This window comes from Prionailurus bengalensis, chromosome E1 (genome assembly GCF_016509475.1).
Source record: "Prionailurus bengalensis isolate Pbe53 chromosome E1, Fcat_Pben_1.1_paternal_pri, whole genome shotgun sequence".
In the NCBI taxonomy this organism is placed as follows: Eukaryota; Metazoa; Chordata; class Mammalia; order Carnivora; family Felidae; genus Prionailurus; species Prionailurus bengalensis.
The window spans coordinates 23,260,168-23,331,939 of record NC_057347.1 but is presented as its reverse complement, the minus strand read 5'-3'; the positions used below and the strand labels follow the sequence as shown (position 1 = coordinate 23,331,939).

The window sequence follows — 71,772 nt, the reverse complement described above, 5'->3', positions numbered from 1 at the left end:
TAAGCCAGAGATCGAGAAAGGAACATTATCTGTTGTGTGGTGGTGTGGGAGAGCCCAGAAGACTCTTGCCTTATTACCCAGCAGCTTTTTTTTTTTTAATGTTTTTATTTTTGAAAGAGAGAGAGAGACAGAGAGAGAATGAGCAAGTAGGGGAGGGGCAGAGAGAGAGGGAGACACAGAATCCCAAGCAGGCTCCAGGCTCTGAGCCGTCAACACAGAGCCCGATGTGGGGCTCAAACCCACGGATCGTGAGATCATGACCTGGGCCAAAGTCAGAAATAACCGACTGAACCATCCAGGCTGCCCTGACCCGGAAGTCTTGACTGCGTTTAATGGCTCCCTGCCTCCCACTGTAGGCTCTTCCTTGTTCCCCATCTCCCCTGTGGTCTCTGCTCAAACTGTTTCCTGCTGGGGCTCTGCTGTCTAACAGCTGCATGCCTACTACAGGTGCGTTACACTGACTTCCGAGGTGTGGAAGAAATGAAACCTGATAACACAACAGCATAATAGCCGAAGAAACTTCCATGCATTCAACAAAAATTCGCATCCTGGTATTGTTCTAGGCTTCGGGCAGGTATTAGTAAACCATCCAGATACAAATACCCTACCTGGAGTCATAGTCATTCTAGGGAGGGATGGAGACAATAAACCAGATAAGTAACATGTTAGATAGTGATAAACAATGAGGAAGAAAAGGGGACATGAAAAAGGTTGGGGTGGACAGTGGGGGCTCACATTTGCATCAGGATGGCCAGGGAAGCCTTACCGAGAAGGGGCTTTTTTTTTTTTTTTAACGTTTTATTTACTTTTGTGAGAGTGCAAGCAGGGGAGGGACAAAGAGAGAGGGGAACAGAAGATCTGAAGCGGGCTCCGCACTGACCGCAGCAAGCCCGATATGGGGCTGGAACTCACAAACTGTGAGATCATGACCGGAGCCAATGTTGGACGTTCAACCAACTGAGCCACCCAGGCGCCCCCCTGAGAAGGGGCTCTTTAATCCCCACACACCCTTTGAGCAGGGAAGGGATCCCACATTTGTTGCACCTCTAGTACGTGCCAGGCATTGCACATTTATATATGCCATATGTATTTTTTTCCTTTTCAATTGACAGATGACTATGCGTGAGGCTCAGAGAATCCAAGTCATTTTTCCTAGGCCACACAGCCAGTGTATGGAAGAGCCCCATTAGAAAATGGCTCTGACACTGGAAAGCCCATGCTTTCTCTGCAAACTCACACTTCCTTCCTGAAAGAGTTAGCCAGGCCAGGCACCATTCACTCACTTTGTAGGGAAGGGCAACAGAGCCCAGAGAGGCATTGGCGAAGGTCAGAGATGCTGCTGCATGGTCAGGGGTCCCGCATGCCAAGAGTAGGCTCCAGAACAAGGGATTATCCTGCCCCAGGGGTCGATAGTGTTGAGGCGGAGAAACCAGAAGTAGAGGGAGTCTTACACAAGGTAGGTGAGCTCATGGCACTGCTCCGCTCATGACCTCCCAAGGCTGCTGTCTTCTCAGAGCGAGCCCAGTATCCGCAGGGGGCGGGGGAGGGGGAGGGCAGGGCCCTCAGGGTTCTGCCCATGTTCTCTGCTCTACCCCTGTTCCTCGGAGCCTCGCCCCTACATTCCTCAAATGTCTCCTTTGCTGGACGGCTTCTCCACTGCCTCATCTAAAGCTGCAGCCCTGGCCCAGTGTTCCCCGTCCTCCTGGATTATAGGGCCACCTGCCTCACTGATGGCCTGACACACTAAGTTATTGTATTATTTTCTCTTCCCCCCCTAGAGGGTAAGATCCACAGGGAAGGCATATTTGATTTGTTCACTGCTGTACCCCACTGCCTGGTGCTCAGAATCCATTTGCTGAATGAGGGACTACATCAACATCATGTTGTCCCGAACTTGCTCCTCTTCCCACGCCTGCTGCCTGATTCATGAGGCCACCATCTAGCTGACACCCGCATCAGCAAACCGAGGGTCGTGCTTGAAACTTCTCTTTCTCCCTCTAACAGCGTCATTGAGGTACAACCCACATACCTCACAATTCATCCGCTTAAAGTGTGCAATTCAGTGGCTTTTACTAATCAGGTGGGTATCCATCACGTGATTTGAGACCATTTTCATTACCCCTCTGCCCCGAAAACCCCATAGCCCTTAGCCACCCGCTCCTAATCTGCCCAGCACTCCAGCCCTAGGCAGCCAATAATCTACCTTCTGTCTGATACATGGGCCTATTCTGGGCATTTCATATAAGTGGAATCATACAATATGTGGTCTCTTGTGACTTTTTCCAGTTAATGTAACGATTTCGAGGTTCATTCATGTTGTAGCAGGTATCAGGACTGCATTCCTCTTTTTTTATTGAATAACACTTCATTGCATGAATTTCCACCTCGATTCATCAGTTGATGGACATTTGGATCGAGTTTTTGTATGAATGTATATTTTTGTTGCTCTGGGGTATGTATCTAAGTTGCTGGAACACATGGTAACTCAATGTTTAACCTTTTGAAGAACTTCCAGACTGTTTTCTCTCCCTTTTCTCCAAGAAGCCACATCCAACCACCCACCATGGGCTGTCATTCTCTCCCCTGAACGTGTGCCCTCCTGCATCTCCAGAAACTGCCTGGCCACTTCTTACCTAGATGGCCACAGTGCCTCCTACTGGGATTTCTCTCCAGTGGGTCACCCTCTGCTGTACATTGGACTCGGCAGGGAGGAGGAGTTCAACATCCCAGTGCCCAGGCCACACCCCAGACCCACTACAGCAGCCTCTCTGGAGGGGGAACCCAGGTATCAGTCTTTCTACAGCTCCTAGGCAATTACAAGCACAGCCAAGTATGGGAGCCACAGCACCTCTAACCCAAGCTTCATGCTGCCATCTCAGTGCAAATCTGAGTGTGTCACCCGCATTCTTAAAACCTCTTATGGCTCCCTGTGGCCCTTGAAAAATCTGAGCTCCCAGGATGGACGCATGGTCTCTGTGACCTCCATGCACCTACCTCCCTATCCTGCCTCCTTCCCCTTCCTGACTCATATGGCCCCTTGCCTTTGGCCCTGTCCATGCCTTTGGACAGACTGGTCCCTCTGCTGTCTGCTCTCACAGGGGGGCTGGCTCCACACTGACTGTCACGTTGTGTTTACTGGCCTCTCTTTGAGCTCCTTAAGGCCAGGGCGAGTGTATTATCTATCTTTATATCCTCAACCTGCAGCTGCCTGACAGCAGGCAGATTTGTGTGGTGGGTGGGGGAGGGTGATGGGTGAAGGACAGGATGCCTACTGGTCTCTGGAAGGACTGGAGCCAGGTAGGTAATCCTACCAGTTGCCTGACCAGCCTCTTCCAAGTCCCAGCACTAATCCTGGGGCAATCAGCTGGCCCCGCCCACCACCACTACCCGGAATGTGGAGTTTCAGCCTCACTTCCACACCTGGGCCACCTCCAACCGCATTTCCCTACCTAGGCAAATGTGCTTCGTCTCTCTAGCTGCGGCCCTGGTGCCAGCAGGTGTTGGCAGAAAAGCGGGGACTGCAAGTGACAATCCTTCTGCAGCTAAAGGCAAAGTGCCCCAACCCAGAGATAATCCTATAAGTCCACTTTCAAAGGGCCTGAATGGAGTGGAGTGTCCCTTGTCCCTTCTTTAGCCATAAATCTTCAGGCTGGGGAAGGTAATCGTCTTCCTCTTGAGGAAGCTATAAAGAGAATGGCCCATCAACAGTTGGCAGAGTGTGGACTATACCCGTCCCTCTGGGGGGGGCCCAGACCATGCACTCTCTGCCTACTGAACTGTCCTCTCCCTGCCCCCTGGCACGGCCTGTGCCATCTCTGGAGGGCCTGTTGGAGGATGCAGGGCTCTGCGGCTTGTGCTGGAGGCTTCCATGGAACATTTGCCCTGTAAATAACTGAACTCCCTTCAGCTGCTCAGCCATGCTGACACCACTTTACTTCTCACGGATAAGAGGAGCACTGTAAAGGGAGTTCAGCTCTGCTGTGTGGCTGTGGGTGACTGACTTCCCTCTCAGAGTCTTGATTTGCCTTGAGGTGAAGGGGTAAAGAGGGTGGACTGGATGACCCAGAAGGCTGCTGTCAGCTCTAATGTCACAGCCTGCCCTCCTGAGAGCAAGGCTGAATGAGGGTCTTCCCTTGAGCTCCTGAATTATCAGGAAAACCAAAGCTGGCAAGACCAGAGTAAAACACAGAAGAAAAATAATAGGCTTGAAAATCACTCCTTTTTGTATTTTCATTCCTTCTATATCTGGCCTCAAGGTAATAGCAGTATAGAGAGAACAGCATTGGACAAAGGAGTCTCCAAGGCCTGAATTCATTTCCTGTTCTGTCCCTTACTGGCAGCATCATTAGGGGTGAGTCATTTTTCCCTCTGTGGGACTCAGTTTGCTCATCTGTGAAATAGGGATATTTCACATTGCATTCAGCAGGCACTTGCTGAGCACCTGCTCTGTGCTTGGCCCAGTGCTTGGTGGGGGAGATAAAAAGGTGAGAAGACACGATGTTAACCCTCGGATTGCCCACAGTCTGGTAGGAAGACAGCCAGGTAAAAGGGTGATTGTAATACAGGGTGGTGAGCAATATGGTAAGGAGCATAACAGACACAGTGATAATAGCTAGCATTCACTTCCGTCTTATTAGTTCTTGGCTCTCTGCTAGGGGCTTGATCATTTCATTTAATCCTATAACAACCCTATGAGCTGAGCACCACAATACCCCATGTCAGGGGTGCTCACGGAAGGCGGCCCAGAGGACATGGTGCCCAAAGGGCTGGGAGCCTCTGGACTGACCAAAGGCCTGCACAGGCATGGAGCCCACTGGTGGCTGGGGTGGGGGAGGGGGCTGGTAGGCAGTGACGCCATGTGAAGGGCTCAGGGAGCAGTGAGAAAGGGGAGGAGACCTACGGACCTGTTAGTGGCAGATCACCCACTTGGAGGCTGTTGTCATAGTTTCAGGAAGAAGGAAGGGCCCGGGCTTAGGGACTGGTGGCCATGTGGGTACAAGGTGATGAAAGCTAATGAGATCGTGTATCCAGGCAGCCTCCTGGAAAGGTAGAGCCTGCAGGTTCTCCCCTGTCCTACCATCAGTCTCACTCCCAAAGTGACCACTGACCCACCCGCCATCTCAGTTGTCAATACACTGGGCACTAGCACCAGGATAGAGGGGCAGAGGGCTGAATACACTGGGAAGCCTACCACAGCCCTGTGGGAGTATAAGCAGGTAGCATCTGAGCAACAAAGCACGTCAAACCCAGGAAGGATGGTGTGATTATTAAATCAGTGGTACAGAGATGATCGGAGAGGCATACAGTTACAACATCTCTGCCTCATATCACACATCCAAATAAAACTCTAACGTCTGTGAAAGAGCTGCATGTAAGTCAACAAACAATTGGAAAACACTGTCCAGCAATGGAGAACTGGTTAAAATCACGACGTATTGACTGTGGACTACTCTCAAGTCATTAAAATAATGTTTTAGGAAAATATTTAAGGCTATCATAGGTTATTAAATAAAATAGCAGACTATCCAAAACTACATAGGTTATTATCACAATTTTGTAGACTAACTTCCCACCCTATATATCGAAGAGTGATCATATGAGTCCACATGGATGGCATACACTCATACTCACACATGCATGTATCATCAAAAGTCTAAAATGAACTTAAAAAGAATTTTTAAACAAAAAAAGAAAAAAAAGAAAGAAAAGGAAAAAGGGACGCCTGGGTGGCTCAGTTGGTTAAGCATCTGACTCTTGGTTTTGGCTCAAGTCATGATCTCACGGTTTGGGGAGTTCGACAGCACGGGGCCTGCTTGGGATTCTCTGTCTCCCTCTCTCTCTGCCCCACCCCCACTCGCCCTGTCTCTGTCTCTTTAAAAATAAATAAATAAATAAACTTAAAAAAAATTTTAAGTCTAAAATGAAACATACCAAAATGGTAATAGCAATCATCACAAGTCATTTTTACTTACACATACTTATTGGTTGTTGTTTTTTTGTTTGAAAAAATTCTATAGTGAAGATAGATTCATTACTTTTATAATATGGAAAAGAGGGGTGCTTGGGTGGCTCAGTCGATTGAGCATCCGACTTCGGCTCAGGTCATGATCTCACGGTTCGTGGGTTCGAGCCCCGCGCTGGGCTCTGCACTGACAGTTCAGAGCCTAGAGCCTGCTTTGGGTTGTGTCTCCCTCTCTCTCTCTGCCCCTCCCCCCTTTGCACTCTGTCTCTGTCTCTCTCTTAAAAATAAATATTAAAAATTTTTTATAATATGGAAAAGAGATAAATGTTATTTAGAAAATTAACTATATAGGCTCTAATATTAAATAATTTAAATACTTTGGTGAAAGAAAGTGAAAACAAATCTGGGGAACATACTTCATGAAGGCTGGTAATCCAGTTGCCCAAGGACCTCAACTTTTTCCTAATCCCCTGCTGCAAAGTGGCCAAATATTAACACTCTTGGAACCTGACAGCAGCTTGTGCTTCTCTGGAGAGGGAATTGGCTCCTGTGTTCTACAAGATAGCCCAGCTGACCCAAGGGAAAGTTCATGGTTAGCGTTGTTTTCAATTAAAATTTATCTGCTATAAGATTTTCTTAAACATTTGATGCCTGAACTTACTGGTATATTAGAATCCAGTATAAGATGATATCAGATTTAGTCCTGTCTATATATTTAACTATAGCAATATGTCACCCTTTCGGTATGCACTAGTTCTCCAAAGAATGAAGACTCCAACAGCCCGAGTTTCTGTTTTTCACAAGTTCTCCAGGTGATTCTGAAACTCGCCAGCTTGAGACCCACTGCTTTTGCTACTTCTTAGGTAGTGGGTCTCAAACTTTGCTGTGATTAGAATCGCTGGTACAGATTTTAAACCTGCTAATGGCAAGACTGCACCCCAGACTGATAAACTCAGAATCTGTAGTGTTTAAACTTCTCCAGGTTCGAGATTCAGTGCTCTACTTACTGAGAGCGACGCGAAATCTAGGTGCCTGGGCTCCCGAGCCTGAGACACAAGCCCCGGGTCTAAACGACTTTATGTTCTCTGTCTCCATCTGCTGGCCATTCTGCTGCATTGCCACAATTTACCTGAACAAGAGGTGATGCTTCTTTATAGTTTTAAGAACGTCTGCCTCAAGAAACAAAGAACAAAAAAAGAGTTGAAATTTTTAAGCAATAAAAATAGCTACAGAATATATTCTTGTATGTAATAGGATGGTTTAAGTTATAACTGCGGTAGGATAACACATCCAGGATCTTTTCTGTGCTTGGTAAATTAAAAGCAGCCAAAAGATGTTAGTTAGCTCTTATTATTATTAGGAATATTGGCCCCCATATTTTGAGTACAGTGAGTGATTTCTTTCTTTTTTTTTTTTTTAAAAAATTTTTTTTTTTTTACGTTTATTTATTTTTGAGACAGAGAGAGGCAGAGCATGAACGGGGGAGGGTCAGAGAGAGAGGGAGACACAGAATCAGAAGCAGGCTCCAGGCTCTGGGCCATCATCAGCCCAGAGCCCGACGCGGGGCTCGAACTCACGGACCGTGAGATCGTGACCTGAGCTGAAGTCGGACGCTTAACCGACTGAGCCACCCAGGCGCCCCGAGTGATTTCTTTCTTTTGCAAGTTTATTTATTTTGAGAGAGAGAGAGAAAGAGAGCGTGAGCAGGGGAGGGGCAGAGAGATAGAGGGAGAGAGAGAATCCCAAGCAGCCTCCATGCTGCCAGTGCAGGGCCTCACAGTGGGCTTGGGACTCCGAGCTGGATCTCATGAATTGTGACATCACTGACTGAGCTGAAATCAAGAGTCAGAGGTTTAACCAACTGAGCCACCCAGGCGCCCTGAGTACAGTGAGTAATTTCAGAATGAATGCTTTTCATCCATTTAAAAGATACGTTTAGTGCTACTCTACCTGGCACACTGTCCACTATGGGTACCTAAAGGTGAACACTCTGTACACTGACTGAGAGAGACATTGACAGAGAGAGAGAGAGAGAGAGAGAGAGAGAGATAAAGATGCTTTAAATTATCATTATTGGGGCACCTGGTGGCTCAGTCGGTTAAGCTTGATTTTCGGCTCAGGTCATGATCTCACAGTTGGTGAGATCGTGTGGAACCTGCTTCAGGTTCTCTCCCTCGCTCTCCTTCTGCCTCTCCCCCACTTATCATTGTTATAGACTTTTGAGGGAGTATATGTTCCGGAGTCTCTGAATAGATTTATGTAACCACCACAACAAGGATTCCATCAACCCCAAAACACTCCTTCAGGCTTCCCTGCAGTTTGATGCTTCCTCCCATCCTAATCTTTAGCAAACACAGATTTGTTTTTCCTGCCTATGTTTTGCCTTTTCCATAATGCCATGTACATAGCATCATCTGGTATGTAACATTTTGAGAGTGGCTTTCTTCACTCAGCATAATTTTCTTCCTTCTGCTTGCTTTAGGTTTCTCTTATTTTTCTACAGCTTGTGTTTGAAATGGAGATTATTGATTTGAGACTGTTCTTCCCTTCTAATTTTTCTAATGCTGCAGATTTCCATCAAAGCCCTGCTTTAGCTGCACCTATGCATTTTGATGTGTTGTATTTTTTGTTTTTGTTCAGTTTAAATGATTTTCTGACTTTCTAATGTCCTCGGAGACTTTCCCTTGGACCAGGGGTTACTTAGAAGTATGTCCATTTCTAAGGATTTAGAGATTTTTCCAGTTATTGATTTCTGGTTTAATTCCTTTGTGGTCAGAGCTCATATTGTGTGATTTTAACTCCTCAAAATTTGTTGAGATTCATTTTATGATCCAGACTATGGTCTATTCATTCTATTATTGGTTACTGAAGAAGGAGTAAGTGTTGAAGTCTCCACCTCTAATAGTATGTGGATTCAACATCTCTCTTTTCAGTTCTAGCAGTGTTTGCTTCACAGTTTAAATATTTGTTGTTAGGTACATGGCCATTTAGGATTACTATGTCTTCGTCGCGTGTTGACCTTCTATAATGTCCTCCTTTATCGCTGGTAAATGTCCTTGCTCTGATGTTGATTTTGTCTGATGTTAATGTAGCTATTCCAGCTTTCTTTTGATCAGTATCTGCATGCTATAGTTTTCTTTTTTGTCCTTTTATTTTTAACCTACACTATTTACTTAAAATGGGTTTCTAATAAATAATAAATAGGTCTTGAGGTTTTTTGTTTTTTTTTAACATCCTGACAATCTCTTTTTACTAGCATAACTTAGATCTTTTGAATTTAATTGTTGACATGTTTGGATTTAGGGCTACTCTTTTATTACTTGTTTTCTATTTGTTCCCTATGTTTTTCATTCCTGTTTTTCTCGTCTTCTTCCAGATTATCTGAAATGTTGTTTGCATCCCATTTTTTATTTATTTATTTATTTATTTTTTTAACGTTTTATTTATTTTGGGGACAGAGAGAGACAGAGCATGAACGGGGGAGGGGCAGAGAGAGAGGGAGACACAGAATCAGAAACAGGCTCCAGGCTCCGAGCCATCAGCCCAGAGCCTGACGCGGGGCTCAAACTCACGGACCGCGAGATCGTGACCTGGCTGAAGTCGGACGCTTAACCGACTGCGCCACCCAGGCGCCCCTGCATCCCATTTTTTAAAAATTGCATCCCATTTTTAAAAATGTGTCTATTGAGCTTTTTACTGTATCTTTATGTGTGATTTTTTTAATTTAGAGAGAGCACAGGAGCGCTTGAGAGAGCAGTGGGGGAGGGGCAGAGGGCATGAGGGGGTCTTAAGCAGGTTCTCAGCGTGGGATGTGGGGTGGTGCCCAGTGAGGGGCTCAATCTCACAACCAACCAGGAAGGAGATCATGAGCTGAGCCGAAATCAAGAGTCGGGTGCTCAACTGACCAAGCCAGCCAGGTGCCCCATTTTTGTGTAATTTTTAAATGTGGTTTCTCTAGGGATTTCAAAAAACACTTAACTTTTCATAGTCTATTTAGGATTAATATTTTGTCACTTCAAGTGAAGTGTAGGAATCTTACTACCACGTAGATATACATTTACTAAAAGTCCTACCAGACCATGTTATGTAAATTTTGCTTTCGCCGATTATACACATTATAAAGGGCTCAAGATGAAAAAAATAGTTGGTTACATTTACCCAAATAATTCCTATTTCTGTTGCTCTTCTTCCATTCCCAAAGTTTCAAATTTCCCTTTGGTGTCAGAGTTCTATTAAGAAAATGCCATCGGAGCACCTGCGTGTCTCTGTCGGTTGAGTGTGACTTCAGCTTAGGTCATGATCTCACGTCTCTTGAGTTCTAGCCCTGCATCGGGCTCTGTGCTGACAGCTCGGAGCCTGGAGCCTGCTTCCAATTCTGTGTCTCTGTTTCTCTCTGCCCCTCTGCTGCTCGCGCTCTCCCTCTCTCTCTCTCTCGAAAATGAATAAGCAAGCAAGCAAGCAAGCAAGAAGAAAATGTCATCACAGTAAGAGGTCCAATAAGAAAACCCAGAGGGAGAGAGGGAGAGAGGGAGAGAGAAAGCAATGGTCATCACTCACAATGGTCATCACTCCCTTGCAGCAGGGGACTGCGGTTCCACTGGACAGAGAGGAGTTCCTTCCCTGCACTTTTAGGCACCTGCCGCGGTGGGCTGCGGTGGGCTTGCCAAGGGGCTGGTGTCAGGGAGAAGCAACAACAAACACACAGGACTCCCCCCACCCCACCCCAGGGTCCTTCTTCCCTGTCCTAGAATAGGAGATAGCTTCTCTCCGTCTGCATCTCGTCTGCAGGGCCAGGTCTCTGTCTGCTTGGAGTCCAGGCCAGGGGAGGCCAGAGGGGGAAAATGGCAAACCTCATGCCAGTTTGGTGGGGCTCTGACTTCTCTGGTCCCTCCCTGAGGTTCCTGTTTTTTCCTTCTGTTCATGATAGCTGCTCCATGCATTTAGTCCAGGCTCCATAGCTGCATCTGGTGAGCTAGCGATTTGGGCATATTTGTAAACAGCTACCTTACAGAACTTTCATTAGTTCTATTATTTGCCGAGTTGATTTATCTCGACTTTCTGCAAATAGTGCTTTGTGGATTCAGTCTCTCAGACTGGTGTTCTACAAATAATCATAATTTGGAAACTCTTTGAAAAAACTTTCTGGAAAATTAATTGCATTGTTGGTTTAATCACCTTGATCATTAAATCTTGTATGTTAGGTAATAGTCGTGATGACAGGGTTCCTTGTCTTGATTCTGATGTTTTAAGGAAAGTCACTGATAAGATAGGTATACTTTATGATGTTAACAATGTATCTTTAGTTTTTTTTAAATAATTTTCATCAAAAAAGGATACTGAGCTTTGTCAAATGCTCTTTCAGCATTCATAAAAATGACCATTTGGGTTTTTTTTATTTGATATGTGATAAATTTTGTTAATAGAACTTCTCATTCAAGAAATGCCCCTATTCCTACAGTAAATACCAGCTGGTCATGGAATCAATGGCAGAGCAGTGATTTCCTTTCTTTTTTTTAATTTTTAAAAATGCTTTATTTTTGAGAGAGAGAGCACAAGTGGGAGAGGGGCAGAGGGGGACAGCGGATCCAAAGTGGGCTCTGCACTGATGTGGGGCTCAAACTCAAACCACAAGAACGTGACCTGAGCAAAGTCAGATGCTCAACCGACCGAGCCACCCAGGCGCCCCAACAGGGCAGTAATTTTCAAGGAAAGGTTTTTGCAAATGGCATACGCTGCCGCTGCTTTGAATTAAACCTGCAGGCCGCATTCCTGTGGGCTGCTGTGGCAGTGCTTTAGTCCTCTGACCCCAACCCTAATGCAATATCCTTGTCCACTGGAGCTGAGGATCCCTTCAGTTGTGACCCGAGGCCTCCAGGTGTGTACCAAAAGCAGGTCCCACTCCAATGACCTTTCTCCAGTGAAGAGACAGACATTCAAGCCCAGGAAGGACATCAGAGAGGTGTGACAAGGGCACCATTTATTGCTGAGTGCTTGCTCTGTGCCAGCTCCGAGCCAGATATCATGAGACCTACTCCTGAAACCCTAGGAGGTACTATTATCCCCATTTTACAGATGAGAGGTCAAGTAACTTGCCCAGGGATGTGGTTATTAAGTTGCAGAGTTGTCCTGCAAAACCCAGGTGTAATTTCAAAGCTTGTGGAAACTGGATGTTAATTCCTGACTGGCCCTCGGGGATGCGTCCTGAGGCAGAACTAGGAAAGGGGTCACTACTGCCCCGTTAAGTATGTGGCCTCCCACACATCCAGGCATTTCCCTTGTCCACGGGGTCCTGTAGGGGCAAGACGGAGGGCTGTATCTGGCAGGCTACCGAGGTCCTGGGGTGGTGCCTCTCCCATACTGCTGGATTCAGGTTCCCGAGGCATCCCAGGTAACACCTCACCTGAGGGTGCAGTCAGGAGACTCCAGCTATTTACCAACATGAAAGGTCATGGTATGTCGACCGTATTTCTGCCTAGTGCTCTGAAAGTTCAAGGAAAAAAAGTATCTGACATTTATTGGGTGCCAGAAGCTGTCTGAAGAACTCTCCACATACTAACTCATTTACTCATTATAATATCCTTATGAGGTAGGCACTATTATCCCTCTTTTGCAGATGGGAAAACTGAGGCACAAGATGTTCACAGATAGAAAGCAGCAGAGCCAGGGTTCAACCCTGGGCTCTGAAGCACTGCACTGTATTCACAAAGTGAAGGCCAAATGAAGCCGAGTAGCTAGAATTCACAGAACTCTTAGGCTGGAAAGACGGTGATGTTCAGCTCAGGGTCTGTGGTCACGCACAGATGTCAAAATCAAGGAAGCTCTTGCCCTGGTGTTCCACGGTGGGGGGGTTTCTGCTGCCCTGTAATCACCATAGGACCCCTGCTTTACCATGAACTACTACCATACAACAGGTTATAGCGTGTGCCTTCCTCAAGTTCTCCAAGTGGATCAGAATTAGTGGCTTTTAGTGGTCACAGACAACTTCAAAAGTAAGCAAGGTGTCATCATGCTGTCAGTTTATTAAACAGAGGCTCTAGCCATCTATACCTGGATAGCCCCTTCTCCTGTTTTTTTTTCCTTTTTTTTAAATGTTTATTTATTTTTGAGAAACAGAGAGAGAGAGAGAGAGAGAGAGAGAGAGAGAGAGAGAGTCACAGAGTGCGAAGATGGGGGGCGGGGGCAGAGAAAGAGGGAGACACAGAATCCGAAGCAGGCCCCAGGCTCTGAGCTGTAAACACAGAGCCCGATGCGGGGCTTGAACTCACGAACTCATGACCTAAGCTGAAGTTGGACGCTCAACCAACTGAGCCACCTAGACGCCCCTGGTTTTTTCCCTTTTAAACATCAAAAGAAAGTTCAGAGTTTGGCGTTCTGAATTAGAATTCTGCATCAGAGCCAGACTTTCTATTGTTTCTGCATCAGAATCAGTTCTAACCCTTTACTGTTTGTGAGGCTTCCTTTCACGATGGCAGCTTTCCTGAGGTACCAGCGCAGGGCGTGTGGGAGCCCCTGCCCTTGGGGTACACCCACAGTGCTACGGCAAGGAGAGAACCAGCATCCCATCCAGACAGAAGCTGTACCCCGGGCTCCTGGAGTTTCTAAAAGTGCTTACCCTTCGGCTTTCCCTGCATATGAGCACACTAACATCTGTTTTCAGAGACAAGGAAACCTGTACAGAAGTGAAAGTTTCTTCAAAAAATGAAGTTTTATTCAAGATAAACAAAGGATAAGAGCAAATCATCAAATCAGACCACTCAAAGTCATTTCACAAATATTTTTATCAAGAAGGTCACCAGTGAAAACCCCCCAAACAGTGGGTATCTATGCCACATTTTTACTTTTAGGACAGGGACAAGTAAACAAGCTGCTGCTCAGAACATATTCCTTAAAGAGAAGGAAGTTCCAAGATTCATCATTAGGATCAGTACAGGTTCAACTCAGTCCCTAGGCCTCTGTAATAATTCGTGTCCAGAGTCATCTCCAAAGAAAAGCAACTTTAAAGAATGTTCTACATGGGTGTTTTTACTGTACCATAGTCTAATTGTTCGGAAACTGGTTGGCATTCTACCAATGGAAAAGTGGGCCTTCAGTTACCGGACTAATCTGTTCCCCTGTCTGCTTGGATAGTATTTCCTGAACAATCAACAACATAGTAGAGGGAAAAGAGCAACTCAGGGGCAAATGAGAAATGCTGAGGACATATGTATGCCCTAAAATATGAATTTTAAGCTAAATAACAACAGTTAAATAATGTATTGCCAAAATCCATTCTATGTATCTTGATTTTTATTTATCCGAGATCAAATATAAGTATGGAGTAATTTTAGTTGGTTCTTTTGTGGATTGAAGTTCCTACCTGAAATCAATTCTCATAAAGTGTTGGTAGTTAATAGAGGAATGCAAAATTTAAATGTAAATAATTCTTCAGGGAGAAATCACTTTTATAACGGCTTAGACATTATCAAAATATAGTTTAAAAAGCTTTATAACCATCTAAATTAAATTAGAGAACTCTTTTTCTAAGGCACAGATGCAAAGGTAGTGAAACAATCATACCTTTAGTGTACGGACCACACTCTCCTTGGGGACTTTAGAAGCTGAGATGGAAGCGGTGGTGCGGCTACGGTGAACTGGACGCGGGCCCAGGGTGGCAGCCAGGTGCCAGGAGGCAGCTCTTTAGCTAGCAGCTCGTGGGGAGGCACACGGAGGGCTTCCAGGGTGCGTACCTGGGAAGCTCAGTGCAGTAGCTGTTTAGCAGCCTGTGAGGAACTTCTCAGGATTTTAGCAACTGAAGCAGCTACACCAGTGCAGACTGGCCGAACATCAGCTCTGCCTGAGGCTTTCTATAAACGCAACTTGATCTAAAAACAGAGAAGGTTATGGGCACGCTAGTTTTCATTAGTTTATTACAAAAAGAAAAACAATTCCGAGACACAATATATAACATAACGATTCCTAAATTCATTCGTTTTTTTGTCTTTATCTTGGTGTCTGAGGCCAAACACCCTTCGCAACCGTCCAGTCTGCTCAGCCCGCCCTACGACCGTATTTCCCGGCTCCCGGCTGCACAGGTCAGAGGTTCCAACAACCTGGACCGTGGCCAATGCAGCGGAACCACTCCCTAAAGTGGTTGAGCCCTTTGGGAAAAATTTAAATAGATGTGAGCCCATTCTGAATAAAATTGAATGGGTTGTTTCTGCCCCTAAAATTGAATCCTGCATATCTGATACTCAAGCTTGGGTCTTTCCATTACCACGACACCTGGAAGGTATGGCAGACCATTCACCGATCTGTCAGTCCCAGGAGTGCTACCTGTGATCCAGAGGAGTCAAAATAAATGGTGAGGGTATCTTCTAGAAAGTCCATGATGGCCCTTTTGGCTGAGTCGCCAGCCAGTGCCTGGATGCTGCCTATGTGCTCCAGGGCCGTTCTGACCATCTGGTCTCTTTCGTGCAAGCTGTGGGGTGCTCCGGTATCATCTCCCTCTGCTCCTGATTTTAAAAACTGTAGGATAAAGGACTGCACCATGTCCCCATTCGATTCAAGGGTTTCTCTGATGCAGGGCAGGTCTGAGGCACTGGCCAAACTCAAGAGGTGGATCAGTGCCTGGCAGATTTGGGTCCGTAGGCTGGCACAGTACTTGAACTCCAAAAAGTCTGTGGTGTCTTCGCTCTTTTGTAAGGCAGTGACCAATGCGTTCCAGATCTGAACGTACTGCTCAGCTGACCCATACTGCTCTCTCTTGCTCGGGATGGAAAGGGCAGTGGCAGATCTGATGCGCACTTTGAAGTTCTTGCATGATGTCACAACTGACGTCAGGGCGTTGTAGGCCTGGGAGGTCCACGGGGCTGTTCCTAGAAAGAACCCACCGACATTACAACAGATGAAGGCTTAGAAACAAGCAGGGGAGTGGAGAGGGTGGAGGAAATACACACTTATGCTCCAGCTGACACTAGGTTTTCATTCAATTCTCACGCTAACCCTATAGGATCAGGGTGACGGGTACTCACTGTGGGATTCTAGAGAAGGGGCTGAGTACGGATTCCCAAACTTCCCATTTCCTTAAACAGTCTGCCGCACACATGGGGGCCTCTGCTACTCTAAATGGGGACTTTGGCGACAGTGAAAGAGGCTTCTTCTCTGGGAAGAGGCTGTCCTACGGGGGTAAGGCTTGAGGAGCTAAGACTAAACTGTAGTGCCACTTGTGCTCAGTTGCCTGCTTCTGAGCAGTGCACACACTGCACAACCGTATGCCCAGCCTTGTTCATGATGACAAAAAAATATCTCATCACCCAGATTAGCATCCAGACACTGCTCTGGACATAGCAAGTCATGTGTTTTATTGCAAAGAAAAAGAAGGTACTATCTAGGCAGTGACTAAGGAACAGAGTACTCAGATTAACCAAAGGTGCAATTCTCTAATTTTGAGAAGATGATGTCCCAGTTTCTGTCTTCTTTCCCTTCCTGTTGGTCAGTCCCAGGAAATCAGCCTGCTTTCTTCCTCATCAGAACTACCACTCCCCACTCAATTTTGGGGTGGCTCTTATTCCTCAAGATGGACAGTAGAATAGAATTCGGCTTCCCTGGGGTGCCTGGGTGGCTCAATCTGTTTAAAATTTTTTTTTCAACGTTTTTTTTTAATTTATTTATTTTGGGACAGAGAGAGACAGAGCATAAACAGGGGAGGGGCAGAGAGAGAGGGAGACACAGAATCGGAAACAGGCTCCAGGCTCCGAGCCATCAGCCCAGAGCCTGACGCAGGGCTCAAACTCACGGACCGCGAGATCGTGACCTGGCTGAAGTCGGACGCTCAACCGACTGCGCTACCCAGGCGCCCCTCAATCTGTTTAAACATCTGACTTCAGCTCGCTCATGATCTCACAATTCATGAGTTTGAACCCCGCTTCGGGCTGTGCTAACAATGCAGAGCCTGTGTGGGATTTTCTCTCTTTCTCTTTCTCTGCCCCTCACTCACTCATCATGCCCTCTCTCAAAAATAAATTAATTACAAAAAAATTTTTTTAGGAGCGCCTTGATGGCTCAGTCGGTTAGGTGTCTGACTTCAGCTCAGGTCTTACCATGGTTTGTGGGTTTGAGCCCCGCATCAGGCTCTGTGCTAACAACTCAGAGCCTGGAGCCTGCTTTAGATTGTGTCCTGCTCTCTCTCTGCCCCACCCCGACTCCTGCTCTGTCTCTCTCTCTCTTTTTCTCTCTCAAAAATGAATAAACATTAAAAAAAAAATTTTTTTTTTTTTTACAAGAATTCATCTTCCCTCTTTCAGCCCTTCCGAACTTCTTTGCTGTCTTTGAAGGCAGGCAGGCAGACATCCACCTTAATGAGCTCCAACTCCAAAGGTCACTTTGGGTTATTTCCTCTGTAGAAAACGCCATGAAGCTACTTCTCCATTAGCCCTCGGTTGGGAGCATTTTTTTTTTTAATTGAATTTATTTATTTATTTAAGCAATCTCTACCCCCAGCGTGGGACTCAAACTCATGACCCTGAGATTAAGAGTCACGTGCTCTTCCAACTGAGCCAGCCAGGCACCCCCTGGCTGGAAGATCGTGGCAATAAAGGGGAGCAGAGCCAGATCTCCCTAACCTGATGCATGCTCTGCTGGCCCAGAATGGTTTTACCTCTCCAGGAACATAACTTGTTTCAAATCTTGTCACAGAGACAAATGTATAAGGCAAATGCTGGTAAGGAGAGGGAATGGGAATTGGGAGGCTTTGACCTATATGCCTAAGCAGCTATAAGCCACTGATGCTCTATCAAGGTGCACGGCACGTCATTACTGAGATGCCCTCCTACACAGCAGCCCACTTCAGTACCAAGGGCTCATTTGGGATTTCCAATCTGTACCTCTTCTTCCATGCCAGCTTTTCTCCTTCATTGCCCTCCGCCCCTCCCCCCGGTTGTTAGAACAACATTTTCTTATAGAAAATGAAAGCAGACAAAAGTCCTACTCATCATCCCCTCCAGAGGCAACCACCGTTAATGATTAGGCTAATTTCCTTTCATTCTTTTTTCCACCCATTTATTGAGATCATGTCGTAGAAACAACTGCATATCCTGTTTTAATTTGCTTAACATCAGAAGTACTTTCCCAGATTATCAAAAACTTTTTGTACATATAATTCTAAAGGATCCCTTTGAATATACATACTATGATATATACTATGATTCCCCTAAAGTTGGGCATTCGAAACATTTCCATTTTTTCTAATATGTGATAAGTAGAACTACGAGGAACATCTTGAATACTACTGTAGGCTGGAGTGTGCTGTCCTGAGGCCCTGCACCAGAGAGACACCTTCTTACCTAATGGAAGAGCAGGATTTTTAAATACATTCCCCACTGCGTAGCAAGCATTCCATCGGACTTTCATGGCAGCCTCATTCAGCACAGTAGAGATGAGGGCCTGGATAGACTCCTCAATGATTTCAGCAAACCTGGGCTTTTCTATATGAGACGGTTGCAAAAAATGAAGCAAATTTCCAAGGGCCCGCACTGCGTTGCTTTTTACCTATAATAAAATGTAAAAAAAAGCATTCGAAATCTGCTTTGCCAAAGACATGTTACAGAAAGTATCATTTCAGCTTTAAAAAACACAGGAGGTCTTGGACAGCTTAAAGTCGGAAAGCCAATGAAAACAGCAGGCTGTAAAAGTGTGGCTTCTTGAAACTCTGCAAGGTCTTATGTGCTGAACAGCCTATGCCATCAGAGAGGTGAGGTCTTCCACAGCTCCTCACTGGTATTTTTGGATTAGACTCCAGAGAGGTCTGTCTTCCTCGTTTTACAGAGACCGTGTGGAAGACCCAGAGGCTACAGGGCAAAGCTGGTTTGCAGCAAGGTGACGAGGAGAGGCGAGGTTTCAAAATTCCAGCCCAGTACTTTTCCATTAGAAAGTCTCTCTCAACCTTCGCAGCACACTAGAATCATCCGAGGAGCTTTCTTTCTCCAAAACCAATTCCCAGGCCCTAGTCCCAGAAATTCTGAACAGATTAGTCCACATAGGGCTTCCCAGGTTTTCAGAGTCACTGTACTAAATTAAGCACTCGGTATGGGTCAGGTATCATGCTAGGTACTTTAACACAAGGCATCTCCGAGGCCACTGAGGTAGATGTAATGACTTCCAGGTTCCAGATGAGGAAACAGACCTTCAGAGAAGTTAATGATATACCAAACGTCACCCGGCTACTAAAGGGCAAGCCAGGATTTGAAGCATGTCTACCTGACCCTAAAACCCATTTCTATGCTTTTAACTTATTAGTCTAATGGGAGCTATATAAAGCCAAGGGCTGTTCATTTTTCTGACTTGTCACTTCTACTGAAAGATTTTTTAGAAAAAAACAAAAACAAAAACCAAAAGCAGACTAATATTAAAACAAACACGGACAGATCATGGAGCAGTATTACAAAGAGCATTGATATTTTTCATGAGACAGGAGACAGGAAGGAAACTGTATAAGTGTGGAGTAGGCCACATTATACCTGAGTACTCTCTTGATCTCCTTTCAACAGGGATACATTTGGGGGATACAACTATAATACACTAAGTATCTAATGGAGAAACACCAGACTTTGCTGTGGGTCTACCTTGTCTTTATCCCTGGACGCTTCTATAGCTGATCGCAACATCTTCAAGAGCAGGAGACCAGAGAACTCTTCCTGGAAACTTGGGTCTGGGGTTTCCCTGTTCCATCCAAAGCAGACAAAACACGTTAAAAGTTAAAACTCAGTTAAATATATACATATACAGAGGCATTCACTTAGTAGAACTATAAAAATGTGGGAAAACAGCTCAACAAATCTGTTCCGATTATATCAAGAACTTAAAAGTTTATACCTTTTGACCCAGTAGGTCCACATCTAGGAATATGACCAAAAGGTGTATCTTGAAATAAAGATTTTATGTACAAAAATGTTCATTGCTTAGAAAAGCCTAAGATAATGCACATGTTCGGTAACGGAGTGGTTAAGTAATCACTTCACAGTGGTGATTATGTAATAGTAATGAACAATTTATAAAAAGCCAGCAGAAGTTGGGAGGATGCTTAGACATGCTGTATGGGAGAACTAAGCAATGATAAGCAGGGCACTAGTACATGAGGGACAATAGCTGCCTCAGGGAGGAAGGCTTTATACTGATGACCCCTTTTGTATTGTTTCAATTTTTTTTTTATTACTCTGAAAACTTACAAATTTGATAAAGAGTAGTGCGACCTATATTATGGTTTTGAATTTCTACTTTAGTATTTTCCACATTTTCTATAATGTGGATACGTTACTTATATCAGCATACAGTATTAAATACACACACACAAACACATACGTGTATATATAAAGAACGACTTACTAATCGCATTACTTGAAGGAGAATAAAACACAACAAAGCAGGAAGACTGACTACACGATATGGGAGAATTACTGTTCTTTTATAGTAGAGATCAAAGATACCCTCCTGGGACCTCAACATCAGAATTCACCAGGGGAAATGAGCTGAGTCACCTACATGTTGACAATCAGAGTGTCTGTCAAGTTGCCCAGGGACCAGGCTGCTTTGGCCCGGACATTCAGAGATTTGTCTTGAAGTGACATCAATATTGCATTCGCTGTGTCTGCAACAAATATGACATCCTGTAAGAGAAAATAAAACACTGTAGTTACTTTGGGAGCTCACACAGCTGCCTTAGAAATTCTGAAATTTATTTTCACACAATGATATAAGCCTTTACCACAATTTCTATTTGAAAATCAAAATTTATTTACTCAATTTACTATTCTACTTATTATAATGTGGACACTCATTAAAACCCCAGGGGAAGGTCTTCTGGGATTTTGGTATGTGCCACGCACACCCGAGGGGCCTATGGATTTTGCTCTTGTTGAACATCTTATAACCTGGTCTGCGACAGTGATCCATGAATTCTGTGCTTAGACTGATTTCCACCTTGGGAAATGACACTAACAATGAAATGCATTTCTAAAACACATCCTATTCATTACACACTTCACAGTGAGATCTCACAACTAAGAGTGAAAAAGAAATTTATTCGCTTCTTAGCCAAAACTCTACATCAGCTTTCTAAATTATTATTATCCCATGGCAATATCCCACTTCCTTTTTTTTTCAATTATTCATTAATGTAAATCTAGGGTCCTGGGCAGTGTGCTAAATAATTAGAAATAAATGAACTTACAGGCATTACCGTATTTTAGTAGCAATTAAAGAAACTAAGAGCAATTTGGTGTCCCTTACTGTCCAACTCAGAAGCTCTGTATGCACCCAAATCAACACTGCCCTGGCCTATCACAGAGGCAGAGAAGGGCTGTGCAGGCTTGCTCTGACCTGTCTGAGACAGGGGAAAAGCACATAGACTCCAAGGGCCCGCGAGGTCGCCGCTTTCACTAGACGGTTCTTGCTGTCGTTCAGCCCAAGCAGCATGGTGATGCACAGGATCTGCCTGTCGCTCTGTAGTGAGAAAGGTGGGTGGAGGGAAAGTGAGAAAGAAAGAACCACGAGCCACTGTCCTCAACACGCGACTGGGACATGTCTGCATCTGAACACAAGGGAGACCTTGAGGCTACCTTAGCAGAGAGCAGAGGGGCAACGCGGATCCAGGTATTGGGTGAGTGCCTGCTTGGTGCTGGGCACACACAGCACCTGTGACCATTAACCTTTCCCACTGTGTGAGTTAGGTCACCATGTTCTCCTACTTCCTGAAAGCAGCCTCTTTATAAAAGCTAATTCATGCAAATGCCACTGAGGACTAAAGAAGGGGAGCAGCCTGAATATACATGTGGTGGGCACTGGCCAAGTACTGCTCACACTTCGTGTTATTACTCACATTGTGCCCATTTTATAGATGAGAACACTCAGGGTTAGAGATGTTAAGAAAATCAGGGAGTGGAGTGGAAGAGATAAACCCAGGTCCTCCTAACTCTTGGTTTTGAAGTCTTTCTGAAACGTCTCTTCCAAGCCTCCTCCCTCACCTGCCCTCCGAGGACAGGGAAGAAAGGGTCCCCTGAGACATTAAGATTTGAAGTGTTTCCACCGCCCTCACCCCACACTCAAGCCAGGGATGATGCTGAATACCGGCTCAAGATGACAACGAATCTGAATCAAACTCAAGCTCTGCTGCTCGGGGGCACCACGTAAGGTGAGAAAACACTCCTGGAGTTACCGGCAGGCTGCTGAAGGCTTCGGGCAGGATGGAAGACAGGGCGTCACAGGTGCTCGCCTGCAGGGTCGGGTGCTCTGAGTTCTGCAGGGCTCTGGGCAGAGGGCCGTTTAGCATCATCGTCCAGAACATCACCACCTGGATCAGGGGCACAGTTACAGCTGTGGCCCCAGACACTATAGCAGAACCAACTTGCCGCTAAGACTACCTCAGGTGGCCCTAGTAATGCAACGTTCTTTAAAGCAGTAGCCTTCGGGGTGCCTGGGTGGCTCAGTTGGTTAAGCGTCTGACTTCAACTCAGGTCACGATCTCGTGGTCTGTGAGTTCGAGCCCCGCGTCGGGCTCTGGGCTGATGGCTCAGAGCCTGGAGCCGGCTTCGGATTCTGTGTCTCCCTCTCTCTCTGCCCCTCCCCTGTTCATGCTCTGTCTCTGTCTCAAAAATAAATAAACGTTAAAAAAAAAATTTAAAGCAGTAACCTTTTGTCAATGCTTCTGCTAGTCCTTGCACAGCAGGGGAAGGAGCTTTAGAAAACAACTGCAGGGGCGCCTGGGTGGCCTGGGTGGCTCAGTCAGTTAAGCCGCCAACTTTGCCTCAGGTCACGATCTTGTCTTTCCCGAGTTCAAGCCCCACATCGGGCTCTGTGCTGACAGCTCAGAGCCTGGAGACTGCTTTGGATTTTGTGTCTCCCTCTCTCTCTGCCCCTCCCCTGCTTGTGCTCTGTCTCTCTCCTCTCAAAAATAAGTAAACATTAAAAAAATTAAAAGAAAAAAAAAGAAAACAACGACTGCATCCTTCCACTTTATGGACTAGGAAACAGCTGGCTACAGCTAGGTGGCCGGAGTGATGGGAGTGATGATGATCATGAGGAGGGGCAGGGGGTGATGGTGGTAACGGCGGCCATGGCTCGTGTTTTCCAGAAAGCCCCTCACACGCCAGGCACTGCTCTAAGCTTTACACATATCTACCCATTTTAATCCTCAGTACAACTAAATGAAGTATGTGTCATTATCTCCATTTTCACACAAGGAAACTGAGGCACAAACATATGGTGTAACTTGCTAGTGGGCATTAGGGCCCTGCACAGCCCAGAGGCCATGTGCCAGAGTCTAAAGAGCACCGGATCCAGAGGCAGAGCTGGGGCTGAATCCTTCAGTGGCTGCTTCCCATCTCTGCAACCTTGGGCAAGTCCCTGAACCTAAGTGTTGATTCCTCTTCAATAACACAGGGTGAAGATGTCTACTTGGCAGAGTCTTGGTGACAGTAAAGTGTAACACTGTGTGTCAAGTTCCTTGCACAGTGTCAGGTGCACAGTGGAGACTCTTAAATTGAGCACTGGGCTCTCTTGTGGGTACTATGAAGATTTACCTTTTTTTTTTTTTAATCTTTATTTATTTTTGAGAGAGAGACAGAGTATGAGCAGGGGAGGAGCAGAGAGAGAGGAAGACACAGAATCCGAGGCAGGCTCCAGGCTCTGAGCTGTCAGCACAGAACCTGATGTGGGGCTCGAACTCACAAACTGTGAGATTATGACCTGAGCTGAAGTCGGACGCTTAACCGACTGAGCCAGCCAGGTGCCCATACCTCACTTTTATTAAAGCTCTCAAGGCAGGCATCTGAAGAGTACCTTGAACCGTTTGCTTCCCATGCTTTCTAAAAATCCTAGGATTTCAGGTGCATTTGCAACTGTCTGTGGTTTTGGAGTCTCTACTTTCTGCCCCACGAATTTAGTCCCAAGTTTTGCCATGTGTCCCACGCATCAATCCTGTCCTCCCCTAAATCCTAGTTTCTAGAAACCCAATCTGGACCTTCCCCACCCCAAACCAGAAGACTTTAGACAGGTATGCTTGCCAGCCTCCAAGATGGCCCATACAGATTCTTGCCTCCTAATGTTAAGGAGGTGGCCCCCCACCTAGCCCCTGTACAGGCCGACCTGTGTAACCAGTAGGGTGCTGTGGAAATGACAGTGTGAAACTTCCAAAGCTAGGGTGGGATGCCTGGGTGGCTCAGATGGTTAAGTGTTCAATTCTTCATTTCAGTTCAGGTCATGATCTCACAGTTCATGAGTTCACACCCCAAGTCAGGCTCCGCGTTGATAATGCGGAGCTTGCCTGAGATTCTCTCTCCCCCTCTCTCTGCCCCTTCCCTGCTTATGTGTTCTCTCTCTCAAAATAAATAAATAAACTTTAAAAAAAAAAAACAAACCCAAAACGAGGTTATAAGAATACAGGGGTGCCTGGGTGGCTCAGTCGGTTAAGCGTCTGATTTCAGCTCAGGTCATGATCTCATGGTTTGTGGGTTTGAGCCCCATGTCAGGTTCTATGCTGACAGCTCAGAGCCAGGAGCCTGCTTCGGATTCTGTGTCTCCCTCTCTCTTGGCCCCTCCCCTCCCTCATACTGTGTCTCTCTCTCTCTCAGAAATAAATAAACATTTAAAAAAAAAAAAAAAAAAGAACACCACAGCTTCTGTCTTGCTCTGTCTTGATTCTCTTGCTATGGGGGAAGCCAGCTGCCATATCCAAGGACACTCAAGCAGCCCTCTGGAGAGTTCCTTGTGGGAAGGAAGTAAGAGAGGCCTGCTGCCAAAAGCCAGCACTAACTTGCTAGGTATGTGAGTGAGCCGTGTTGGAAGAAGATCCTCAAACCCCTGTCAAGTTCAGTTGACTGCAGCCCCTGCCAGCATCTTGACTGCAGCCTCAGAAGGACAAAGCTGAGCTACTCCCAATTCCTGAGCCACAGAAACTATGTGAGAGAATATATATTGTTGTAAGCTGCTAAGTGTTTTGGCTAATTTACTACTCAGCAACTGACAAGTAATATAGAAAGTATATCTCTTTTTTACAAATGAAAAAACCTGAACGTGATGCCTACAGTCATTTGACCAGCAGGGGGAGAAGTCCAGGTGCAAACCCAGGTCTGTCTGAGCAAAGCTCAACTCCTCTCCCTGTGAATGGTGATGTTTCAGCTTGAGTGGCAGTCTCAGGAAAGGACTAGGGCTAGATATTCTTTTTTTTTTTTTTTTTTTTTTTTTAAAGGATATATTTTTTTTTAATTTTTTTTCAACGTTTTTATTTATTTTTGGGACAGAGAGAGGCAGAGCATGAACGGGGGAGGGGCAGAGAGAGAGGGAGACACAGAATCGGAAACAGGCTCCAGGCTCTGAGCCATCAGCCCAGAGCCCGACGCGGGGCTCGAACTCACACACCGCGAGATCGTGACCTGGCTGAAGTCGGACGCCTAACCGACTGCGCCACCCAGGCGCCCCAGGGCTAGATATTCTTAATTGCTTGTAGGGATGATGGAAATTGCAAAGGGAAAAGAATGGGCAGGATGAGGAGGGCAGAAGGTAAAAAACACCACTAATGTTGAGTTGACTTTGCTTTTGGCACCAAGTAGAAGCCCTTTTTGGTAGGGTCACGTGTTCCTCCTCCAAAGAACTGGCGCAGTATGGAGACAACAGAAACAACCTAAGGTCACAGGAATTTACTAGGAATCCTGGAGCGGGGTGGTGAGGGAGTTAAGGGAATCAACATCTATCAAGCACCTACTATTTGTCAGCAGCCTTACATTTTATTCAATCTAGTTACAGATTATTATTCCTCTTTATGAGGAAACTGTGCTCACACATCCATTAATGTGCTCCCTACATTTGCTCTCATATCTTCAGATTCCAAATCCTTGGCTCTTCCCACCATTCTACTCTACCTCTTGGGCAGGATGAGGAACCACACGAGGTTTTATGCGAAAGAAATACTGGTTTTTCAATTGCTGGCTGTACGTTACACACAATCCGACCACATACTGAACTGCAAATAAACAGAAATGCAAATAAATCTTATTCATGCTAGTCTCCTGTCATCACATATCATTAGCTGTAGTTTTTGACACTGGAAGAAACTACACAGTTTACTTCACTTCATCACCGAAGCCTCACAACTGACTGCAGCACTAGGAGAGCACTGAACAATGTGTACTTACCATGGTGACTGGCACTCTCTGGTCAGGAGCTATGGTAGAATCTGGTTTATACTGCTGTATTAAGCCTGTCCCCAGTTCTTCCAGAAGCTGCCAAGGCAAAAGAAATATAGATTATCAAAGCAGATTTGATAATCCGAATTATGGAGGCAGAAAACCTCACTTGTTTGGAGACGACCTCAAATCAAAGGGAAAAATAGTTTCCAACCGAATTTTCTTTCTTCTTTCAGTAACTCTGACATCAGAGGCATTGGAGCAAAACCACCAGAAACATATTGTTTATTTATTACCAAATGAATTCTTTGGGTTTCTCTGGCGAGCTGAAAATGAAGGAATGTATGACTTTCCCTACCTGATACCCCTTTAAGAAACCTCAGAACTGAGGAAAAGAACATAAAGGAAGAGAAGAAAATAGCAAGTGGCTTTTCATCAAAGTTACCTTTGCTCCATGAAGCTGAATAGACGGATCTGCTTCCCCCATGCACTTGCAAATCACCTCTCCAAGCTCCATTAAGTACACTTGAGCCATTGAAAAGTAGCCCTTGGCCAGATGAGCTAACACCTGCAAAGAGAACAGAGGAATAACCTCAAGACCTAAATGCAGGGCTGCAATATCCAGAAAAGTGTTTTCATATTTCAGAAACCACTCACATTTAACAAGGGGTAGGCAGGAATCTGATGTTGAATGAAATGAACAACCATAATCTTTATTTTATGACTGAAATCAGTTAACTCTATCATGTAACTTCACGGTGCTTTATAATTTTTGAAATGTGTTTCATTAAGGTTGTCAATACTATTCAAGCCTGGGAACAATTTTCTGAGGCAGGTACTAACTGAATATTTCAGCTAAAGAAGCTAAGGCTAAAAAAGTTAAAGGTTAAAGGACATGTTTAATATCAACCGCACAATCAGCAGCAGAGCCCAGGACCAAACCCATGTCTCAGATCACAGCTGAGTACCAAAGAAGCGAATAAATTAATCTGGGGTTGTTTTCTTCCTGTTGTCTCTAAGCAGACAGAAGATGGAAGAGAAGTTATAGAGAATTAAATATTTAAAGTCTCAGAAATCAAAGCTTAACTGTACAACGTCTTTCAGAATTACTGTATAATCCAGCATACCCAACCTGTCACATAAAAACTATGGTCACTAAAGTGACTTGCAACAAAAAGGAATAAATGTGACATTTACAACCAAGTCTTCTCCTAACCGCCGCCAAAACCAAAACAACAAAGCACTCACACCTAAAACACAGGTCTCTAACACCACTGACCTGCGGCTCAGTTATATGTTATTTTCATAGACTCACTCCTCACAATCAATCAATGCTTTGAAAGAAGATTGATTACTTCCATTCTAGAAATGAGGAAACGAAACCTCCTACCTGTAAGGCCTCCAATCGCATGGGGGATGGTTCATAGATGCTCCCCGCTGCACAGCCAGCATCGCTACTGGAACAGGACTCCTCCTTGGGCAATACAACAGTGGAAATGCAAAGTCGGATGAGCCAGCAAGGCTCTGAAGACCCCTTAGGGGAGCTAACTGAAGCCTCTTCCAAAAAGGGTCCCGAGGGGGCTTTCTTCCACCAATCAGGAGCGCTGAGGTGAGGAGTTGCTGAATTGCTATTGCTGAGTCCGGAAGAGCAGGGCTGTTGTAAAAGGAGCTGGACTTCAGGTAGAGGCGCGTGAGTGGACACTATGGCTCCCAAGAGAGTGAGGCTTGACACTCGAACATTCACATCTGTCAAAGTTGATGGGAATCACTATCACTGTGGGAACAGCTATCGCAAGGATCACAATTATTCCCGCAGACAATGAAGAATGATGGCGCCCTTGTGTAACCTGAATCCAATGAAACCTCCAGACCCAACTTCCAGTTTATAGAAATACATGGCACAGAAACAGAATTTAAACAACACTGTAAAGAACCTATCTGGCAAACTGAGAAGGTAAAACAGGCTTTAAGACAACAGTCTTGGACTCTTCCCCAAATCAGCGTGGTGAAAGAACAAAAGGGTGATGGGACTACTCTAGATTAGAAGAGACTAAACTGACATAATAATGACATGAAATGCACGAACCAGGAATGAATCCAAGTCCTCACAAAAAGGGAGGGAAGACTTTTTGAGACATATGGTGAAATGTGAATGTGGAGTAGATATGAAACAATATTATGGAATTGATGTGGATTTCTTAGGTGTGACAATGGGGATGTGTTTTTTAGGAAATTGTCTTTGTTCTTGTAAGATGCATGCTGAGGTATTCAGGATGAAATATCATGTCTGGAGTTTACTTTCTTTTTTTAAATTTTTTTATTAAAACAAAAAAATTTCTTTAACATTTATTTATTTTTGAGAGACAGAGACAGAGCACAAGCAGGAGAGGGGCAGAGAGAGAGGGAGACAGAGAATCTGAAGCAGGCTCCAGGCTGTGAGCTGTGAGCCCGGAGCCCGATGCGGGGCTCGAATTCACAAACGGCGAGATCGTGACCTGAGCCGAAGTCTGACACTTAACCGACTGAGCCACCCAGGTGCCCCAGAAGTTTACTTTCAAATGGTTCAAAAATATACCTATTTATACACACATATGTATACACACGTACACAGATACATACATGCAGAGACAAAGCAAATATGACAAATGTTAATAACTGTTAAGTCTAGGTAGAGATATGCGCATGTTCACTGTACTATTCTTTCAAGTTCCTGAGGGTTTGACCATTTTATTCATGAAAATGCTGAAAGACAAAGCCAGACACTTGGGAGGGACGTGAGACATGGTCCACTCCTCAGTTTACAGATGAAGAAAAGCTGGTGCAGCGGAATGAGCAGGGGACTGAGCCCAAAGACTTGAGTTGTTTCAATCTTACTTCTGCCACTGACATGAGAGACGTCAAAGGCAAGATTTATCTTTCCCATTTTACACATTGGTGAAACAAGTGAACTGGACCGTGATGTCCAGTGATACATCATCATCTCCTTTAAGCCTTATAAAAATCTTCCGAGGTAGGTCAACGTCTTCCTGTTAGGAGGAAGTGACGGTTCTGACAGAGCCACAGTTATGAGATGGAGGAAATGGGAATGGGCTGCAGACCCTCAGCCTGACTCCAGGTCTAGTACCCCTCCCATGACATCACAGAAACATCACTGCCTCCTTCAAGAACTCTGACTGAAAAACTTATCAGAATGTGGTCTGGATAACAGACCACATAGTACTTTCATTGCCTGCTTGCTAGCAAAAGAAAAACAAATGTTCTCTAGGCAAATGTTTATAGCACAGATATATCACGTGTGGGAGTAAGTCAGGAAATAACAAGAAATAAGACTCTGTAGTAAGTGGGGGAGTTGAGGTTCTGGAATTTTATCTAAACTGCAGAGGAGATAATCTTACAGCAGTTATGTTTTATATTCCAGTTTTTCTTTCCAAAAAGAGGATGATGTCTATGTGATTGTCCACCCATCCTTACTTCTGCCTTAAGGATAGAAACTACGTATTGTGTGCCAGAGCACTGCCCCCCCTATCCCCCCAGCGCCAGCCCCCTGCACTTGGCTCAACAAGAATTCTAAAGTCACTACACTGCAGCAGCAAAGAACCACTAATCTTTACAATTAATTCTCCAGCTCACTTCTTCCAGGTGTCCACTGGGGCTTCTGGGGTCAAAAGCAGGCTTCTACCAATAGCTGCTTTCCCTGAAAACTTGAGAATGAGTAGAGATACCTTAGAGCTGTAAAAATGCTCTCAATATTTTTAAAACTAATAATCTAGATTTGATTGATACAAAAGAGCAATCGATTTTAAACTACCACCAACCTTTGTGGCGGATATAAGGCTTTATCTGGTTCCAGACTTTGGTCAACAGGCTGAGTTTCAGACGGTTGTAAGGTGAATTTGATACTAAATTTGCAAGGCACTGCAAAAGACAAGAATAGCCCATCAATAGGCCTGATTAAGCCACAGCACAGACACAAAATGTTATAGCATTTAATTAAAAAAGAAAAGTCTATGAAGACTCATTTGAAAATCAGTTTTTTTCTTTTTTGTCCTTTTTTTAGGGGACTTGCACTTGTGTTCTCACTGGTACAACTTAATACTAAAAATATGGGAGTATTTTTAGTAAATCATTTATTTGGATATACAAAGAGTATAGGTAAGATCAAGCGAGGAGGCACAATAGGATAGCTTTTTTTTTTTAATAGAATAGCTTTAAATAAAACAAATAGGATAACTTTAAATAAAATTGTTACTTCTATTCTTAAGTCAAATTACTTTTGGACAATGTAAAACATTATACAAGATCAAAACAGAGAAAACCCATCCAGAACCCGTTGATAACTTGGCATGCTTACCTTAATTATCTGAGTGAGGGTCTGTGAGGATGACTCCGCCACCAAAGCTAACAAAAGACATCTGTGTAACTCTCTAATGCTGGATGCGATCATCACGGAGAAGGGAGTAAAAGCCCTTCTGTGGTCACTGGTGTCTTCAGCAACAGAAAGAAACTGCTTTGAGCCTTCCAAGATGGCGGATAAAACTTGCAGAGCACACGCACGTGTCTGAAATTTCAGAATGATTCACCTTTATTAGTTAATAATCAGGAGTCAAATCCCCTTCTTCCTATTTTTGTTTTTAATTTTTGAAGTATTTAGGATCATTTTAATTAGAAAATTAGAGGCAATAAGATTATCTATCAGGTCCTAAAAGTAGCCATGAACTAGGCCACTTGCACCCTCACTTTAAAAAAACTTCTATCACATTGCTGTTAGGTTTTCTTACAGGAAGGAGTAAGTCTAAGCTACATGATAATATAAAACCCTGAAATCATGAACATGAGAATAACTTAAAAGATTAGAAGTCTAGTTTATTCAAGCATAAGGCCAAGTAAAAAGAGAGAACTAAATAGCTCGTGGGGTAGGAAAAAAAATACCCAAGTCTAGAGTCTGTTTCACACTAAACATGCGACACTGAAGCGTCCATGAGTGCTCGAAGTTAATTAAACAGTATATTAGGAACTTTGTGCACATTCAAGTTGGCAGGCATCATTAGTGATCCAACTTTTCAGAAACAGTCTTAGGTACAGAAAATAATACTGCCTGTAGTGAGAGTCTTTGATAATCAAAGAAAGGAAAACTATTAACTATAACCTTATGGAAGGAAAGGAAAATATGTGCACCTTTGTCAATGGTCTGCTGTACTTGTCAGGAAAAGTGTCAACGAAGCAAAATTTTGTTTATAAGATTAAAGCATTACTTTCAATTGGTACTCTGATGATTCCGTGGTATTAAAAATCAGGAAAGAGGGGAGCCTGGGTGGCTCAGTCAGTTAAGCATCCGAATCTTGGTTTCGGCTCAGGTCATGATTTCGCCGTTGTGGGACTGAGTCCCACATCTCTCTCCCTTTCTCTCTGCCCCTGTCCTGCTTGCACATACTCTCTCTCAAAATTATTAAATAAACATTAAAAGCAAGCAAACAAAAAATCAGGTAAGAAAAAAATAAAAAGAAAGCCAATTTAACCATAATGGAATGCAGGTGATAAATGTAGGACCAGTTATATAATACTGTACCCTCTTTGGCCAGCCCCCCAAAATACCAACTAAATACTTCCAGATATTTTAAAAGTGGGGAATCAACATTATAATTCTAATCTAAATATTTGCTCACCATGAAGCATATCTGAGTTTGGTGTGAAAAAGGTTCTCCAGAAAATCTTCAACTATATCATCTCCAAGTAACTAAGGAATAAATCATTTTTGCGCATCTTTTGTAGAGTGGGCTCACAAACAAAAAACTAAAGATTTACCGCTCTGAGAATAAATTTGTAGTATGACAATATAAGTCTTCAGAATCAAGCATAATCATTTAAGTTAGGAAGCTGACAATGTATTAGGAAATTTTGTGTGTGTGTGTGTGTGTGTGTGTGTGTGTGTGTGTGTATGGGTGAGAGGGTGTGAGAGAGAGAGAGAGAGAGAGTGAGAGAGACAGCAAGCGAGAAAGAACTCAAGTCACAAGTCAGCTGACCCAACAAAAACTTAGATAAGGGGCTGCCAAACTTTTTCTGCAAAGGACCAGTAGCACCTACTTTATATTTTAGACTTTGTAGGCCACAGCCTCTGTTGCAACCACTCAGCCATGACAAGACAGATGCTAAATAAAGAATAAATATGATTATATTCCAATAAAATTTTACTTATGGACAATGAAATCTGAATTTCATATAATTTTCACATGGCATGAAATACCATTTTAAAAAGTTTTTTTTTTTAACAACAATTTAAAAGTATAAAAGTATTCTTAGCTCATGGGTCATACAGAAACATAGTTTGCCAACCCCTGATTACATGGCGGGTCTGAATAAAGGTATGCTATGCTGAACCTCCATTTCTTTATAAGGCAGTTAAAAAATCATGATTCCCACAGGTGACAAAGCAATTGCAATTTAAAACCAACTTGTGGAAAGAAATGAACTGATACTCAGAAGCCAAAAGTTTTTAGCCTCATTAACTTTGGTACCCTAAGAGGTAAAAGTATCCATGACCATCACAAATGAAAACAAAAGGAAAGTCACTGAAATATATCACCAAGGTAGGAAATCTATGAAAAATATACTACTATATCACATGATATTTCTCATAGGTCCGATTTAATTTCCTTTAAACCTTGTTTAATAGATCTCTGTTGCTAAAAAAAAAAAAAAAAAAGCTACTTATGACACTGAATCATTCAAGTTCTGCTTCACTGATTCTTACATCAATATTTAATATACTATTTACCAGTTCTGATCAGCACTTTCAGCAGAAATTACTGATGTGCAAGCAAATCTTAAGAGGGGCAGCTCTCCAGAGAACTCATTTTGTTAAGTTTTTATTGTCTGAATATTTACAATGATGGATGAAGACTTTCCAATCTGATAAACATCAGTGTGCTCTGTTTCACCAGGGGGTAGTTTCACTTCCTTGGACATGAAGACTTGTTCAAAGGTAATGAAACAGGAAAACACTTTCCCCTTTTTCTACTTATGGATGTGGCAGAAATGTTTGCAGAGGTAGCTCAGTTAATCCTTAGTTTTTCCTTTTTTTATGTTTGGTCTCAATCTTCCTGGGAGGATGATAAAGAAGTCATGGCTGGGAGTGGGTAGCAGTGAGGTTTCAATGTACTTGGTTGTTCCCTTCTTTAGCTTTGTCCCAGGACTGATTATTCTGCACACATGTTCAAGGTTAACTTTATTTGATCACACTCCTAAAGTTGGTTGCCTTTAGGGTGGGGGCATTTGAACACTGTGTCGGGGTCTCTAGATTTGGAGATATCCAAGCCAAAGCCATCTGTTCTTGGTCAGCCATATAAGGGAAAACCCAACTACCTACCAGTTCATGATAGTTACAAACCTGCTTTACTCTCTTTCCTTATAGGGCTATTACTCTAGATTTTGATTTGTTTCCACATTTCATAGCTCTCCAAAAAAAGAAATAAAAAATCATGAAATTTTAAAATTGGGATAGTTCTCAAGGTACCAAGAAAGTTTGTCCCATAGTTTGTTCCCTAGATCAAGTCTTGCTATAGCCACATAATCTACCTTTTTAACACCCAAAGAAATCTTATAGAAGAAATTCATAAATTAGTCATGGTATTTTTATTGGTAATTTGCTCTGTGCCATCTGGAAACATACAGGATGTGCTTTCTGAAGCACATTTCCAACATGTAAAAACATGACCATTTCCCAAGTACTGCCCACTGCCAAATCCTAAAGGAAATTTCTAAGTTTTCTCCTTTGGAATTAATCACTCTAACATTTCATACTGCAACTTCCCGAAAGTAATCTATTGCCAGTGTTCTGAATGAAGAGTCCAGTCCCCTTCCTTCTGTCCGTTTTTCTTTGGAAAGTTTCTCAGCATATCAGTAAAAACTGTGCTTCCAGTTGAATCTACCCTAGGTCATACCAGAGCTGCCATGAACTTGAAACTGTCATCACTGTGCACTTCAGCAAGATGCACTACTGTCATGTTTCATCCTAAGAGAAACTTCAGGCATCCAACTCTATACTTACAACAAGCCTTTGAGCAGCTGACCACTCAGCTTTTACACATGACTATACCTTTTAATCTAGCTCTGATCAACGATTGCTGCTCCACTGCATTTATGTGAACTTTTAAGTTTTGCACACAACTTTCTAGGAGTCTTTGTAAAAAAGTCTCTCTCACTGACATCACCGACCACAACACTTGCTTCTAGCATGTGTCTTGGTGCACAGGGACAGTTTGCAGAGGTGTGTACTAAGGCTCACCGTGGACCATGATCACACTTCTTTACACCTTTCTAACCTAAAATCTGTGACAAAGCTTCTGGCTACAATCATTTCACTTGCCATTACATGGAACTGACAAGTTCTACTCATTACTTTGATCTTTCTAAATCCTACAAATGATGATTGCTTTTCCATTTCTCCAGGACCTTCATGTCCTGGAGCTAGGACATCTCCAGAAAGAAGTTCTATACATTTCCTTTTCATCACATTTCTTGCATTGCATTCATCAAAGTTAAAGAGCAAGACCATATCTAAAAGGTACCCAAATCAAGGAGGACCACTTTGCAGCATGTAAAATTTCTCATGGCACTCTAAGGCAAATGTAAACATTAAAAACTATAAAGACATAAACACCATGACACAGATTTCAATCCACTTTCATGAAATCCGACTCCATAACCTCTCTGTACTCATATCCCAAACTCATACGTTCGCTGTCCCCTTGGCTGGGCAGCTGCAGTGCGGGTGGTTTACCTAGCCTGCCACTGGCTCCACAGGACGATCTCCTCAGCTCCTGCCGGCAGCTCCCCGCAGCCGGAGGCTTTTCTTTTCTTTTTTTCTTTTTTCTTTTTTATTTATTTATTTATTTTTTGGGGAGGCTTTTCAAATATATGTACTTTTTAACCTTTATAGTATTTTTCCTTTCACTTACAAGAATGGCTTCAGTACTGACTTATTTGTCACCCCTTATTTTCCATTTTTCTTGCAGGTTCTCATTTGCTACTGATTCAGTTAATCTGAAAATTTCCTGCTGGTATAACTACTCAGGATATTGGATGTTTGAAATTTTTGTGCTTAACTGAGGCCTGTTTATTTTTTTCACCCTGTAAGAGCTTTTGAAGGGTCACCCACAAGTTTTCTTATGTGTTCTTATCATAGACATTTTTCTAAGCTTTACGTATTCTTCATAACCATTATGGACAAAGATATTCCACTGAGTGTTTAAACTGCTTTTGATTTTTTCCTATTATAAATCCCATGGCAATCAACATTCCCATAAAAGGGAAAGAACCACGGCTGTCTCAGTGCAGCTCCAAAGGGATACAGAGGCTACAAGTCAGTGAGCTCAGGCTCCAAGCAAGCCCTAGGCAGCAGGGCCCCTAGTGTGAGCGTTCTCAGCCTGCTACTCACATATGCCCGTGTTCTGTCCTCCTGCCTGGCCTGTGGTTCTCGAGTCAGGAGTTGGATTGTTAGTAATGAGAGCTGTGTTCAGATGAGACCAGATAAGGCAGGGAAAACAAAAAAGACTTTCCTGGTATTATGCTCAGAATTTAAGTGCTTTTACCTTTGGAGAAGGATCTTTTAACGTAAGAGTCATCAGGGACACTGACTGAGGGCTTCCAAGCTCGGGTGTATCAGGAACAAAGGCTGACCAGTAGCCATAAAGAACTTTTTTTTCTATTGATTTTATAGTAGAAAGAAAACAAGCTAATGCTCCTTGGCGAACTTTGGCTTGGTAAGACCTATCCAAGAGAAGGAAGAAAAAAAGTCTTTAAAAAATACAAACATGAAATTCTATTTATTCCAGCCAACTCACATGATGCACTAAGAAACTCAACTTTCTGAATAAACCCAAAAGTAAATATGCCAACGTGATAGTTGAAAAAATAGTTTTCAAAATGCAATCAAAACATGCTAAAGCAATTTGTTTACATAACAAGTTAATACAGTAAACAATATAAAACACAACTAGACAGAAAATAAGAGGGCAACAGCTTGGCATCAGGAGTAGTGAGTATGTGCCAGGCACTGTGCTGAGGCTGGCAGACATAAAGCCCGCCCTGCCCCCAAGGAGCCTGCGAGGGGCAGAGACAGACGGACAGTTAAAGAGATAACTGCAGGGCATTTTGATCGATGCTAAGGTGGAGATACATCAAAGGGTCACAAAGAAGGCACCAAAGCCAGAATTGGGGAGCAGGGGTGCTAGTAAGAAAAGGCTTCTCAGAGGACATGATTGCTGAGCTCATACCAAAGTGGAGTAGTGGTTAATAAGAAGGCACACAAAGTGGAAGAAAATTCCAGGCAGAGGAACAACATGTACAAAGGCAGATGAAGGGGACAAGGCAGATGTAGAGTGACACAAAGCCCAGCATAAATGAATCTTCAAATTAAATCTTGTGTAGCAGTCAGGTTTTTAAGCAAAGTTATTAACTTATGTGCACCTGAGATTAGAAGGCGTAACAACATAACAAAATACTACTACCTCATTTTACTCTGCATGCCTCCTTCAGCATCCGAATAGTCAGACTCACTACTGCTGACCTTTTTCCAACTGGCAGAACGGAAGGGGGTGGAGACTCGGTCTCTTCCTGCCATGCTGCTTCCCTCTACAGGCAAACTTCGGACTCCCAGGGAGGAGGAGCAGGGAGTGCTCCCCTCACGCAGGTTCTCTTTGCCTGAGCCAGTGATGGGGGCTGCTTCTCTTTCACCACTGGATTCTTCCTCTTCCTCTTCTTGCTGGATTTTCCTTGATTTTACTTTTGATTTCTTCTTTTTATTCTGATTTTAGGAGCAAATGAAAACATACATATGAGAGCTATTGGTACTTTCTCATTTGATAGTTACTAAATATGTCCCCAACACGTAGTCTGAAGAAAGAAGAAAAGAGGAGAGGAGAAAAAAATGGCACTTACTTAATACTCTGTGTGTCAGGTGCTGTGCTAAGTGCTTACACACACCCTACTGGACTACAGGAAACAAGGCATGACGTATGTACAACAGAGCCATACTGGTAGCCTGGGTTTAAATTCTACCTCTGTGACTGTGGGCAAATCATTTCACCTTCCACTTAGCTTGAAGTTCCTGATCTGTGAGTATAAGGCTAATGCCACTTTCCTTGCACAGTTGTGAAAGCATTCAGCAGCAACAGATTTCAAGTCTATAGAAAATGATTAGAGTGACAATTTTCTCAGTTCTTCCAGATAAGACCCATAGCTAGCACCACTCTAGATGTAGAAGAGAGACGTTAATCCACTATATACAATGCACGGTTTAGGTCACTGAGGCTTTGTAGATAGTAAGTAAGAGCCAGTTTCTTTCTTTTCTCCTGCTTCCTTTCTGACATCCAAATATCTTTGGAATCTAGGCCTCCCTCTGCATTCTCAAGGTCCCCTGAATTTAAGAAAGGAAGGTCCTCATCACTTCTATTTTGTATTATTAACATGGCCCCAGACTCACACCTTTTACTTGCTACCACAGTGATGTTTCCTAGATGTGTATCTGATCATATCACTCCCCTATATAAGTCTTCATCTCTGCCACCTGTAAGATAAAAACTCACTCCTTAGCATACTATAAAAGACCCTTATGATTTGGCCTCTGCTACCTACTTGTCCCAGCCTTCTCCTGCACACACCTGACACTCTAGACTACTGGTTAACAAATAGGCTGCACACATGCTCATCCTCTATGCCTAGGCACCTTCTGTTTCCTCTGGCAGAAAAAAATAACCAACACTTTCCTTCCTTTTTGTACTCTACTCATTCTTTAAAAAAAAAAAAAAAAGTTTATTTATTTATTTTGAGAGCGAGAGAGAGAGAGCAAGCAGGGGAGGGACAGAGACAGAGGGAGAGAGAAAATCCCAAGTAGGCTCTGAGTTTCTCCCCTAAACTCCTAAAAACAGAATCTATATCCTTAATGTTTAGCATAATGTCTGGGATGTAGCAAGTATTCAGTAAATGTTGAGTAACTCAATGAGTAGAAGAATTTTGAATTATGAACATTTTATAAGTAATACCGGATACACGTCCAGATATAATACAGTGGCCCATATATCTGTATGCTCTAGGTTCTCCAATGGAAACATGAGGGAGATGGCAACTATATGAACAGGCTGGGAAACCTGGCAGTTGTAACAGAGACCTACAATATTTACCAATTAGCCTTTTGTAGAAAAAGTGGGTTGACCTGTGGTCTCGAGCATTTGGGGAACGAGGATGTGCGGCTTCAGGCGTAAAGTGAATGTCCACTGCTATAGCTCTTACACTGCCTAGACCTCTTAGAACTATAAGATGCTCTAACCAGTGTTTTCAGCAGTCTGATGAATTTACATTTACTATGCTAAAAACCCAAAACTGAAATCAAATTTAAGGTCAGCCTTTAGCGCAAGTAGGGATGCAAATCACAGAAAATATATATTAAAAACAATCCACAACTTCGTGCTAAGTAAACACAAGCATACCACAGTTGGTCGAGAAGTGTTGGATTCGGATTGCTGCGGTTTGACAGGTGGCCGCCCGTCATACTGAGGAAGCGGAGTGGGATATAACACCGTGGGCAGCTCTATGTTTAGTCCCGGGAGTCCGTGAAACATAGATTTCTGATGATGATGATGAAGGAAGCGCACACACAAAAACAAATCATAAAACAGAATGATTTGCCATGTTCTGAATCACATCGATGAACCGATTAATGTCTAGAATCTTATTGAAGAAATTCAAAGGGACAGAAAATTGGTATCTTGAAGGTTTAGGGCTTACAGAAGAGTTTAATCCCATCTGGGTGGATCTGGTCTGGTCAGATGAGTTTAAGTTTGATTTTACTTTATTTACTTACCATTTTTATTAAGTTTAAAAATTTATCCAACCTGTTTTATCCGATTATTTTATCTATGATTTTTTTAAACAATCTATCATTTTTATTTCACTTATCCATGTCCACATCTAGCTGTCTATATGGGAGATGGGACAGGGAAAGATTTAAAGTTTTAGTCACGATCAAGGTAAGTTAAAAATGGCTTTGACCCGAGGCCGCTTCCTGGCTGACCTGAAAGGTGGGTCCCCAGAGAGGTACCTTCCCACCGACCAGCAGGCTCAGAAACGAAAGGAGGCAGCCTACTAATTGCCATCTGACTGGCCTGTCTACTTATGTGAGCCAAGAGCCAAAGAGAAGCCCTGGTTCCTCTTTCAAGTACAAACAGGTTTAAGAGGATCTACAATTAAATTGTCTACAGATCATAAGCTATTCCCTTCCTAAGTGAAGATTCATACGTAAAGTTTTAGAATTTTGATGAATTTACTTAAAGCACAGCTTACTGTTTTCAGTTCTTAATTTGACATATGCCTACATATGAACATTTGAACGATCTCCTAATATATACTGCCCAAAAGCTAGCTTTAGAGAAATGACATAAAGTGGTCCCTATGCCTGGGGTCTGAGCAGGGAAGACACTCATCGCGATGAGCACTTACCTTTAGCACAGCCAGAAGAGCTCCAAGTTCCTCGGTCTGTGTCAGTTTCATCTTACCCCCATTGAGAAGAGACTGTATACCTTTCAATGCATTTTGTAACAACTGGGGGAGAAAAGAGGCCAAGTTAAAAGGTACAGAAAATTTGGTTATCCAGGGGTCAGCTTCCTAGCACCACCTAGGATGAAGAAGTCTTTCAATGATGAAAAAAATCATGCAACAAGGGAAAAGAAAGAAGATCTAGAGGAGAGATGTGATGAACTACTAATTATTTTCCAGAAGAACAGAGTGTTCTCACTGAAAAGAGTGGTCTTACTGTACATGTTTATAAGCTAGCATGTACAAATGGTGAGCAAGGAGGAAAAAAAAAAACAGGAGGTGTGTAGTGGGAAGGAGGTGACAGGGATGGAAAAGTGGCAGCAGAGATTGGAAGCAGGGAATCTCTATGATACAGCAGCCTCACTAGTTCTTAAAGTCAAAGGAATGTATGTGGGAACAGGTTTCTAGAGGGCAATTCTGATCGAGATTGATCTTTTGACTCAGCATTCTCATTAAGAAATAGTCCTTGGGTGCCTGGCTGGCTTAGTCGGTAGAGCATCCAACCCTTGATCTCAGGATTGTGAGTTCAAGCCTCATGTTGTGTGTAGAGATCACGTAAATAAATAAAACTTAAAAAAAAAAGATACTGTCCTTAAAAAACACTCCCCACACAGAGAGGATGTGGAACATAGCCTTTTTCTGAAATAGTGGAAACACTGAAGAAACTTCAATGTCCATCTGTTATGACAATCATTATGTAAGAAGCTAGCCCTCTGCTACATGGGAAACTCAATCATGATAACAGGAAGCATCTGCCAAGCACTTTAAATGATGTATTTCATATACCGCTCATGTAACTGTATCATTCGTCTCATTTGAGAGAAAAAGTATATGGAGACTCAAGAAGTTAAGTAACTTGCCCAACGTCTCCCAGCTACAGCAGTTAGAAATGCATGAGGTACATTAATAGGTACTGAAAAGATGCCCAAGAAATATTAACTTTAAAAAAGAGATACAGTGGTAAAAAACAGCATATTTAATATGATCCCACTGAAAAATTATAAAATATAGTCGTTTATATACAGAAAAAAATGTCTAGGGGCATGTAGAACAAATTGTTCCAGGTGGTTATATCTGAGCAGGGAACTACAGGGAACTTTCACTACCTCAGATCTGTAAGTTTTGAAATGTGTCACTCTGAATTTAAAGCATGTTAACAAATTGCCATATCTGCATCAGAGTTTTTAAAAAGAAGTAATACTGCAGATATTGTTGAAATCTCCTTTCCCTTCCATCTAAAAGACTGTTACTAGTCTGAAACTGTATTGCTTTTATAGTCAGGAGGGGAAAAAATACTTTTCTTCAAAAATCTAGAACCACAAAACAAACAGAAACTGTTTTGTAATTTAAACCTGAAAGATATGATTTCCATCTTTGCAGGTTATAAATATCTCACTTATGCCTTTATCTCCAGACAAAACTGATTCAACAACCAAATTATATTCTTTAGTCACAGCTTCTGTTCGACTACTGCTTCTAGACACATCTGTAACATTCACAAGATTAGTGGTAGCCCCACCTACCATGCAAAACGTGATATCATCCATATCAGATGATTTTGGAGACTGTAAAGTGGTCAAGAAAGCCTGGAAGCAGATATTTGGGTAGGGTTCCTCCAAGTATGGCTGTCCTGGTACACTAAAACACATACAGAGAAAGTAACTCAAACTCAGTCTCCTTTGAAATGGGGCTTGCAAAAGAATAAGAATTAAAAATAGCAGTAATACAGACTAGTTGGAATGTACCTTCAGATGAAACTATATTAAGGAAGACTGCCCTTTGGGTAAGTAGCTACGGCTGTGGAATACCACATGGCTGGAATGAATACCAAGAAGGAAGAGGGGTTTCCACAGGGAAAAGTTACAGAAGTTTGTAGTGGAAGAAGTATGGAGAAAGAAATCTTTTTTTAACTCTACTTTTCAATGTGTAGAGGGAAACAATGCACACAGGTCTTGTCTGGCTAGAATCACACAGCTGAGCCCGACTCCTCCCCACTGGACAACACCGCAATGGGGAGACAAGATACATCGGTTCAAGTCTGTGCTCCTCAGTTTCCATTGCACGAATCTACAATTTGGTGGATGGGATTGGTTGCATTTTCTTAGAAGAAATTGGCTTTGATAGAGGCCTCAACAAAGCTTAAATTCATGACTATATCCTTCTAGAAGACTTAATATGGTTAGAATTTGTATCAACAGAAAACAAAACCTTGACATATTGCATATGTACTGCTCTTTCCCTATTTTAGGGATAAGATCCTAGTCTATTTTTTCCTTTACTTTACCTTTTTAAACAAATACTACTAAAATAAACAATATACGATGATCTTATTAGCAAGGAACATGGGAAACACAAAGTAGGTTATTTTTCTAAGTTGGCTCTGGCTTCAGACATGAGAGCCCCTGTCTCATCACAGCCAGGAGATGCGGCCAGACTCACATACCTGAGACACAAGTTTGCCATGCAGTGCACTGCAGCTCTCCTAGCTTCAGGGTCGGGCTGAGCCGAGTCACTCAACTTCATCAAAATCCCGCTCTTGCCGAGCAAGTCTGGGAGGTACTAGAACAAAATAACAGCTAACATGCGTCAGAAAAGGCTTCTTGGAAAATTATTACTCTTTAGGTGGGTGTCATTTTTTTTAACTAATGGGTGGTTAAGTCCCAAAAGACTAGCTGCTAGCTAAATCTTTCAAATGGGCATGCAAAGATGTGTCCTGAAACACCAGTAGCGATCATCACTCTCAGCCCAGGTAGCTGCTGAAGCTCTTCAGTCTTGGGTGCACACTGAAGGATGACGATAACAATAGAGGTTCATGTTTAGCAAGTGCCAAGCACTTTACAAGGACTGTCTCACCTCATCCTCAAAGGATCTACCGTATACACGAAGAAATGAGATTCAGGGTGGCTGAGTAAGGGTTGACCAAGGTCACACATCTCATTAATGACAGGATGGAAACCTGAGCACGAGTCTATTGGTTCAGAGCCTGTGTTCCTAACCTTTGGAAGGAAAGGCAGAACACAGTTTAAACTACCTTTTGACATTTTGAGCCATTGCAGTAAACCAGAGCTGCCAGGGCTTGGAGAATCTCCATGTGTGTCCAGGAACTACACTGCTGAATAGCAGAAATAGTATATGCCAACAGGAAATCCAGGTTTTGTTCATCAACAATCACCTATCAATACAGGAAAAAATATGCATCATCTAACTTGTAAGAAAAAATACTTTTATCTTTTTCAGACATGTATGCTCATCTGAACCAGGCTATGAAAGAAAGGGCACATGTGTCCATCTTTTTAGTGTCAGAAAGATCAGCTTTAAAGGCCTTGAACGTCTGATCAAGACAGGGCCTTCTCCTTGTCCCAGGGCCTTGCTCACTTCCTCCCCTTTACTCCCTCCACTCAAAATAGAGCCTGGCAAAGTCCCTGCAGTTTTTCCTGGAGCCAACCAGATACTGGTAGCTGTAAATACACAGATATGTAAGACTCAAGCCACTGAAATGGGCTTCTCTACATCATAAATGCTCAACAAACACACTATGAATATAAATGCCTGTTAAATAGCTATGTCTCACTATGATGTGGAGCATACAATGGGAAGAGACTGCATATCCTTGTCATCAACTTTATAATCATGTTGGGACAAAGGAGGCTAATCGAAGTAACAATTCATGAATAACTGAGATAAACTGTCATCAAAAGCTAGAAAGTTGATTAAGGGCTGTAGGTGCCATCTGTGATCAGGAACTTTTCCAATTGCCAGTGCTACAAAGGTAACACATCTGAGAACAGTAAACCTTCAGAAGCTACGGTACCAGTGTGAAAAATTCTGAACTTGAAAACAGCCTCATTTCATTTAGGACGTCACAGGTAGCAGACACTGCTTATTTATCAACACTCATCTCCTCTCTCCTGCTGGCAGAGTATTGATTTTATTTGGGTACTCACCTCTTGCACATGGGACCTGAGGGTAAATCCTAATTAGCTAAGATACTGGTTCTCTACCAGGGGAAATCTTATTTCCCAAGGAAATGGGAATGTCTGTAGACAGTTTTGACTGTCACAATCAGAGGGATGCTATTGCCTTCTAAGGTAGAAGCCAAGGATGCTGCTAAAATCCTACAATGCACAGGAGAGCCGCCCTACAACTAAGAATCACCCAATCCAAAATATCAGTAAGTGTCGAGATTGGGAAACCCTGATATAAAAGTTGAGCTGCACAGTGTAATCATCTAGGGAGCTTAAGCCCTGCAGTTGATTCTAATGTGCAGTCAAGGTTAACCCCTGGTTTCAGTCACCCATGGTAATACTATTCCCTTGATCAGACCTAGGTCTCCCCAGCCAGATATGAGGGGAGGTCTGATGGAGAGTGAGGGGACAACATGCTTCATTCTTTTTTTTTTAATTTTTTTTAATGTTTATTTATTTTTGACAGAGAGAGAGACAGAGCATGAAGGCGGAGGGGCAGAGAGACAGGGAGACACAGAATCTGAAGCAGGCTCCAGGCTCCGAGCTGTCAGCACAAAGCCTGACGTGGGGCTCGAACTCACGGACCGTGAGATCATGACCTGAGCTGAAGTTGGACACTCAACCAACTGAGCCACCCAGGCACCCCAACATGCCTCATTCTTTTTTTTTTTAACGTTTATTTATTTTTGAGACAGAGAGAGACAGAGCATGAATGGGGGAGGGTCAGAGAGAGAGGGAGACACAGAATCTGAAGCAGGCCCCGGGCTCTGAGCTGTCAGCACAGAGCCTGACGCGGGGCTCAAACTCACAGACTGTGAGATCACGACCTGGGCTGAAATCAGACGCTCAACCGACTGAGCCACCCAGGTGCCCCAACAACATGCCTCATTCTTACAGAGACACAAAATAAATCATTTTTTTGCTTCTGCTGGGGGTTATTTATTTATTTCGCATGGAATGCCTGGAACTGAGGCAGCCATCTTGACTAGGAGAGATGCTAGCTGAGGACAGCCCATACACCGATAGCAGAATGGAAAAATGTCAGGAAGTTTCTCATAAAGTGCCCCTGGAGTGCCTCTCTTGGGGATTGTGGTATGATATAATTAAAAAAAAAATTGTTTTTAAGCTGTTCTAGGTTGACTTTTGTTTCTTGCAGCCAAAAGCAGCCAAAAGGTTACATGGTGCTAATTGTAAATTTTGTGCTAACTACATTCACATCCTCATGTGGCATCTTATGGTAACAGCCTCAATGTCTGAACTGTTCCTAAAAAGATATGAGATTTATTTAGCAAACTGAAAACATTCTGGAGAAAGGAGAGCTACAGCACGGACCTTGTTATAAATAACAAGGGTCTTTCTATCTTTTAAAAAAAAAAATTTTTTTTTTAATGTTTATTTATTTTTGAGACAGGGAGAGACAGAGCATGAACAGGGGAGGGTCAGAGAGAGAGGGAGACACAGAATCTGAAACAGGCTCCAGGCTCTGAGCGGTCAGCACAGAGCCCGACGTGGGGCTTGAACTCATGGACTGTGAGATTATGACCTGAGCCGAAGCCGGATGCCTAACCGACTGAGCCACCCAGGCGCCCCAAGGGTCTTTCTATCTAGTGTCCTCTTGCTCCCAAGCTACTTATGTTTATGAAGATCAAAAGTGGACCACAAAAATGGGAAAGGGGAAAACATATTGGTAGGAAAGGAGTAGTAGATTGTTTCAACTTATTCTTAGATATATCTTGGTCAAATACATCTTCCATGAAAAATTCTAAGACCTGGGGGACTCAATGATATTGCTTTCTTGAACCAAACAGAAAGGGGTAATTCTAATGGACAAACTTCTAGAATTGTGCAGAATAATTTTTTTGGTCAGAATTATATTTAATATCATCCCTAGTAAGGAAGTGCTTCTTCTAATTTCTCAAAAGATCAGCCTATCGCACCTAGCACAGGTGTAGCATTTCAAAGGTACTTATTTAATTCATGATAAATTCTAAAGTTATGCACATGATTACCTGTAATCTGTTAAGTAAATGGTGGATAAGTTGAGACACTTTGCTGACAAGATGATTCTGATTAAGAGGCACCAGTCGGCAAGCTTGGACAAGAAGAGCACTGACATCCTACCAAAAAAACCAAAAAAACAAAAAAACAAAAAACAATGAAAGGTGATATGCCTATTTATTAGTCAAGTAAAGAAGCAACCTCTGTCCCCCAAACACAGCCAAACAGAAAAATGAAAGGCAATGTTCACACTCAAAATGAAGAAAGATGCAATGTGAGGCAGGAAGTAGGAAGAAAATTAAATGATAGCACAGAAATGGGATGTGCTAAAAAGAAGGAAAAGACACAATATGGTTTTTGTCAGTCTAAAAACTCCAGAGTTTCTACATATGTAGAGAGTGCAATTAAATAGCCAAAGAGAGGCTTCCAGAATATAAAAACACACACCGAAGTTAAAAATACCAAAAAGTAAGCAAACAGACACATGAAAAGATGCTCAACAACACTTACCATCAGGGAAATGCAAACCAAAACTACAATGAGATATCATGTCACACCTGTCAGAATGGTTAAAATAAAAAACACCAGAAACAACAGGTGCTGGCAAGGATATGAAGGAAAAGGAACCCTCATGCACTGTTGGTGGGAATGCAAACTGGTGCAGCCACTGTGGAAAACAGTATGGAGGCTCTTCAGAAAGTTAAAAATAGAACTACCCTAAGATCCAGCAACTGCACTAGTGGGTATTTACCCAAAGGATACAAAAACACTAATTCAAAGGGATACATGCACCCCTATGTTTACAGCAGCGTTATTTACAATAGCCAAAGTATGAAAGCAGCCCATGTCCATCAACAGATGAATGGATAAAGAAGATGTGGTGTGTATACACACACACACACACACACACACACACACACACACACACACACAGTGGAATATTACTCAGCCATAAAAAAGAATGAAATCTTGCCATTTGCAATGACCTGGATGGATGGAGCTACAGAGTATAATGCTAAGCAAAATAATAGAAAGACAAATATATGATTTCACTCATCTGTGGAATTGAAGAAACAAAACAAACAAGCAAAGGGGGAAAAAAAGAGAGAGACAAACCAAGAAACAGATTCTTAACTATAGAGAATAGACTAATGGTTACCAGAAGGGAGGTGCAAATAGGTGGGATGGGTGAAATAGGTGATGGGGATTAAGGAGTGCACTTGTTATGATGAGCACTGGGTGATGTACGGAATTGTTGAATCACTATATTGTACACCTGAAACTAATACAACACTGTATATTAACATACTGGAATTAATTTTTTTAATTAAAAAATAAAACTCATTCATTCCCATCTTGAAAAAGAAAACAGAAAGCAAGCAAACCATATTTTCAAGGCCACTGGGAAAATCAGGAGTGACACGTGTATAAGTTTAATGTAAAATTAGGTAATTCTAAAAAAAAAAGCGGGGAATCTATTTGCAAATCACACCATTCATTCCTCTATAGATGTTTACTGAATTAAAAGTCTGGAGCACCTATTATGTGTTAGATCTTTGGGATCCAAAGGTGAACAAACATATTCCTGAACTTCAAAGAGCTCATTATCTAGAAATACTCACAAAACATTAAAGTGAATTAAATGTTGAAAGAATTAAGTACAAACTCTATGGGGAAATGGTAATTAAGGAGGTCTTACAGAGGTGATGTTTAAACATAACCTGGAATGATCTGAAGGATGACTTAAAAATCTGCCAGACATACAAAGCAACGAAAGACGCCGCAAGCAAAGGGAATGGAGTGTGCAAAACCTGGAACACCAGTAGGTGTGAAACACTAGTAGAAGCTTGAGGAAGAGCAGGTTTTAAATGACTGCACACAGGGCACAAAAGAAGTGATGGAGACTGGAAAAGCACATTATTTTTGACGTAAAAATATCAAATTACATCAATAGAGCAAAAGTTCCCAAGTACTCCCCGAATTCCACTCCACTCCCTAGTGATACACACTATTTTGTTGTTGTCAACTCTTCCATTTGTTGTTGTGAACGCTTTACATCTATAAATATACACAGTCTGTTAAACAGGCTCCTCACCCTATACTGGTGTCACACTGCATGCATGAACTGTTCTGTAACTTGCTCTGATCACTTACAGTATGTAGTGAAGATCATCCCAAATCAGAGCTTTGCTTTCTAGTCAGATTTTTTTCCCACAGAAGAAAAGAGCACTCTAGCAGCAAAGCAAAGAATGGTATGGAGAAGGGCGGGACTGGAGGCAGAAGTTTAAGGAGAGTTCAGGAAAAAGTCATCTTGCCCTGAAGGCTTAAGGCACTGGCAAGGGAACACAGAAAACGAGATGAGAAACATTTATGAAATAGAGTCTGAAGAATCCAGAGTGGATAGATCCGGGAGGAGGAAAAGGGAAAGCACCAGTGTTTGTGCCAGTGTGATTTGGCAGACTGTTCATGTTTCCCTGAGTGGGGGGAGGGGACGGGATGGGGATACAGTGGTCTCTGTCGAGATAATGTAACTCATTTTTAGGAACTGTCAGGTTTGAGGTGCCTCTGAGCACCGTAGGCAGTGGCATGACTGGGTCAAGAGTTCTAGGAGTTCATTAAGTAGTCTCCAAGGCCCGATGTGCGTGAATATTATTATTATTCAGAGTCAAAGTACTTCTAAAGAGGAGGCAAAGAGGGAAAAGCTAGCACGGAGGAACAGAAAATGGCAGGGACCATGTGACAGACTTAGGCTCCAATTCTAGCGCTGCCGTTCGCCAGCAATATGACACTGGACCTTTATGTGCCTCCGTATTTTTAACAGTAAAACAGACCTAATATTACCGACGTTGTAAGATTCCTAGAACCGTGCGCGGTATATAGTACGTGACGGTCCGAGTTCCATTACTTAGTAAATGGTAATCGTGAATTTTATATACAAAGTGTTTTTGTATGCAGAGAGTGGAGCGGAGGCGAGGGGCGGACCAAATGACACCTGCGGTGTTACCAGAGCAGAAGTCATCAGTGGCGTTTTGAAAGATGCCGAGTTTGCCAAGCATTGCGGGGTCTTCCAGACAGAGGAGGGCAGAGACTGCCACAGTCGGAGGGAGCAAGCATGCCTGGAACTAAGTAATGCGAAGCGGTACCGAGAGAAGCCAGGAGAGGCCAGGAGAGGCCGGCGAGAGCTGCCAGCCCGGGTCTCTGAGGGTGGGGCCGGAGCGAGCAGGCGTGGCCCGAATCCTCCCGACCCAGCAGGCCGCCTACCTCCGGGGCCACGCCGCCGACCTCGCCGTAGTTCTCAGAGATGAGCTGGTCGAAGAGCAGGTGGATCTCGGTGCGGGCGGAGCTGCTGTCGTCAGGACGGAGGGCGCAGAGCCTGGCCGATAAGCAGCGGAACCCACTGCCCTGCTCGGGCGGTGGCTCTCTTGGAACGTCTCGCGCCTGCCCGCCCGGCAGCGACTCGGCCACTTGCATCGCCGCCATCTTTCCCACGTAGGACCACAGGGAAATACTTCCGGGGCATTCCCGGCTCCGGGGGCCAGCTCCGGAAATAACTTCTTTAGACCAGAGCTGGCGTTCCTAGACGTTGGGATCTGCTTGCACTGCTGTGTGAATGGGTTTCAGAAACGGCTTGGAGGCTTTACTTGCCGCCCACTTCGCTTTGAGCCCTGACTGAAATTGAGACTTTATTTGTCCTCCTAGAAAGTTTGTTCCTGGGCAGGGCTGACATGCCTATTTAGTACTAGCGTTTCAAAATCGGACTGGAATGCTAAGTGAAATAAGCCATACAGAGAAAGACAGATACCATATGGTTTCACTCTTATGTGGATCCTGAGAAACTTAACAGGAACCCATGGGGGAGGGGAAGGAAAAAAAAAAAAAGAGGTTAGAATGGGAGAGAGCCAAAGCATAAGAGACTGTTAAAAACTGAGAACAAACTGAGGGTTGATGGGGGGTGGGAGGGAGGAGAGGGTGGGTGATGGGTATTGAGAAGGGCATCTTTTGGGATGAGCACTGGGTGTTGTATGGAAACCAATTTGTCAATAAATTTCAGAAAAAAAAAATCGGACTGGAGTTGGGGAGGGGCCGTTGTAGATGGCAATGGCAGAAACTGCTAGGTCTGCGACATCTTGGGCTCTTACCTTTTTTCCCAGGCACAAAACCACCCTTCATAAAGGATATAGTAACCAGTATTCCTTGCAGCTAGCTCTGCATCCTTTTGTGAATCTTGAGGCACTTCACACGAGAAAAGTAATTTGGGAGTTGAAACTCAAGCCATGTGAAATATAACCTGCCCGAGGGTGACCTAGTTGAGATTGGACACCCCAAGATTTCCTGTAACCTTAAAAGCAAGAAACAGGAAAAGAAAATAGCCATTTGAAATGCTATAAACAGTTTTTAGCCACCCAAGAAGTGAAGGCATGAAATTTACATTTGGTCATCTCAAGCCTTTTGAGTTATGCAAATGTAAAACAAATTATCATCAATGGTTCTTAGGGAAAACCTTGAAGGCACCTGAATATACATGTTTTATCTTGAGACAAACACTTCTGTTTAGCAATGGCAATTGGGGGCATGCTTTAGAAGAGCTAGTTTTCTAAAGACTTTGGGCTTTTGGGGGAGGAATGTTTTTTGTTTGACTTTAGATTTCATTATGCTTGTATATTATTGCTTATTCTTGTGATGTGTGTATGTGTATGTTATGTATGTGTATTTGTGATGTTCAAGCACTTGCTCAGAGAAGATCAGGAGCTGAGGCCGAGTCACAGATGTCTTAGTCTGAGTTCTTCCAAAGCAGAGCCTTAGATGAGGTTGTTATATGAGTGATTTATTCAGGAATGAACAGGGAAGAAAGGGGAATCAATATGCATATGGGCTATTGAATTAACCATTGCAAGGGGTGGTATTTGCTCAATCCTCAAGATTTTCTGAGAAGCTTTATGGAATGCTGTCAGAACCCCCTTCCTGAGGAATGGAAGATGGAAGCATATATCTGCCAGCCTTTGAATTCTGTTTTCAAGCATTGCCCCACCAAGCATCAGCTCTCCAGTGCTTTTCATCTGAGCATGCATCAGTGGGTGGTGGCTCTTATGGGAGTTTCTAGATGCACAGAGAAGCCCTGAGGCAAAAGTGAGAGGTGGAGGGTACTGGGATACAGTCCAAGACAAGACTCTGATAAAAGCCTTAACTTGTGCTAAGCTAGGAGATGCCGGATAGAAGCTGGTTGCTGTAGCAATGATTAGACTAAGAATAAGAGTGTAAGGCCAAGAGAATTCAAAGCAGTGCACAAGGGATATCCAATACACTGGGCTAGAAGGATGATCATCACAGTGGAGGTGGTGTGATAGAGACTGTGGAAAGGATCAGGGTTTGGTGTGGCTCATCTTAGGTTGCAACCTGAGTGGCCCACGCATACTGTTATTCAAGACTGAATGACCCAGATATTGTAAAGTATACTGATACCAGTCTGTTGAGTTCTGATGGAATGTACCCTAGCAAATGACAATGTGGTTTCTCCAAGGAAATGAACATTCCTACCCTTTGCTGATCACCAACTGAAGAAACATATATCAAGCTTTCAGGGAGGACTTGAAGGCCCACTTCATTGGCTTGTGTTTAGATGATAACCCCCAAACTGTGGAATTCCTAGCTTGGCAAAAATCTCTCCCAAGAAAATCTCCTCACATATCCTTATTCCTCCTCACTCTCAATCTTTTTTAATCCTACAGTGGCATTGGGACTTTAAGGGATGCCTAGCATATTCATAGCTATTTCCTTTTGTAAGTTCTGCATAAAGTGGTCTGGAGCCTTACTCTGGAATATCACCTCTTTCATATTTTGGAACTCTGTCAAGACTTCATTTTTATTACCTCATTAGAGTGTGGATCATCCTAACTAAAGTAGGCTTTACCTTGCCCCCTTCTCCTTGTAATTCACGTCCTTGTTTATTTCCTTCAAAACCTTTACCATAATGTGTAGTTATTTGTTTACTTGGTTTTATCTGTTTCCTCTTCTAGAATGTGAGCTTTGTGAAAGCACACATCCCATCTGTCTGGTTCCCTGTTGTTCAATGTCTGCATCATCTATCGCTGTTCATCAATGCTAGCACAGCAACTGCACCATGGAAGACACTCACCAATACTTGCTGACAGAATTAATGGACTCACTATTTATTCGGAGCCCCCAATTTGCCATTTGTTACTTGTTGTGAAAATCAAATGGGATCTTTGTGAAAATACTTTGTAAACTATAAAGTTCCATAAATCTTAGCATCCAAATGAGGGAGACACTGTTACTTCCCCCTTTTTACAGATAAGAAAAGTTTAAATGGCTTAAAAAAAGAAAGTATAAAGAGTTTAAATGATTTGTCAAGGGCCACACAGGCAGTAAGTTGGCCAAAATCAGACTACAACCCAGGCCAGTTGTGATTGTGAAGACTAGAGACAAGAAACTATAAGTCTGTTTTTACCCATGTTTTGTAATGGGGAAAACCGGAAGAGAGAGGCTGGTCCTAAGAATTGAGATCAACTAGGATAGGCTAGGAAGGAGGATTGGCCTTGGCTTCTCTTCTAGAATCTTAGAAAATTAGGACTAAGGGCCATCAGCCCATCTATTTGGTAATAATCATAATCATAGTCAACATTTATTGAGTGTTTTCTGTGTCAGGCACTATGCCAAGCATGCCAAGCACTTTACATGAACTAACTTCTTTTATCCTTGTAGCTCTAGGAAGTATATATTGATAATCAGATCAGAAAACTAAAGCACAGAAAGGTTAGGACACTTGCTGAAGGTCACACAGTTGTGTGGTGGAACTGGGTTTGGAATTCAGAATCAGAGCTCCTAACTACAATGCTATAATGCATAGGCCCCGGAGCTTGACATGAGATTAGCGATAAGGTCCTGACACTTATCTACTATATGAGTTTGAGTAAATTACTTAATCTCTCCAAACCTCAGCCCCCTTATATGTAAAATGGTAGTGGTAATAAGCAGTCACAAGGTGGTTGTAAGGATAAATTAGATGATTCTTGTGGAGACTATAACACAGTGGCATACCAAGTCCCGAGCAAATGTTTCCCCCACCTCATCATCACCCCTAACCAAATAACTCAAGCAGTGTGGGTACTTTTAACAATGATGATTTATTGAAAGAAGTGACTCTTTTTCCTTCCCCACCACATGTAATCTCCATCCACAGGTCCCCATTTTCATCTGTCTTCCAGGGCAAGGAGTTCCAGTCACATCTTTGAAGATAGGAAGTGATGAGAAATTATTAGAGAAGGATGACCCTTAAGATAAATCTTCATCTGAAAAATGTACAAAAAAAATTATGCATGAGACCTGCTGTTTTTGTGACCTAGGGTTGCAGACTGCAATTGAGAGGTGACAGTTCCCAGTTCTGGGAATCAACAAGCACCTGAAAAGAGCGAGCAAGGCTAAAAGCATCCCAAGGATTGTGGGTGGATTGGACAAATAGTAACCTCTGAACACAAATGGCTTACTTCTGAAGTTTATGTTGATTCTGTTGTGTTAGTTATTACGTTAATTAATAAATACAACCTAATTTATAATCAAGACTGAATCATGGTAGCTTTCCATTATGCATTTTTTTTTCATTTGATGGCTACTAAAAATATCACATGAGGACCCTGAAATTTTTCTACAGGAAAGGGGTTCTCATGGGTTAATCTGGCAATGTGCATCAGAGGTTTAAAATGAACATACTCTGAGTCAGCGTGGCCAAAATGAACAAATCAGGAGACTATAGATGCTGGTGAGGATGTGGAGAAACGGGAACCCTCTTGCACTGTTGGTGGGAATACAAATTGGTGCAGCCACTCTGGAAAACAGTGTGGAGGTTCCTCAAAAAATTAAAAATAGACCTACCCTATGACCCAGCAATAGCACTGCTAGGAATTTACCCAAGGGATACAGGAGTGCTGATGCATAGAGGCACTTGTACCCCAATGTTTATAGCAGCACTCTCAACAATAGCCAAATTATGGAAAGAGCCTAAATGTCCATCAACTGATGAATGGATAAAGAAATTGTGGTTTATATACACAATGGAATACTATGTGGCAATGAGAAAAAATGAAATATGGCCCTTTGTAGCAACATGGATGGAACTGGAGAGTGTGATGCTAAGTGAAATAAGCCATACAGAGAAAGACAGATATCATATGGTTTCACTCTTATGTGGATCCCAAGAAACTTAACAAAAACACATGGGGGAGGGGAAGGAAAAAAAAAAGAGGTTAGAGTGGAAGAGAGCCAAAGCATAAGAGACTCTTAAAAACTGAGAACAAACTGAGGGTTGATGGGGGGTGGGAGGGAGGGGAGGGTGGGTGATGGGTATTGAGGAGGGCACCTTTTGGGATGAGCACTGGGTGTTGTATGGAAACCAATTTGACAATAAACTTCATATATTGAAAAATAAATAAATAAAATGAACATACTCTTGGGCCATAAATTATAATTCTTAGAATTTATCCCAAGGAAGTTAATAAGGGCATGTATACCAATTTAGTATTCATTACAACTGTATTAATAAAATAAATAATAAATATATCAAGTGTGTATTAATGGGGGTTACTAAGTATATGAACATATATGATGAACTTTTTTATAAGGCTGTTAAAGGTATAACAGCCTTATGCCTGTTGACGATGGTATAGAAACGTTGGTATTGTTAAAAGTTGTATTAGAAAATAGCTATTTTCTAAGTGAAATAATTAAGAAATAAAAATAGACACAAATTATCTCATTTCAATATATATATAATATATACATATATTAATATATATAACATGTACATATATATATAATATATATGTATGTATATTATGTATTTGCATGTGTGTGTTTAAAATATGCACCAAAGTATTAAGCAGATATCATTTGGGGATGGGGCATAATGTGACAGATTTTAATGTTCTTTTTGTTCAAATAAATAGTCTGATTTCTCTTCTGGATATATTGGGTAATGAAATTATTTTAAAGGTTTGGAAGCTACCATCCTGTGATGGATGCTTCTTTTTCTTGAGAAGGGTGTAAAGAGGGAGAGGCCACAGAATGATAGGCTTCTGTTCCACCCAGCTCTGGAAAGTCCCACCAGAGCCAGTCTCCTTAGGTTGGACAAGGTTTGAGGAAGCAGGGAAGGGCCTGATGTTTTCACCTGTCCTTAGGCTGGAACACAGACGTGGCCACACCCATTGCTGTCACAGCGTTCATCTGGATCACAATCCCAGTCACCACTGCATTCCTCAATGCAGCTACCTATGTTAGAACAGACCACCTTGTTTTAAGCCCAGGTATCAGAGAGGACAGCCCTTGACTGAAGCGGCTAGTTCCACTTTCTTCTTTCAATTCAATAAATATGGAATTTTTAAATAATTACAGAATAATACTCTTTAACATCTTATATATTTCAGTTAAAGACAATACATTCACATAATCACAATAAAGTAAGGCCTACTTTAAATAAGAGAATCATTGTATTTGCAGAAGGGAAGTGCAAAGAAGCCCACTCAAATGTCCTCACTTCCCTACTTTGCAGGGAAAAGGGCAGAAAAGAGGAGACTCACATTAAGCAAATGCCATCCAGGGTGCCTTGCTGTCACCCTGCGCAGTGAATCTGATTAACCTCACTTAAAAGTGTGGTGACTGGTGTGCACAGAGGTGAATTGCCCACCTCTGTAGGTACAGAAATGGAATTGAACCCAGACCAGCCTGGCCCCTAGGCCAAGTTCCCTCTGCCGTCCCACATGGTGAAACAGACTCTGAGATGAAGTGCACATTGCCAAATGTCAAGGAGTCACTCCTGACCTGAGTGGAGGCCCCCTAGGTTCCCAGAGCCTCACAGTCTTTGAGAACCAATGAAATAGGTCCAAGAAGCCGGTTAAGACCCCACAGGAACTTCTAGCTAAATGTATGCAGAGCTCTGGACGAATGTGTGCTGTGCTTTTGCTTCTACTCAGGGGTTTCTCTACCTGATTCTGTGTCTGGACTTCTCTGGGCTCTTGTTTCCTCATATGTAAAATGGAGCTCTTAGATCTAGCAGGGGAAATGAAGTTCATTCTCCAGTGTCAAGTCTGATCAACAGAGATGACTACTTAATGCTGCGTTGAGAAGGCTGGGGCATCTTGTCCAGGCTCAACAGGAAAAGAATCCTGTGATGACTAGCAATGTTTAAGAGTATAAGAAGGGAGCCTGGTGGGATGTCTATAATATACTTGCAGACCTCAGAGAAAGTCAGTACGATCCCTCCCTGCTTCTGTTTGCTGTTGTTGATATATGGTGAGATGGTTGAAGACTTTGCCCCACTCCTTAAATCTGTTGATCTTTGCTATGTATGAAGCATAGAGCTAAGTTATTCAGAAAATATAAAGATTTAAGGGGTGCCTGGGTGGCTCAGTGGGTTGAGCATCCAACTTTGGCTCAGGTCATGATCTCGTGGTTTGTGAGTTTGGGCCCTGCGTTGGGCTCTGTGCTGACAGCTCAGAGCCTGGAACCTGTTTCAGATTCTGTGTCTCCCTCTCTCTCTGCTTCTCCCCACTCATGCTCCCTCTCTCTCTCCCTCTCTCTCTCTCTCTCTCTCAAAAATAAATAAACATTAAAAAAAACAGTTAAAAGAAAAGATGTCAGGTAGAGTCACTATCTTAAAGCAGCTTAGAATCTAACAACAGAGATAAGACTTGTGTTTAAAGTACTAACAACAAGGTGCCTGGGTGGCTCAGTCAGTTAAGTGTCCAAATTTGGTTCATGGGTTCGAGCCCCACATTGGGCTGTGCTGTCAGCACAGAGCCCACTTTGGATCCCCTGTCCCTCTCTCTCTCTGCCCCTCCCCACTCTCTTTCTCTCAAAAATAAGCAAACATTAAAATATTTTTAAAAAATGAAGTACTAAAAACATAGCAGTATGTGACAGGTGTCCTGAGAGAGGTATATCCAAAGGAAAAGGGGCTCAGAGGAGGGAGGACATTATTTCCAGTTAGATTAGCCACAAAAGGTGAGTCTTGAAGTACAGGAATCTTTTTAAGACAGACTTGACGGGGCGGGGGCATGGGGGGGGGGCGGTGGTGGTGGTAGAGTCTTGTGAGAAGAGAAAAGAATTACTAGCAAAAGTTCACAAGGGGAAATGCAGGCATGTGAGGCATCCAGGGCACAAAGTTTAAGGAGCCACTTGCACAACCTGAGAGTGAACGTCTCCTTCAATATTGCACTCTAGGCATCTCCTCTCCTCACTGCTCGGCCTGGAATGCAAGGAATACAGGAGGACTGGCAAATGTGAGGCTGGAGAAGTACACGGGAGCAGTTGGAAGTCAAGCAGGACAAACAGGTAGGGGACAAAGTTACTGGGGTCAGATCTTGAGGACCTGATGAGTTTGGATTCCATTTGGTAGGCCAAGGGAGGGATATGACTGCAGTTTGCTTACAAAGATTATTCTGGTGTGAGGGCATAAAATGGACCAGGATTCAGTGAGCAAGCAAACCTCAGAAGGGAAAGAGGGCCAGGGGGTGCGGTCAGGAAACTTGGGCACTGGCCCAAGCATGGGGTAGTCAAGGCTGGAAGTGCTGTGTGGCAATGGGGAGGGGAAAGGAAGGAACACATGCAAGAAACAATTTCAAAGAATGGACAGTATTTGGCAACTGGTTTAATGGAGGGGGGAGGAGGACAGCAAAGAAGAGAGGGGAGTAAGTGAGAACCCAGGAATATTTAGGGAGAAGCAGGAGCTACAGTGAAGAGAATCCAAGAGAGAAGAAAGTTTGAGGATTGACAGGGCAGCAAACCATGTCAGATGCAGAGGTTACAGGCTTTCGCTGCTGAGGAGCGTCAAGAGATTTGCCAGCAGATCCTGGGAGCAAAGTTTCTGGAGACTGATAAGGACAGAAAGGGCGACAGTCAGTCTTCAGGGTGTGAAGGAATGAGTTGTGGGGAAGTAGGGGCAGAGAGTTAAGATGGCTCCTTTGAGAATGTTGGTGGTAAAGGGAAAAGCGAGATCGAGATGATTTGTGTGTAATGTGACTAAGACAATGTGTTCTCTAGTGATCTGATTTATTTGTTGCAAAAGGCCAAGAAACCCTTGGGAAGAGAGATGCTGGGGGAGATGGAAGAGATGATGGGGCAGCAAAAAGGGAAGAGTGGAGAGTCCGGATGAAGGGATGACCCGAGGAAAGGAGGGGGAAGAGTGGAAGCAGAGGGAGAGAGATTTATGTGGTCAAGATGGCTCCTTGACTAGAACATCTTTCCTTTTCTCCTTTCTTCCCTCCTCCCCCTGCACACACCGGTCCCTGCTGGCCCACTTTCCAGCTCCCTCATTCAGAGAACAGGGCTGTCTTCTGACTGGACTCACCCAACAATTTCAGTGGCCTCACCGCAGCCTGGAGCTCCTGCACCTCCAAGCTGAGGGTGATGAGCATCACCAGGAGGAGGAAGCCCCCCACCTTCATGTTGCTGTAGAAAGTCTGGCAGAAAGGCAGCAAGGCAGAGAACGGCTGAAATTTATACTCTTCCACCCCCACCCCCGAATTAGAATGCAAGGGCAGGGGTGGGACTAGGGAGGTGAGAGCCTTAAGCCCTGCCCAGAAACTACTTCTGAAGAACTCACACCAGTAGGTATCCTGGGTAACTCCTCCTTGTTGCCTAGGCAAGTCTCTGACCCAAAGGAACACCCTCCTCTGACAGACAAGAGTCTCCTGAAGCAGGTAAGCTATGAGTGACAGAGAAAGGGGTGGAGTGGGGTGGGGGGTGGGCCCTGGCCTTTATTATGTACTTTATCCACTCATTCCTTTTTTTTTTTTAAACACAAAGAAACATCCCCTCTGGGCCAGACACATGCCAGGCATGGAATACATCCCTGTAGAAATCACAATCTAGGAACTGGGTGTTTGCAAGGGCGCAGCCCCTTCTTTGACATCTCCCCTGTCTGCTCTGGGCTTAGGGCCTTTGGTATTGAGGACAGGGAGAGTCAGAAGAACCAGCAGGGGTGCTCCTAGGTCACCTGCTGGTGGGAAGGAGGCCACCTTAGTCTCCTGGCTTGGTCTGATTTAGGCACTTGTGGTGGTCTTTGCCGACACGATATATGTCATTCTCTTGGTGTAGAGTTTCACTTCATCTTGTCCACCTTCTTTTCCAAGAACCCTAACTCTCAATATATGTGTTAGGCTCTTCCAGGATGTCTCTCATCAGACAGCACTGCGGTGGGATTGGGGGATGCCGGGTAGCTGCAGTAACCAACCAGGTGGGGAGTGAGAGTTCATTTCCCCCTTCTTGTAAGCACTCCTCAGCTAGATAAGTGATTTTCTGAAATCTGTACTCCCCTCGGCTTTTTGGAGGAATATGTCCTCCTTCCCTCCCCAGTGGCAGTAGGCGAAGGCAGAGGTGTGTGTTCATTCTGGCCATGAACATCGTATCCCATAAGATGTCTTACTTAACATGGGATAAGGATGACTCAGCTGCTTGGGCATGGCAGGACCAGTTTGCAGATTCTTATGGCTTTAGCAATATGGTTGACTTCTCTTTAGAGAGTAGTAGAGTCCTTGTCATTTCGCCAGGGGCCTGGGTTCTAATCCTAGGGATACAGGAAGAGACCCTCCCTACCTTGTTTCATTTCTCACAGTTTCTGAAATGCCACCAGGAGAGGTCCTTTGGACAACAACTGACCTCATAAATTGCTAGTACTCCTGGGTAGGTTAGGGGGTGCACGAATAACTATAGGTTATTCATGAAACAATTCTGCAAAACTGCCTCAACACAACCCTGCCTATCCCAAAGCTGAGGCTGGGACAGCTGAGGCTGTCCAATTTCTGAAACAGAGTCAGAGCCAGAAAGAAACCTTAAAGAGGCCCTAAACACTGAACAAATGATAGAGATGTTCTCTATATGTAACCGCAAATTTTAAGAAAGTGCTTAACCATGAAATAAAAACATATTTTGAAATAATTTTGAAATTTCAACAAACCTCAAAGGTGTGTTGAAATTAAACTTGTTTCTTTTTAGATGTCCTCTTTTCTGATTTTATTTTGGGTGCCCTGTTTTGCTGGTGCCCCAAAAACCTGCTTTGTTTGTCCTTTGGGCTACTCCAAACTGAGTGGGGCCTTCAGAGCCTTGGCAGTGGGGCCCTAGCCTGCCTCCCTGCCTCCTGTCTTCCTCCTCACCCTCAGGCACTCTGGGATGCTCTGGCTGCTGCTCCTTGCCAGGTACTTCATGCTCAGTTCAAGCTGTTCCTTGAACTTGGAAAACCATTTCCCTTTCTTTCTCTACCACATCTCACAAGGCTTAGCACAAATGTCACCGCCAAAACTTTCCTCAATCCCCACCCTTGGGAGAGGTAACGTTGTCTGTATACTTGTCTGGTCATAGCACTTAGCACACTGTGTTGCAATTATTATTATTTTTACATTTCTCTCCTGTGAATATCTTGATGGCTAGGGTGGGTGAGTGGTCTTCTTTATCTCTTGTCTTCTGTGCTTCAATGATAAGTATTTATTGTGCTCAATAACTATTAAGTGAACCCACAGTAGAGACAGTGATAAATGAATGGGAGTTTTGGCTAATGGGTGGGGACAGAGAGAAGGGCAGGAGAGAGGGGACATGGGGTTGAGATTGGGTGTGAACAGGACCCATAGAGTGTCCTTTATTTGCCAAATTGGAAGCCTCATAAGGGCACTAATGACAGGAAGGACACGGCTTTGGAGCTGGGTAAACTTCTGTTTGAATCCTTCCATGTGGTCACTTCCTGGGGATGTGAGTGGGCCAGTACTAACATTAGTATATTAAAAAATCGCATTCAGGTTTTAGGAAAATCCTTATTGATCTCTGACTATGTACCACGCCCTGTGCTAAATGCTGGGGCTGTGGCATGAACAAGGTGGGCTTGCCCTTACAAAGGAGGAAGTAAACATTCTATGGCACCCCTGCTGGTCTGAGACAAAGAAAATATTCTGTTCATACAAACAAACTTTAAGCAAATGTCATCTGCCCCCCCCCCATCACCCTGGGCCTACCAAGGGGAGTTCCATTTGCATTTAAACTTGATTGTACTCCTAATCTGCACCCCCCCCCCCCCAATCGGCAACCTTCAAAGTGTTCCCAGTTGTAGATCTTGCTGTTTCTCAAACCATATGTTGGAGGGAATGTGACCATTCTGGAACCCTAAATTTAAGTTCAATCCAGAAAGTATTAGATTTTCTCAATCTCAAATTTGGAATGCTCCAGGAGAGAATTTGATTGTCAAATGCTCCCTGCCCCCCACCCTATAATACAAAGCTGCTGAGGTGTGTGTGTGTGTGTGTGTGTGTGTGTGTGTGTCAGAGAGAGAGAGAGAGAGAGAGAGAGAGGTGGGGGTGGCATTCAGGGAGCCATTGTAATTAGGAAGACATCCCATATGGTTTCCAATACAGACAGGCATTATTATTGCCATTTTACAGACGAGAAAACAAAATCACAGAGAGGTTTAGTAACAAACCCAAAATAATATGGCAGAACTAGGATCAAACCTCAAAGGCTGCTCTTAACTGGTGCACATTCCTGTCAGGCTAGGTCCAAGTTCTTGACTTCTCTCTGAGACACAGGTAAATGGGCTTTTAAGGACACAGCAACAGGCATGGTGTTACCATTTCATCAGCAGAACACAATTGCTTTGTGCTAAGCTGCTTGCTATGGAGGACTCTGATGCCCAACCAGTTTAAAGGTAGGGCTCATCCACCTAAAACTGTAACTTTGGCTTTAAAAGAGCTGAGGAAGAGCAATATGGCCCTTATTTCTGGCTGTTCACAAAGGCCGACGTGAGTATAGCCCAGTGCATGAGAGTGAGGATTCTGGGGTGCAACAGATCTGGTTTGTATCTGGCTCCACTACTTGGTAGCTGTGTAAACTTGGGGAAATTAATTTCCCTTTCTGAGCCTCACTTCCTCATCTGCAAAGCAGGCATTATAATTCCTACCTCAATGGCCTGTTGGGCAGATTAAATGAACATATATGTACACACATCTATTCCTGGCAGAGTCCTCAAAACTGGCAGCTACTATCATTATTAATTTCTATGAAAGGGAATGTATGCCTTTCTATTCCCTAGAACAGGGCACTTATACACAGTCCATGCAAAAATGTATCAGTTCATTAAGGAAATATCACAAAAGAAAGGGAAGTCAGAATCTGCCCATATTCTACTCTGCTGCAAAATATAAGCTGAACCATGAAGAGACTTCTAGGGCTTAAGCAGGTATTACTGTTGGCTCAACAACTGTATGTGGGTTCATGATGCCCATCTAGAGGTCAGGAAACTTAGCATGTGACCAAGTTTTGCCTAAACAGACATTTGCCAGAGGAGGATCAACGAAGTCACAATCTTACATCATTTCTCTACAAGGTAGTAAAGAGGATAGCCATTGTCTACAAGGGGCTATCCCCATCCTAAGAGTCCCCCCTCCAAATGAGAGCCTTTGCTTACAAAGAGCCCATGGTCAGCAATGAAGAGTGAACACTCAGCTGCTCCAAATACCAGCTCTGCTGCTCCCTATGCTCTGAAATTAGAGCGTGGGACCAAGGTTGAGGATAACATCTGGTCTCCAGGAGAATGTTAAGCATGTCCCTTCCCACATAGACCTCTCTGTGCTGTGCCAAATCTAGATCGTGCAACAGGCAAGAGTCTGAGTTCAGGAGCCGGATCACCTGGGTCAGATCCTGACTCCCACTCAGTAGCGGTGTGACCATGGACAAGTTACCAAACCCCTGTGAGGCTCGGTTTCCTCCCCTGTAAAATGAGCATGAGAATAGTACCTGCCCCCATGGTGTCGGGTGAGAATTTGGTGAGATAATTGTGTCCATAATTCAGCACAATGTCTGGAAGACAGCAAGCACCCAATAAAGGTTGCTGTTTTCAGGATCAGTGATGGTATTATTTAAAAAGGAATTCTTGGGATGTCTGGGTGGTTCAGTCAGTCGAGCGTTCGACTTGGGCTCAGGTCATGATCTCATGGTTCGTGGGTTCCAGCCCCTCATCGGGCTCTGTGCTGACAGCTCAGAGCCTGGAGCCTGCTTGGGATTCTGTGTCTCCCTCTCTCTCTGCTCCTCCCCCACTCATAAGCTGTCTCTCTCTCTCTCTCTCTCTCTCTCTCTCTCTCAAAAATAAAAGTAAACATTAAAAAAATCTTTTAAAGGAATTCTTGGAGCACCTGGGTGGCTCAGTTGGTTAAGTGTCAGACTCTTGGTTTCAGCTCCAGTCATTGTCTCATGTTTTTGTAACTTTGAGCCCCACTTTGGACTCCATGCTGTCAGTACAGAGCCTGCATGGGATCTTCTGTTTCCCTCTCTCTCTGCCCCTCTCCTGCTCACTGCTGTCTCTGTCTCAAAATATATAAATAAACGTAAAAGAAAATAAAAAGGAATTATTGCTCACAACTAAGTGCACCCAAGTTTAAGCCTCAGAGTCATGACTGTGTGACGTTGGATAAGTCATGCTGTCTTTACAGGACACTGGTTTCCTCATCTCTAATGATTGCTGCTAGGGTGGGAAGCCCACAAGTCCCCCATCCTCCACCTTTTTTGAAACCCCACGGATGTGAGCACTTCTCCTTTACACAGACATGGGCTCATGCTTCTCTTTTACATGAAGTGAATTCTGTATCACTGAGCGCCAGTGATACAGCAGTGAATGCAGGAATAGAGGAGGACCATGGGAAGGGAGGGGAGTGCAGGTGGAGGGCTGAGCACAGTGCAGGTGGAGGGTGAGATGCCACCCTATGCTTCCTCTTCAGATGCGATGTCTTATGCCCCTGCCTTCCCCATTCTCTCTCCTTCCTCCTCATCTTTGCACACACATCCTTCTACCTAGTTCCTTACACTGACTCTAGCAAGCAGCAGCTGACTGGACTTGCCAATCTCCTTGAGAGTCTGAAAGTGAGAGTCTGCACTCTGTGCTGAGAGTGGGGGGGCAGCAAGGAGGAGGACACCCCCATGCCACGCTGCTGTGTAGAGTCTCCTGTGATGACCAGGCAGATGGGCAGAGATGGGCCGAGGTTTAAACCCTTCCTCCCACTGAGCTGGGCTGGGGTGTGGAACCTGGTCAAGTCACAAGTATTTGGAAGCTTAAGCCCTGATGGGCAGTTGACCTTTCTGGATTAGAGAGATCCGTGTTTGAGTAATGGTGTATCTTCACATAAGCTCTCCAAGCCCAAGTGAAATAGTTTCTTCCGTCTAATAATCAAGACTGCCTAAAGAACAGAGGGCACTTTGAATGGCAGAGGGAAATGGGGTGGGGCGAAAAGGAATCAGCATTTATTAAGCACCTCTACTACCAGATTTTACCTCTACTACATAGAAAAATTGGATATTATATATATATGTATATATATATACACTTTAAATAGTATACATAATTGAGCTTTTTTTAATTAAAAAATTTAATATTTTTTTACAGAAAGAGAGAGTGTGAGGGAGGAGGGTCAGAGAGAGAGAGAGAGAGAGAGAGAAAGAGAGAGAGAATCCCAAGCAGACTCCATTTCCATTGCAGAGCCCAGCATGGGTCTCGATCCCATTAACAGTGAGATCATGACCTGAGCTGAAATCAAGAGTTGGACACTTAACGGACTGAGCCACCCAGGTGTCCCATAAATTGATCTTTAAAATAACATATATATATATATATATATATATATATACACACACACTATCTCCACCCCCTTTAAAAATAAAAAGTACTCTCAAACGTTATCTCCATTACACACATGAAAAGAAGTTACTCCCTAGTAACTTCCTACTCAGGTTCTTCTGATCCAAATCCCAAGCTCTCTACTCTGCACACACAGTCTATGCCTTTTCCTTACATACTCCCATTCACCAGATTTTATATCCAAGTTACAGGGCTCAGGGTCTGGTCTAGAAATGGGACTGGCATCTTCTCGACTTCTCCCCCCCAGTCTCCACAGAACTACCTAGAATTCCTCGTCCAGTCACATTACCTGAAATACTAACAGGCAGAGATTTCCTTGGGTAAATAAGCCTCTTGCCATGTTCAGGCACAGGAAAAAAACAAAAAACCCACATCTGAGCATTACAACTTTTTTCCTCCTTCCACCTAATCCTTCAGCCTTCTTTTATTATAGGTTCTCAGAAATGTTGATCCAGTTTTTATGTATAAGTTTTAATGTTTCCTTTTGCAAAGCTGTTTGGAAGAACATGCATCTTGCAAGCATGGCTCTGTGGAATGTTTGACTGCTGGTATGGACCTATGTAACCTTGGCCACAATCGAGAAGGCCAGCCTTCATGTGAGCAGCAGGTGGACTTCTTGAGAATAGTACATTGCAGTTTCCAGCCTCTCCTGCAGTTACCTATGGCCATGTGACAGAGTTCTAGGCAATGGAATGTGAACAGAAGTGATATGCTCCACTTCTGGGGTGAGGCCCCTAATCACCCCCTCCCCACCTCATACAACCCTCCAATTGCTAGCCTAAAGCACATAGATAAATGATCCTGGAAGCCAAGTATTGAAAATGGTGACTCAAGATGGGAGGCGCCTGGTCCCCAAATTACTACTTGGAGGAAAGCTGTCTGTTGTTCAAGAATACCCATTTTAGGAGGGCGGGGGTACTTGAGTGTCTCAGTTGGTTGAGCGTCCAACTTCAGTTCAGGTCATGATTTCATCGTTCGTGGGTTCAAGCCCCACATCAGGCTTATTGCTTTCAGCACAGAGCCAGCTTTGGATCCTCCATCCCCCCCCCCTCTCTGCCCCTCCCCCTGCTTTCTCTCACTCTCCCCCACCTCTCAAAAATAAATAAACATTGAAAAAAAAGAATACCAATTTTGGATTTCACACTGGATTGGAATAGACCTCAAGTGAGTTAAGCCAGTAAGATCTGGGGATTTATTTGTTGCAGCAGCTAATTAATTGCAGGCTGGTGGGACTTGAGGACTTTGGGGCTATAATATTGTGCATTGCATTGGTGTAACAGAGGGAATATTTGTGAGCCCTCGGATTTCATGAGACTAAGAAAGTGAAGCTCAGTGAAGAAGAGCAGAAGGGTAGGGTGACAAATATTTTGGAGTTGGACCAGCTTGAAATACGCACGGATTTCTGGGCCATCAGCGATTTTCTATAGCACAGATCCCAGTGTACCAGTCAGGAATAGCTGCTTCCCTGGACAGCATCATGTGGCATTTAGACCTCAGGGACATTGCAAGCTGCTGTCAGGTGAGATGGTACTATTCTCACAACCCAAACTTAGAGTCCCCTTTTCATCTCTCAAAGTGTCAGGAAGACCCAAGACCCATAGCCTTTCTTTTAGAGACTGTTTAATCAACTTGGCACAGAAAGAGACTGCATAACTGATCCATGTCTTTCAAGCTCTTGGCCTCCCAAATGTTAATCAAGATCCTGTAACAAGTCACTAACCAAGTGTTAGGAAATCCGCCAGGGTTTGTTCCCAAGGCTCCGATTCTGTAAGTGCTTCCCTCTATGGGAGCGTGGATGGCACACCTGATTTCAAAGTGGTTGACTAGAATTAAATTGCCAGATAATACACATGCTAATTTTTATTTTTGGAGGGAGTATAGTAGAGGGCAAAAAAGGGGGTTTTAAAGCCACAAAGATCTGTCTCTAAAAGCAGGCTCTACCAAGGTGCTGTGACCTTGACAGTTTAAGCTGAGTAGGTTTCTTCATCAAGAATTAGAGGCTCAGAATACTCCACTCATGAGGCTATTGTAAGGATAAGGAAATAATGTAGAGAAAATATCGAACATCTAATAATATATTATAGAAAATGTTTTCCTTCTCTTCTAAATGTATTTCTTATCCTCAGTTGGGTTTTAAACTCCCAAACCTAGGAGGCTATTCATTTTTTTTTTAATTTTTAATGTTTGTTTATTTATTTTGAGAGAGACAGAGAAAGTGCAAGTGGGGGAGGGGCAGAGAGAGAGGGAGAGAGAGAGAATCCCAAGCAGCTCTGGGCATCCAGTGCAGAGCTCAATGTGGGGCTTGGATTCATGAAACCGCGAGATCATGACCTGAGCCAAAACCAAGAGTCAAACACTTAACTGACTGGGCCATCCAGGTCCCCCACTAAGAGGCTATTCTTTACAGTCTCTGTGGAGCTCCAGTATGGTGAATAGAACCACAATCCATTTGTCAGTACCTCGGGCATTATCCTCCAGACTACTACTCCCTCAGCCTCTCAACTAGCTCCTGAGATCATTCGTGTTGGGGTGTGCTAGCTTTTTTTCCCTGTGACCTGCTCAGAGGTCTCCAGGGTGAGGCAATGTTCAGGCCACACACATGGCCTGAAGGTTCTGTGGTAAAATTGAAACTTTCAGCCACTGCTGGCAAGAATCAGGTGGGCAGGTGTAAAGATTGGTGGAGGGGCACCTGGGTGGCTCAATTGGTTAAGCATCCGACTTAGTTTTGGCTCAGGTCACGATCACATGGTTCGTGAGATCAAGCCCTGTGTCGTTGGGATTCTCTACCTTCCCCTCAAATTAAAGATCAATTTTTTTTAACATTTATTCATTTTTGAGAGTCAGAGAGAGACAGAGCACAAGTGGGGGTGGGGCAGAGAGAGAAGGAGACACAGAATCCAAAGCAGGCTCCAGGCTCTGAGCTGTTAGCATAGAGCCCCACGTGGGGCTCGAACTTTCTGACCGTGAGATCATGAGCTGAGCCAAAGTCAGACCTTAACTGACTGAACCACCCAGGTGCCCCACAAATTAGAAATTAAAAAAAAAGGTTTTGTGGAGTGAATGAATAGACCTGTGTGTTTCACACCAGTGTGGACATGTGTTTGGGTGTGAGATATAGGCTAACTCGTTCATACTTATGTTCTTTCCAGCCCTTGCTGAGGAATAATTTGGTAGCTTAAGGATTTTTAATTTTTATTTTAAGACTGTTTTCAGCTTTTTTTTTTTTAAGTTTTTAATTTATTTTGAAAGAGAGGGTGTGAGCAGGGGAGGGGCAGAGAGACAGGGAGAGAGATAATACCAAGCAGGCTCTGTGCTGTCAGTGCAGAGCCCAACATGGGACTGGATCTCATGGACCGTGAGATTATGACCTGAGGTGAAATCAAGAGTCAGACACTTAACCAACTGAGCCACCCAGGTGCCCCTATTTCCAGCTTTTTCAAGTTTTACAAATCCTTCTAAAACAAGATACTATTTTTCTGTTTCTTCATAGTCTCCTGGACCTGGGAGGTGGGGCATCTTTTCTAATTTTAGCAGAGACTAACACTGGCCCCATCTGTACTTGCCTTCTCTCTCTCTCTCTCTCTCTCTCTCTGTGAGGTGAGCCTGATAGCCATTGTCTGGGCGGGCTAAGTCTCAGTTGGTCTAGGATTCGCAAGGCAGGACTTGCGCTCTTACCTTGGTCTTGGGCCGGCAAGCAGATGTGGTTGCATACGCCACTGACACTCAGCATCCTACACCACAGACCCAGTGTCCCTGGCACTGTTCCACCCAGAGACCTGCCACCAGAGAAAGAAAACTGTCAAGCCTGGCAAGAGAGCAGGGGAGAGCTGTGAGGAGGCTTAATTGTTTTAAACTCTTGTTCAATTCAAAATATATAGATATCTACATAGTTTGCACTATTGTAAAAGTAATACGTTTCATTCTTTTAAAAAAAGACAAAAACACTCAGCTATATAAAGAAGTCAAACTCTTTCTCCCCCAACCCATCAAGCTCATTTCCCAGGAACTACCTACTATTTCCTGTGGTTCCTTACAGACTTTTCTCTTTGTTTTTACAAATATAAACACAAGCACATCAATAACCCACATATATACACACATAAAATGTTAGCACACATTTGTCTACTAAATTACAAATATGTGGGGTGAGCCTACATTTTTTTTTCAGTGTTGAAGGATGTCTTCATTAGGCACTTACAATATACATCAAAAGCTTTCAAATGTGCATTTGGCCATGCTGCTTTTAGGAAGTTATCTTAAAGAAATATGATTTCACTCTAGGACATTTATCTTGTACTGACTCGGGACTTGAGCCCATGAACTGTGAGATCATGACCTGAGCTGAAATCAAGAGTCAGATGCTTGACCAGCTAAGCCACACAGACGCCCATGAGCATGCATTGCTTGTACATTAAAATAAGAGAAGAGAATTCTGTGCTCAAAAAGTAGAGCTACACGGCACCATGTCATGCTTTTCCCTTGGGAATGAGAAGCCTGAAATCAGAGACCAGGGGGATTAACCACCCAAGGAAGAGAAGAGAAAGTGTGGGCAGAACTAAGCAAGTCTCCCTGAGTTATGTGTGGTTTGGGGGTTCAGGCAGGGCTCGGGGCTTTTACCTGGTTCCTGGGCTGGAGAGCAGATTTGACCACATCCCGTCCTGATACACTGTTCTCTGGCCCTCCCAGTCCTGGTTTCCTTGGCAGTGATCCATACAGACGCCTGACGTTAGAAAAGACCCAGTGAACACAAAGAAGGCTCATGTAAGGATATCTGGAAGCTTCTACATGGTATATAATACATAATGTGAATATGAAACAGGACATAATGTGAAAATAAGTTTAAATTGGCATATTCATAGAAGAAACTGAAATAATGTTTACCCAACTAGTAATGGTGATTATTTCAAGAGGGTAGGACTGTAGGCAAATTTATCCCTTTTTGTTTAGTTCTATGACATTTTAGCTTCTGCAAGAAAAGTGTAACTTTAATAAAGAAAAACACAAAAATTTAAAAATTAAGAAAATTCAGAGAAATAAGCTTTAGCTTTTTGGCCGATGCTGTTGACTAGCAGAAAAGCAGAAGAAGGATTTCGTGCTCACCGAGCCATTCCTGTGTATGCCAGTTGCACAAAAACAGAGGTGTTGAGAGGCATAAAATTCTCAATAAACAAGGACACAGGGACCCGGAGAACATAAATTGACTTGCCCACAGTCAGGGCTTGTGAGTAGTGGTGCTGGGGTTGGAACCCAGATGGCCCTGGCCCTGAAGTCCATATCAAATACAGACATTCTCTGTGATTCCCCAACACACACACATACCCATGTGGATTTAAGTACACTCTTGGACTGGTTCTGCTGGGGCCTTATATGTCTGAGGGTCCAGTGTGTCTTCTGGGAGGCACAATGACAGGGACTTTTTGCAGGAAGGCTAAGAGTGAGACTTCAGGGCAGAAACTCATAAGCATGTGAGGAATCATTCCATCCTTGATCTCCCAGGCATCTGTTGCATTTCATGATTCCCACCACTGCACCTCCAAAGATGGCTTCCTCCCTCCTGGGTGCATAGGGTGGCTTTCTACCTGGTGTGGTTCCCAGTTAGCGACTCTATCACCAGGAAAACAGTGCTGCTGCTCAGCCTTCTGAGCCCTGCTGCCTCCTGAGATCTCTTGCTGACAGCATCCCAGATGTATTGGCATCAGCCAACACCAGAGTTTTCCAGGGGCTGAAGTCCAACACATGGTGAACTTCATTGTCTCTTCCTCCATTCCTTGAGGTCGATGGGAAATGTGCCACCTACTTAGAATGGCAGAGGAGTACTTGCTCAAAGGCTAATTTGAGAAAAACCACTCTTTTTGTTGTTTTGAAAAAGTGCTTTTCAGATTTACTGTACAGTTTTTAACAATTTGTTTCTATGTTGGCTTCTGCATGCTCTTACATCTGTGTAAAACATTTATACATATTCTTTACAATTTGTACATATATTAAATGGCTGTATCATAAACATTGTTCTGTGAGACTTTATGAAAGAAAAATAAAATGGGGAAAATTACTTATAAAACATTACCAAAACTCATGATATTAAAGAACAAGAAATTCTTGAAGCTGTAAAATCAAGTACTGTGACAGAGCTGTTAAAATCACCAGACATAGGATGAGGTCTCTCTCTGATCCTAGCCGCAGCAGAAGCACAGCCTCGTCCCTTCCCTAACAGTGAGGCCAAGGGTATGCTCGAGAGGCCCGAGTGGCCACTGTAACCAGAGTCCTTTGGGTTCAGAGGAATGTCTCCTCCTGTTTAAGTGACTTGGCTGAGTTGGCTATTTGTGCTTTTAGAGTCACATATCAGGATCAAGACCTTAATTATTACCAGCTTACAGATTAACAACCAAACTGAACAGGAAAGAAAATCATTCAGAGGAACCAAAGTTTTGGTCTTGGAGCACTGGTGGAGGGCAAAGTTGGGGTACAGCATGGGGTGGAGCTTGTCAAGGGACTTCTCAAATGTTGTGCAGATCATGGTGCGGAAAGGTGGCTAGGGAAATGGGGTAGAGTACCCCCCAAAGAGCAAGCCAAACCAAAGAGAATGTGCAACCAAAGGGTAGTGGGGCCACCCTGCTTTGCACCCCAATAGAAAAGTTCCAGAGAGGGAAGGTGCATCAAACCCGGCATCCTGCAGGGGGAGCCAACACCCCCGACCCTGTCCACCAGCTGTGAGACGGGCATCCAGAGGCTTTGGAAAATGGGGCTAATGTGGGTACAAGCTTACCCCCAGTGAGCCTGGATGTAAGGCCTCAGGCTGGGGTCAGAACAAACGGGAGGGGCATTCAGGCCCTAGGTTTTCTGCTTCAGGCTCATGGCTAGAGGATGGTATAATGCTGCACGACTTATTCTCTGGTCTGTGAGAATGTTCTGTGAATGAGCTCATTTCCTGTACGATTTCCAGAGAGAAAGAATCTTCGCGACAATTCTGCCAGCTGAGCCGGTAGACAAACACTGGCTTCTGGAAGTGTCTGTTTCTGCTCCAGGGTAGTTTCCTTGTTTGACATGTGGAGTTTCTTACACAAATAAGGTACAGTAATTTGAGAGTCAAGGTTGAGCCATATCAAACAAACACCATGTCACCTGAGAGTCTGATCAGCTCCTTTCCAATTTTTGTTCCATTTAATTCTCGGATGATGTGAATTAAATGTGCCTTGTTTGGGAGGAAAAGAGGGGGAGGAGGAGAGGACCCTAAGACCCTTCCCTCTCACCCCAGGCCCCCTGAGTTCCACCACAGGGTAGCCCATGCCATGTCAGTCACTGGTTTCCTGAGTATTTACACATTGCTAGATGCTTCTTCCATACACATTCATACATTTAATTTAATCCTCATAAAATTCAGTCACAGAGGGATCATTTTCTGGGTTTCACTGATGAGGAAACAAAGGATTCAGAAGTCAG

The 71,772-nt window shown here is 43.5% G+C and overlaps 1 protein-coding gene and 1 long non-coding RNA gene across 3 annotated transcripts; both read right to left on the bottom strand.

Annotated features, from left to right (window-relative positions):
* Positions 1-13,642: 13,642 nt before the first annotated feature.
* HEATR6 (HEAT repeat containing 6) lies at positions 13,643-49,171 on the bottom strand. 2 transcript variants are annotated; one of them, XM_043583749.1, is made up of 21 exons: positions 48,924-49,171; positions 45,674-45,781; positions 42,731-42,871; positions 42,143-42,258; positions 41,223-41,337; positions 39,604-39,705; positions 38,595-38,732; positions 36,618-36,913; positions 35,700-35,877; positions 30,464-30,670; positions 29,928-30,027; positions 27,503-27,858; positions 26,558-26,680; positions 26,122-26,208; positions 22,149-22,283; positions 21,314-21,436; positions 20,477-20,601; positions 19,561-19,657; positions 18,283-18,487; positions 15,275-15,816; positions 13,643-14,823 (listed from the first exon to the last, which is right to left on the bottom strand). In XM_043583749.1, the coding sequence occupies exons 1-21, from the start codon at positions 49,140-49,142 to the stop codon at positions 14,806-14,808; spliced, it is 3,531 nt and encodes a 1,176-aa protein (XP_043439684.1). In that variant the 5' UTR covers positions 49,143-49,171; the 3' UTR covers positions 13,643-14,805. The 2 variants fall into 2 exon arrangements, with proteins under 2 accessions (XP_043439684.1, XP_043439683.1); XM_043583748.1 differs by having other exon boundaries at positions 13,643-15,816; positions 48,924-49,170.
* Positions 49,172-52,785: 3,614 nt separating this feature from the next.
* Positions 52,786-58,151, bottom strand: LOC122485253. The gene is made up of 3 exons (XR_006297824.1): positions 58,018-58,151; positions 54,841-54,941; positions 52,786-52,969 (listed from the first exon to the last, which is right to left on the bottom strand). It is a non-coding gene; the product is annotated as an uncharacterized LOC122485253 (long non-coding RNA).
* Between the last annotated feature and the right edge of the window lie 13,621 nt (positions 58,152-71,772).

What these genes read in the sequence shown, in the direction of transcription:
- HEATR6 (XM_043583748.1), bottom strand. Translation starts at nt 49,142, where the DNA reads ATGGCGGCGATGCAAGTGGCCGAGTCGCTGCCGGGCGGGCAGGCGCGA. An exon ending in ATGGCAAACTTGTGTCTCAG is followed by an intron (nt 41,338 to 42,142) that starts GTATGTGAGTCT and finishes TATGTGTTTTAG; the next exon opens with TGTACCAGGACAGCCATACT. An exon ending in TGCGATTGGAGGCCTTACAG is followed by an intron (nt 26,681 to 27,502) that starts GTAGGAGGTTTC and finishes TTCTCTTTGCAG; the next exon opens with GTGTTAGCTCATCTGGCCAA.